Genomic DNA, 69,825 nt, shown 5'->3' with positions numbered 1-69,825 from the left:
CACCCTAAAATGGTGGACTGGCGGTCCCGGTTTGGTCTTGTCCGACCGGTCTCCGGTCCAAAATGTCAAAGCCTAAATACATCCAATGGCGTAGTGAAGTGAATTATTATGAGATCATAATATAACAATCACTAGTTTTTAAACATGCATTATAAACTTTCCTATTCAATGCATTATAAACTTTCCCTTATAATTATCCTGATAGAATAGCATATGTGATCCTATGAGCATTAGCGTGGAGACACTATGGACAAATGGTGGGTGCTCTTTGGAGAAAGAGTTTACTATATTGATCCATATGAATCCATGAATGATATTATACTTAAACATCAATCATATTGATTCATGTCATGTTGTATAAGGGATCCGTTGACCCGAGACACCAAGGACATCTTGTGAATGGACGACTATGTTTTGACAATGACTTATGAGTCTCTAATCATGGGATTCAAACATGTTTTAGCTCGGATATAGAAAGAAGTCTACGGAGATGATTGTGTGGTCAAGATGAGATCATTCACCCTCGGTATAAGAGGAGATTGATTCAAGGAAGACGGTAGAAGATGTTCTCCAATGATCCCCGGTATGCATCACTATTAACCAAATGACATATTAGCGTTTGAACCTCAGAAGATATTTAGTCTTTTAACTCTCTTATGGAACCGCACTGTCCAACGACTGCGCAACCACCCAACACCCCAGATCATTACCATCCTTAGAAGACCGAGACCGGGCTAGATAAGCCGAAGAAACTATAAGTTTCAAAAAAAGAACTTATAATTATTGAAACTTACCACTGAATTTCATGTTTGTATACTAATAATGAAGCCCCCAAGATTGAATTATTTGAAAGCTAGGGTTGATTTAGGGATTCATCCAGCCTGAAGAAACGTGGGAGAATCTGGTCCGTCTGTTCATATAAATTTTTAAATGTGACAAAAAAATACAAACTTGTATTGCTTTATATTGAATTTGAATGTTTGATAAATACTGTTCTTCGAAATAGAATTAGGGTTTTGAGCGAGCTCGGAGAAACTTGCAATTGCTGCGGCGAGAATGGCGAAATCGCTGAGATCGAAGATGCAGAGGAGATTACGGACTCTGCGTCGCGATCTCGCGCAGCCCTTCTACGACAAGAAAGATGCGGCGAAGATTGCCGCGCAGGAAGCTGCTCTGGAGGCTCCCAAGTTGCCCGTTCCCCAGTACAAGAAACCGGCCCAAGATGAAGGAGACGAGATTGGCTCAGAGATTACAACGACCCAAGTCTCTGGGAACGCGATGGGTATAAGTGATTTTGTTCTGTTTGCTTAATTCTTTGCTTGATTTCCATTTTTTGGTTTGTCCCAACGATGGGTATGAACGTTATTGATTTTTTGTGGATTAATCAGGCGTGTTACTCTATGTTGTGTTGTTTTCAGCAGTTTCTCTGGAATTTTGTGAATGTTGAAGCGTTCTTGAGTCTGGGTGATCTCAAGGCGGCGGACATTTTTTGCGTTTGATGCTCATCTTTGGAATTTTTCTCAATTTCTAGGACATTGCCCTTGGTTAAGAATTGAGAGAACTCACGTTCTTCGTCTTCTTTTTCTAATTTTCGTTTTATGTTTCTAATCACCCTGTCGAAGATTATGCGGTGCCTTCAACTTTTATTTTCTGTTTTTTCCCCCCAATTGTGCGCCAAAGAATACATTAGTTACTTTCATCTGTTGATTTCTTATTTTCTCTCTTCTTCTTAGAAAACTTGGGTTGATGTTCATCCGACTGAATAAAAATCATTTTATATGTATCTCAATGTGTGCAGTACAGTAAATATCAATTTTATCATTTTCGGTGCAACTTATGTTTATTATGGAAATAATTATGATTCTCCTTATTCTCTATACTTTGCCATATCTAGGGTTCTACATCAAAGATGACGATGACAAACGTTATCATCATCATAATCACCATTATCATCATCTGGTTTCCAGAGCCATCATCTTCATTCGTGGTTTCAAGCTGAGCAAGAGCATTTAATCATGCCATAATTATCATCATCATCCATCATGTTGTAGTTGCCATCATCATGGCTCCAAGCCACACGTAGATGACGAACTCATCATCAAAAAGAGTTAGCTTTCACTTTAACAGTTTTATCTTATTTTATTCTCTTTTTTTAAGCAGACGTTGAGATGACTGAAGGTGTTGTGCCCAAGAAATCATCATTCTTGAAGGCAAGAGGTGGTATTGGGAAGAACTCAAGAAAGAAGCAGAAGGGGAAGCGAGGGAAGGGCAAGTACAAGAAGAAGTATGATTTTTGAATAGCTCTATTTCCAATTGTAAGTTTTCCGTTCTTTTAATTGGTATATACAACTTGTTAACTTTGAGAGGCTAAGTTTTAAATCGGCTTTTTGTTACGCTCCAAAAAAGTCTTGATTTTCATTATGGTTTGGAGGTGATGATTTTCAATATTTGTTTGGAAAAACAAGGAGAGAGTGTTATTCATCTGATTTATTAGAATTTTCTCCAGGGTCAGCTTTTCTGTTTAAGTTGGACATCCCAAATAATTCTTATGATGATGAAGCATTGGAGTTCACTTAATTAAGTTGATTTCAATATTTTTGAATTTTTGCTGCAGTCACATTAATTAGCCATTCGAAGTAGCCAAATTCTGCAAAAGATATTCATTCATATTAATTGCTTTCAATAATTCATCTTTTCGATAGAAAAATGAAGAGTAGAGATCCTCGTCAGAATATATAATTCATACATCGTTATTTGAAAATTAGAAGAAAGTACTGAAATGTGAAGTGGTAATCTTGTTCTCTCCCATAAAGTGAGAATTTTCTGAACTCAAAATTTTATATTTTGGTGTAAAATATCTTTCAAAAAGAAATATAATTCTATGAAAACCATTGACAAGTGAATCTGTGAAAATTCATACAATTGAGATTATCTTCATAGGAATTAATACCAAGAAAGCCCTTATTCTGTTGGAAAATTTAACTCATGTAACATGAATTGATTGTCATTCATCATGGATACTTATCCATCATAAAGGAACTCACATTGATCAAAATCTGCAACTAAAACCCTAATCCGAATGAAGCCTCAAGTGTAAAAAACAACAAAAGCGCAGAAGACGGTACAAGTTGAACATCATTGGCCTACTTAGCTTGATCTTCAGGTCAAGGCAGCAACAGGTGTCTGAGAGTCCACAGACTTCAACACCTCCTCTCCCATCCTCTTACACCCAACCAAGGTCTGCAGAGAGAACTATAATTAGAAAGTTTTAATTCATATTTTTGCAATGACCCAATTTTGAAAGTAATTCCAAATAGAAAATTAGTTAAAGTTATCAAAATATACAGGACACAAACTCATAAAAAATTTATTGACATTTAGAGAAACGTTTATTGACATAAACAACAATTAAATCGTGGGTCAATATCACTGATTCTATTTCACCTAAGATAAAGATGCCCGTAGAACCGTCAATGCTGCTGTAATTTCCTTTTTTTAAATATAATCCTGTTGTAATTTCATTACGAAATTCATAAAAAACTTTCTGAATACGCCGGACACATGATCATAAAAGCCCCATTAGAATTTGGAATTAAATGAGATTATTGTGCAAGGCCAAAAAAACACATCAAGTTGATGTGAACCGCAAATAATAAAATTTGATTCAAAACTCTCTGAATTTCGTCAATGCTGCTGTAATTTCCTTTTTTTAAAATATAATCCTGTTGTAATTTCATTACGAAATTCATAAAAAACTTTCTGAATACGCCGGACACATGATCATAAAAGCCCCATTAGAATTTGGAATTAAATGAGATTATTGTGCAAGGCCAAAAAAACACATCAAGTTGATGTGAACCGCAAATAATTAAATTTGATTCAAAACTCTCTGAAATGATCACTCTATGAAATTTGCATAAAGAAGCACATAGCCCCACCAATGAAATTACTGGGCAAATTATCATTATACAATGACCGGGTCATGTTTAAGGTCCCAAACAGTTTCTACACCAAACCAAAGTTATGAAAATCTGCCAAAAAGATGTTCAATAAGTATGCCAATGAAAGGTCTATTTTTGAAGTATGAGGAAAACAATCACAAGAGACATTGAATCATGAGCATGTTTGAAATAATCTAGGAGACTAATTGCTGAAGGACAACATTAATAATAGAAAATAGAAACTAACCGTTGCAACGTTTTGGATGTAATAATTGCAATGAGATAAAAACAATTACAAAAGGCATTCAACATGTTTGAAACCAAAACTGCTTGATTGCATCTTGCAGAATAATTAAGGAAAACACTACTACCAGGAAACAGAAAGTAGCCATTACGAAGCTATGAATGTAATAATAACGTGCACGGTTTCATAAGAATAAATAAATCATGTGGCAAATCTGTAACTAGCTGCACAAAAAACCTGAAAATAACTAACTATTTCCCTTCATGCGCCCATAGAGAACTACTTTGGGCTTCCAGAATATAGGAAAAATAACTAAAGGTTAAAGATATAATTCTTAACTAAAATTAAAATAACATGAAACAAAGTTTATAAATTAAAATTTTAATTCAGGCTGATAACTTGACTTACCAATCCAGCAGCGAAAATGTCTCCAGTACGATACCCTCTTTCGAGAGTATCAAGCACGGCACTCTCAATCCTTTTTGCCGCGCTCTCCTCTCCTAGACCATACTTCAACAGCATTGCAGCACTAAGAACTGTGGCTAATGGATTTGCCTTATCCTGGAAAATAATAAAAAAAAACAAAACACTCAAAGATGAAAAATATGTAAAGAAATCCAAAAGCCTTTTTTTTTTGTGAACTATCCAAAAGCCTGTCTTTCATTTCCCTCTTCTGAATTTCAGGCAGTTACCTGTCCAGCAATGTCAGGAGCAGAGCCATGGATGGGTTCAAATAAACCAGGGCCCTGCATAAAAATTCATCTAAGATGTCATTTATCATTATCATCATCATCATCATTGCCATTAATAAATAACGAAGACTAAGATGCCTCGTCATCATTATCATCTTCATAATTCTGGGCGCCGCAAGATGAGTAGAGAGAGCAAGAGAGAAAATATATGAATAAAATTTCTTTTTTTTGAAGAAAATGAATAAATAATGTTTGCCATCATCATTGTCATCCATGAAGACAGGCGAGTGATGAAATGAAAGAGTTTTCACCGTCATCTTAACAACAATTTTTTTTTTTTTGAAACAAATGACAAAGAGGACTCATCAAATGACAAAGATGACAAGGACGAAGACAATTCGTCATTTACTCTTGTTGTCATCATCTTTAGCTGCGGACGAGTGACGATGACAATGAATTGCCATCACCACCATCAACATGATGTCAGACGAATGAGAAGACCGATGAGAACTTGTCATCTTTATCTAATCCTAGTCCTGAACTCCGAAAATAAGGGGCTCAAATAGGAAAATTTTCTTTTTTTTTCAAATGGGAGAGAAATTCTCTGCAATTACCGAATGTCCGAGGCTGGCAGAAGGCAGCATTCCAATACTTCCCGTGATCATGGAAGCCTCATCAGACAATATGTCGCCAAATATGTTGTTCGTCACAATAGTATCAAACTGCCATACAATATGCCTCTTTGATGTTAATTGGATTGCCAAATATATCAAATATAATTCAAAAACATGACTTCCAAGCTAAATCATGGCGCAGAAAAGGGGATCAGGTATGAGATAGAACCTGTTTAGGGTTCCGAATTAGTTGCATTGCCGCATTATCCACATACATATGTGAGAGCTCCACGTCAGGAAATTTGGATGCCATCAATGTTACCCTTCTTCGCCAAAGGATAGAAGCCTGAAAAAGGGAATGCAGGCATTCAGTTCTGAGAGAGCATTTTTTCAATGTTCTGAGAGGCATTCATTTTTTCAACAAGTCTAGGGTTTCCAGTCCCAACAAGGATTTTTACTGTCAGCATGTGCAGATTATTTGCCCTTAACCTTGTGTTTCGTTATTTCAAAAAATGGAAGTAAAGTACATAATTAAATTTATCGTCTTCTTATTAAGTATTACGATTTGATAAAATCCTCGGCGTTCCTATCGAGGAAAGGCTTTTTCTGAGGGGAAGAGAGAAACCTGTACTGCAATTACATCTTTTAATCGAATTTTGTTTACTTATCTCCATATGCCAAATTCCCAGGACACCGGCATTCCTGCCGCCCTGCTATTCTATTTTCTTCCTGATCTTCCTTCTCTAACTCACTTACACAAGAACCTGAGCAGATAGAGGGGCCAACATATCCAGGGTAGAGGGAGGGATCCATCCAGAAGAGAAGCCAGCTGAAGATCAGGGAAGGCGATTACAGGGAAACAAGGGATGGAGTTACGATTCTTATGTTGAACTATGAAATGTGTACTCTGATACGATCTTGTACCCCCAAGGGATCTTAGGCATTTTAGCCACTTGGGGCACTTTAGTCATCTCATGTTTCGGGTAGATTGTTTCATTTTCTTATAAATATGTGTAGCCCTCCCTTGAGGCGGCAGTCAAGATTTAAGGTATGATTGGCCTCTTGGCTCACTATCTCGATCCTCCATGTCTTGGTCCCGTCCCATTGACCGTCCAACGATCCCCGTCCCCCGTGATCGTCTCACCAGATCTTCAGCCGGCTCGTCCCTGGTCAATCCTGACCTCCTCTGTTTGACCCCTCCTATCATTCCCGTTTCGACCCTCCTACCCCGGGAACTTCTACCTTCCCTCGCCCTATATTCCCCTCCTGATTCGAGCCTTGATCAAGGTTCGTATCATACTCTTAATTCTTATTTTCTAAAGGCAGTGTGGCAGGAAGAATCCGCTGCCTAAGAAGCAAAGGACTGCTGAACTTTCAAGGTAAGAAGGAACCGAGACAAGGTAATGTTGTTAAGCTGGATGAATTCAAATTTTACTTTCTCAAATGTGGCAAAAATATGACATCTATTATATGTCTCACTCTTTCAAAAGAAAACTTCTCAGTCATCATCATCACCATCTTCCTGATCATTTGTCTGCTGCTTAAATGAACGGCGATGGTGATGATGAGTGAACATCACCATCATCATGGTGCAAACGAATGATTAGGGCTATTGATATTTAAAGGGTAAGCTACCCTAACAATAAAAGACCAAAATGCCCATATCCCGCTGAAGTTACAGAAATACTACAATCAGGGGCTGTGGATCGCAGCAGATCATTGATGACATTAATATCCATTGATTGGCTGCTATGAAGTTAACCGACACCAAAAAACATCATATCAAAACACAACCCTCCTAGCTTTATTTTATAAAAAAATGAGGATTGAATCGAAATAATAAGGTTTGTATAAAACTAGAATTCAGAAAACGACTGTCTGTTCTCTGGAGAAGTACCTCCAACACGTTAGCTTTGTCAACGGAACAAAGCTTACCGTTGCGCTTTCTTGCTGTTTCAAATGCAATTCGCGCGATTCGATCAACCTGATCAGCCATTGTAGTAGAAAACCACGCAAAATTACATCCATGATTGATCAGTCCGTCACCAAAAGAAGTCAGAAGGACAAATTACTACCTCAGATGCAGAGTACACTTCCGTGTTGAAGCCAGTCTCTTCGCCACTTTCATTGGTCCCAAAGCCCCTTGGCTGACCAAAGTAGATTCCTGTAGTAACCAGATGATAGAAAATATTTTTAAAGTAACATTAGAAATTAATGTTATGCTATTCAGAAGAAAATTAGCTGGGTGAGCACCTCCAGTTAATTCTCTCACAACCATAATATCAACTCCTTCGGCAATTTCCCTCTTCAGGGTCGAGGCATCAACTAGCTGCAGGAAAAGTTGATCCCTTCCTCAGAATTTGAAGGAAAAAAATATAAATTTGTGCTTATAATCAAGAAAAACGTTAGATTTCTGTTCGAAACAAATTGCATAGATTTTTCAAATAGATGAAAATAATGGATGTCAGCTCCAAAACTTAAAAAGAAAACATTCAAAGAGACACCTAAGCGCAGAGTGAGGGAATGAATGACAAAAAAACTTTGGGGGAAGATATATGATCACGTTGCCAAGGAAAAATCAATGAAATAAATAAAATGATAGTATAGTATCCAAACGAGTCAATGTTTTCATCGTACAGCACCAAAAAAGGGCCCAGAACTCCATTAAGGAATCAAATACCTTTTCCGGGTAGCCTTTTGAAGTGGATAAAACGCACGTAAGATGTTTACTATTTTAATTTGGATGTTGTAGAAGGATATCTCAGATCCATTTGCAGAAATTAAGACAATTTTAATTGATTAAGATCACAAAGGACCACTCCCTCCGTTTTTATTCAAAATAAAATTACTCGAAAGCCATTCAAAGAAAACTAATCCAATTTTCAACATAAAATCGACCGTGATAGTGAACTCATATTCAGTGGCCATCTAAGTCGATGAGATGTTGGCATTTTAATTTTTCAGACCTAATTCAGAGAATATTTAAGATTACTGATCGCGATAAAGACAAATAAGGGTCAACCCCATCGTTTCTTCATCGAAATAGAAGAATTAAAATTTATCCAATTTGCTTCGGACAATGGACAGTACGAGAGGAAAATAGCATGAATCCAAAACAAGAATCAAGAAGATAATGAGCTCATCTTTAGTGGTCATTTGCCGTGGCATTTCAATTTTGATGTCGCTGGGGAATATTTAAACCCATTTTGCAGAAATTGCAGAATCTACGAACAAACAATTGTAATTGAGCAAGAGAAAAACCTGGGGAAACACAGATGCTGGTCTCAAATTAGCAAACACTCCAAGTCCCGCCCGGAGCTGAAGCAAACCCGTCTCAGGCTTCAGATTCTTCTCATTCGAATCCCATTTATACCTAAAATTCTCAATAAATTAATCACGAAAAACAAAGATTTGAGAAAAAAAAAACGCTTACCCTCCAATTGCACCAAGAAGAACAGCGTCAGAATCCCTTGCCGCGGAAAGGGTTTCCTCCGGAAGCGGAACCCCAACAGCATCCAAAGCCGCGCCACCCATGGGCACCTCTCTGAACTTGAAATCAATCCCTTCAAACCGAAGAAAAAAAAACCCATCAAAAACAGCAAAATTTCGATGTCAGAAGACGGCAAACGACGGGGAATTTACCTTCGCGGGATCCGACGAGAGAAAGAACATCTCTTGCGACGGAGACGACTTCCGGGCCGATGCCGTCTCCAGGAATCAGCGTGATTTTGTAGCTGCGACGAGAAGGGGTTGATGAGCATCGGATTCGAAGCGGGAGGCGAGATTTGTGGGAGGATTGAGAGGATCGGAGGGTACAGAGGTTGGGCTTGAGCTGGAAGGAAGAGGCTGCCATTCTACCCAGTTGGGGAAGAGAGAGTGAGGAGAGGAAGAATGATGAGGTTCGCGGTAAGGGAGGGGAGAAGGGGTTTTGTTTGCACTGCAGCCCTGCTATAAGTTTGAGTAGATGGGAGCTGCAATTTTGGCCCATTTCCTATTTATCTTTCTCTCTATCAATCTCTCTCTCTATGTATCTATCTCTCTTTCCATACATATATATAAATATGTTAGTGAGAGACTAGCTACTATGGGCTAATGGGCCCTATTCTATAAGCTGGAAAGCGGCGATGGATGAGGAGATGCAGTCTCTCCTCAAGAACCACACGTGGGACGTCGTTCCACTTCCCCATGGCAAGAGGGCTGTGGACTGCAAGTGGATCCACGCCAAGAAGCATCATGCGGACGGGACTCTCGAACGCCTCAAGTCTCGGCTTGTGGCTCGGGGGTTCACTCAGTCCTATGGCGTAGACTACTTCGAGACGTTCTCACCAGTGGCGAAGATGGAGACTGTCCGTCTTCTTTTGGCTCTTGCGGCCCATTTCCACTGGACCATCCGCCAATTTGACGTCAAGAATGCCTTCTTGCATGGCGATCTGACGGAAGAGGTGTACATGCAGCAGCCGCCAAGCTATTCTCTCGGCCGCCCCGGTCACGTGTGCCGCCTGCGGAAGTCTCTCTATGGACTCAAGCAGTCTCCGCGCATGTGGTTTGGGCGGTTCTCCTCCGTTCTGAAGACCGAAGGGTACACTCAGAGTAATGGAGATGCCTCCCTCTTCTTCCGTCACAGCCCAACCGGGATCTCCATTCTTGCCGTGTACGTCGATGACATCCTCATCACGGGGTCTGACGCTGCTGAAGCTGTCCGCCTGAGCGCCGCCTTGGCTAAGGAGTTTGAGATCAAGGCCCTCGGCCTTCTTCGCTACTTCCTTGGTCTCGAGGTGGCCTACTCTCCTCGTGGGATCTTCGTCTCACAGCAGAAATACACCGTCGACTTACTAGCACTGACTGGGATGACCGATTGTGCACCGGTGAGCACTCCCATTGATCCCAACATCAAGTTGGGCAAAGGGGAGGATTCTGTGGCAATTCCCACCGGTATCAGCAACTAGTGGGGAAACTCCTCTACTTGACGCACACTCGGCCTGACATCGCCTTCGCCGTCAACTTGCTCAGTCAGTTTATGCATTCTCCCCAGGAGGTTCACCGTTAGGCCGCCCACCGGGTTCTTGCGTACCTGAAGGGCTGCCCCGGCAAGGGCCTGCTCTTCCTCGCCCGATCGACCGGACCGTCCAAAGTATACACTGATGCTGACTTCGCCGGTTCCGTTGTGGATCATCGATCTACCACGGGCTACTGCACGTTTGTTTTTGGCAGTCTTGTCAGCTGGAAAAGCAGCAAGCAGGACAAAGTGTCTCGTTCTAGTGCCGAAGCCAAGTACCGCGCACTCGCCGATGGGGCCTCCGAGGGCCAGTGGATCTATGGCATCCTTCACGATCTCCGCGTGGAGTACGCCGGCCCGATTCACTTCTACTGTGACAACAAGTCGACAATCGCGTTGGCCAAGAACCCTGGACAACAGGGACGTATCAAGCACATGGAGCGCAACTGCTACTTCTTCAAGGAGCGAGTCGACGAAGGGATCTTTGACCTTGATTTTGTTGCCTCCGCCTACCAGGCAACGTACGTCCTCACTAAGGGCCTCTCCCGCCCACTTCTTCAACGTGCCGTCTCCAAGCTCGGTATGGAAGATATCCATACTTCGCTTGCGGGGGGGTGTTAGTGAGAGACTAGCTACTATGGGCTAATGGGCCCTATTCTATAAGCCCATTAGCCCAACTATCATTCTCTCCCTCCTAGGGTATACATACCCTTCTATGTACTCTGTTTCAGGGTATGTCATTATCGTCCTCTTCTCTTCCACAACAAAATATATATATATATGTGTCAATCTATCTATCTATAAATGTATATATATATATATATATATATATATATATATATATATATATATGTCTGTCTGTCTATCTATCTATCTATCTATATATATATATATATATATATATATATATATGTATATGTATGTATGTATGTATGCATCTGTTTATCTATATATGTATCTATCTCTCTAGCTCTCTACCTATCTATCTATGTATCTATATATCTATTTATCTATTTATCTATGTATCTATGTATCTATCTATCTATCTATGTATCTATATATCTATTTATCTATCTATCTATCTATATATATATATATATATATCTATGTAGTATCTATCTATATATCTATCTATGCAGTGTTTATCTATCTATCAATCTATCTATATATGTATATATATATATCTATCTATGTATGTATATGTCTATCTATATATGTATCTATCTCTCTAGCTCTCTACCTATCAATATATGTATCTATATATCTATCCATCTATGTAGTATCTATCTACCTATATATGTATCTATCTCTCTAGCTCTCTACCTATCTATCTATGTATCTGTATATCTATATATTTATATATATATATATATGTATGTCTATATGTCGGTCAATCTATCTATCTATATCTATAATATCTATAACTATCTATGTATTTATCTATCTCCCTAGATCTCCATCTATCTATCTATCTATGCATCTATTTATCTATCTGTCTATATCTATTTATATCTATATATATATGTCGATCTATCTATCTACATCTACGTATCTGTCCATCTATCTATTTGTATGTATGGGTACCTATATGTCTTTCTATTTGTTTGTATGTATATTTATCTATCTATCTATCTATATGTTTTTCTATCTATGTATCATCCATATAACTAACAATGTATCTATCTATATATCTATCCATGTGTGTGTGTGAGTGTGTGTGTATATATATGTAGATATTTATATAATTGTGTATCTGTCTATCTACCAGTAAGACTATTGATAATCTCCAATTTAGGTTTTAAATTTGTCGTTGGTGTTTTTGAGATTATTCAATAAAAATATAAACATGTATTCACTTAGTAATCTTAGCTAGTGACGAGTATAAACCACCTCCTCAGGTTTTAGGATTTAATATTCTTAGTACAATGATTAGTGAGATGAGATTAGATATGCACAAAATGTGAAATCAAGTGATGAGAAAATGTAGGCGAGATAGAGATATTAGGTTTAGGGGAGCAGTTAGTAGATAGTGATAATTTGGATTTGATAAGGTCAAGTGAATGCGAGAATGAAATGATGAGGAAGCAATAAATGACAGAAATGAGGTAGAGAATGAGTCAAATACGGTAATTAACGAGTAAGTTAACGATGAGACCATGATATGAAGGTGGTAAGACATGCTTAAGAGAATGTATGTAGGTGATGTAATGGTGAGATATGTTAATGAAATTAATCTAAGCTAACAATGATGTTAAGAATGAACAACGTAAGGTGAGGATACTTACCGTAGATCCTTACACTCTGCCAAGATCACAGAAATTTGTGAGTGCATGTAAGCTCCCCCTCTTCTTTGTTGTTTTCTCCCACACACTTAGGACACCAAGAACAAACTTGATGGATCTCATAAACTCACTATCTTTCAATCAGCCCACAAGAGTAGGAAGCAAGTTTAAGGATGAATTTAGAGTGATTAAAGCTTCTCTTTATAGATAAGACGGGTATGGATTAAACATCCCTGAAAATTTCAGCTCGATCGAACATCTAGATAGTCAAATATCGAGCTTTGAAGTTGGAGAAATCCTAGCCATCCATTTTTCTCTCTCCTCGTCATCAGCACTAACACTTCCTCATTTTCCATTAGCAAATGAGATGTCCAATCATCAGATATTTAATGATTGTCACAATTGCCTCGTCTTCCACAGTCGCACGCTCTGAGAAAGCCATGCGTACGTGCAGAAGAAAAAGGAAAAAATTGGGTTTAAATATCATTATTGAATATTTGTGACGTGTTGGCGCGTCGCCGTGTGCCACGTCGCAATATTCCCTTTTTTGCTGACTTCTAGTGAATGACATACGTCAGTGTGTCATTCACGTCAGAAAAAGGGGAAAGCTTCCCCAAGCATTTCTTCACATGGCATGCATTTTCGCCTGCCACATCAGCATTTCTCTCTCTTTTTACTCAATTGCAGTGCTCCATGTGTCCCCGACATGCACAGCAAAGTTTGACTTTTCTCTTGTTTTTAAAATATGTTTTCTAGGTATACCCATCTCATTCACTGTGATTTAAGTCTCTCATTTCTTTGTATTGGTCCACGTTGCCTCCTACAAATTGAATTCATAAATGTCAGATGATGATTGGTGCATTACGGTGCGGGCGCCGAAGGGGAGGGCGGCGAGGGCGCGGGTGCGGGCGCAAAAGGGGGGGGGGGTGGCACCTTCAAAAAATTTGCACATCCGCACCGCACCGACCCTTGCGCGGTGTGCGGTGCGGTGTGCGGATTTTGCGTTGGGTTCATCGCACAACCGCACCGCACAACCGCACGAGCGCGAATCGCTCGCACGGTTTGGACCATCCCTACCATTATGTACTAAAATTAGAAGCTTTGAAACCTTTTTTCATCAATGAATGGGATACCAGGCCAAGAAACCCATGCATCATTCCTCTAAAGTGCCCATTACTGGCTCATATATGGCCCAAGTGCCCGCTCCACTAGAGTGGTCATCATTGGACTACATTTTTTTCTTTGGTTCAGATAAACATGGTTAGTATACATTGATGGGTTTTTCAGGCCTTGATCTGGATGAAGAACTCAAAATGATTCACAGTGGAAGACTTAGATGAAATCGTAATAACATCATTTAAACATGAAATGAATAACCTCTACATAGATCCAACACAGATCGGTTCCATGATTTCTTCAATCATGGAAAAGTCATGTGGAGCTGCTCATATATGTAGCCTCTAGAAGTATCCATGCGATCCTCAGCACGTCAAATCTCCTTCTTTGCCTTTGCGATTTTCGTTCACCCACCGTCGTTGTTGTTATGCCATCGTGATTGCATCGGGAATGGGTAGGAGCTATGGGGAGAAGATATAAGAAAGGGAAGGCCCCTGAACAATTCTGGCATAGATGAATTTCATTCAAGGCCTTTTCCTAAGAGGGTATTTTACATAAAACCCTCAAAATTTAAATATTTCTTCCAACATCCAAAATATCATTTGCATGTAACCCTTTAGACCCATGTAGAAATATAGTTCTACATTGTCATATGTCTATAACCTTTATTGGCCTTTGAAATTAATTAACTATATCGTCATATGGATTAATTAATGATATAACAACTTAACCCAATCAATAGGTTAAGTTTTAAACCCGTGTGGTGCCAAGCTATCACTTGTGCTCTAGAAGATACAAATAAATATGTATCAACTCACTCATGAAACATGTTTGTCATGTATAATAGTGTATGTATAATCCCTCATCTACTTGATGCTCCTAGGATGACTAAGGAAATGGTCAATTATAAAACCCTAATCGGTCATCCAAGTTAGCATTGATGTGTTCGAAAATCATAGGAGAACTCTTTGTAGATATTTCACTACCTTGGCTAATGACTTCATCACATCATCTTCCTTGAGTTTTCTCCTTTGAGGGTGGACGATCCCATCTTCACCACTCAATCGTCTTCATAAACTTCTTGATGCACCCGAAATAAGACTGTTTATAATCCCATTATTAGAGACTCATAGGTCTTTGTCAAAGTACACATGTCCGTCCATAAAACGTCTTTGGTGTCTTAGGTCTAAGGACCACTTTCACAACCATGAAATGAATCAACCTGATTGACATTTTGGTATAATATCATTATGATCAATTCACTGATCTATTTCCACTAAAGAATACTCATTATCTATCTTTAGTATCTCCACACTATTGGCTACGAGACCGACCATACTCATCATATAAGTGAGGCTAGATAGTGATATTGTGTATTGATACTTCAATGTCCTTATTGAGTATCCTTTAAATAGAATATTTAGAACACATGCTTAAATATTACTGGTCTATGTCTTAAAATATCATCATAATTTACCAAGTCTGATCATATATTCATGGACTTCATTATAAGCATCACACATGCACTATAATGAATGTATTATTTTGATGAACATGGAACAAGATATGGAATGTGTGATTGGCTTTCCGGCCATAGATATTTCCATAATGCATGACCCCAGCTTATATACTGACCCAACCCCTTACATTGTCAGGTACAGCCCAACCCCAAGAACTCCAAGGCTTCACAAAAAATCCTTCACAATAATTAAGGTTATTAAATTAGTATTTATTTATTTTATAAATGAATCTCGACTCATTGCTTATGTGAGGTGCTGCACAAAGGGAATTTTATGCTGAAATTTTAATTTGGTGGGTAGAAATATATTTGTACTAAATTCTAAACTATGCAGCTTCCAATATAAACCAAATGGGTTGGGTACAAAAAATGGAGCTTCAACCCAAAACTAACACCCAAGTAAGTTTTCAATAATTTTGCAACTTCATGTTACGAAGTCAATTCAGATTCAGCTATGACTTCAAGAACAAAAAGCAAGGTGTGAGTTAATGAGCAGAAGTGCTAGAGCAAAAAATGATGATGAACTTTCATGTAGTAAAGTCAACAAAGATTTAGACTCATGTTATGAATGGGTCAGGAGTTTTTGCTCAATTACAAAGTAAATAGAGGGATTTGGGTAAAGAAAGTAGGACCATTATTTAGGTTCTATATGATCTGTTCAAGAACATATATGTAGGGCCACTTTTGGGATTCTTAGCTCAATTCCATCAACCAAAAACCACTGTTTCAGCATAAAATTGAATAAAAAAATTATACTAATCTGAAACATAGATGATCGTATCACATTGTACCGAACAACTTGTGTAACTATTGGGTTCCCAAATGAGTCTATTCAGCCATTCAAATTACTGTTATATAGATGTATCAATGTTATTTTTAGAGCACTGGATCATCTCACAATTCTCTTGAACTATAGTACTAAAATCCAATTTGTTCCCATCTAGTCTCATCACAAACTGTAGTTAGGAAGAGCAAGAGAAGATAGGAGAGGCCACTCATAAATGACTAATACGGGTATAAAACTAGGGTTGCCACCCTTATTTACATTGTTAGAAAATTTTCATAAAATGTCTTGATATTTTTGTATAAAGTCCCCATCCTTAAAAAAAATTCATGTGTCCCCAAAACTTAGAGAATATCCAAGTGCATCTAAAAGTCTTATGTGTGAAACCCTCTAGGGTAATTAATGACTTTATTTACCAAATAAATTTTATTGCCCAACCTTATTCATAACTCCAATTTTAACGGTTAATGTTTATGTTTTAATTTAGACTTAAAAAAAATTCATATAAATTCCACTTAAATACTGTATAAAATATATAGGGAAAGCAAAGGGTCATCCACACGGATGCAACACTTCAATTCAAGATTTCTCTTGGCGTTGAAATAAATTAAATCATTTAAAAGGTAAAAATAACTTTTATTAATATTTATTTTGAATTTTGTGAAATTTTATATAATAGTTTTGGAAGGGGAAATGCAAAGAAAGTCATTGAAAAATATTATAGAATTTTTCCTGAATTTATTTGGAATTAAAGGGGGGGTGAATATCTTTTTTTTGGATGTTTATAGATTTTTTAGAATTAATTTCTCACCAAAAATAACAAATATGGCACTTAGTTAGTTTTATATAACTTAATTAAAGTTTATAATGGAAGTATTTGAATATTAATAGTTTTAGGGATTTTTTTTGGATTTTTTAATTTTTAAATAAATAAAACACTCTATTTTACCTTTTTCTATTGATGGCTAGTAGCTAGTGGCAGCTGGTGGCAAGAAGGTCGGAGATGGCCGCTTAGGTCATTTGGTACAGTCTAGGGGTGGTTCAAACTGGACAATACCAGTATAGAACTAGCACAGGGTGTGCCATTGATCCTCCCACAGATTGGTGGGTGGATAGCTGGCCCTCTCATGCCCAAGGAGGAGCTATGGGCAGAAAACCCTAGATCTGGATTACAAAACAATGGAATCTTTTGTAATTTTTTAGAGAGATTAAATAGAAATTTAATTGGGGGTCTATAAAGATAAAGTGATGATTCTAGAGATATGAGGTGTTCAAAATGAATATATAGAAAGAGAAAGTGAAGAAATGGTGTAGGAGGTGTTGCAAAACAGAATTTTAAGCTGAATACAGTTGATATTGTTTATGAAAATTTATGAAAAAAAAATAAAGACATGGATGAAGGTTTTAGTGAAAGAAGAGTATATTCCAGAGAAAGAAAGAAGGGAAAACAGGTGTTTAGAGTGAGAAAATGGAAGAATGATGGGGACATTGGATATGAAATGGTTTGAAAATAGAAATCTAAATTGTATCAACGCTAATGTATGTCTCCTGAGACCCAAATGCTTCCTCTCACATTTGAATCCTTATAGTTATCAGGATCAGGTGTTTTCTATTGCAAAGAAGAGAAGAAATTGAATGAAAACTTCAAAAAACTTACATTAAGCATGTTTAGCAACCTGGACCTTGGAGAATGCCTTGTCCTACTGGTTAGCCACTTTCTAGAGAACTTGAAAATGAGGTAAAATGAAAAAAAAGAGAGCATTTATACATCTGGTATTAATTTTAAAAATACCCTCCATTGTTTTATATTCTTTTTCCTTGCCATTTTGGGCTCCTTTTCCCCATTGGTTGAGGGCTTGTCCTAATTTTCTCTACCCTCTTTTAGTAAGTGAGTTCAGGTTAAATTTTTGTATCATAATATGGCCCAGACTCTTTTTATTTGCCTTTGAAAGCCCAAATGATGTTTGAACTCTTAGGCTTATTTGTTTAATAAATTAGCTCCAATAAGTGCTTTAGCCCAATGGTAATTATGTCATTTTGCTCCTGTAAATTTCTACACCCATAGAGCTAGAAATTATTCATTATTACAAAATTATTGACTTCAAAGATGTCAAGAAAAGTTAGCTAAACAATGAAAACCATAAGTGGTGTATGAATCATCTGTTAAATCGAGGAATAATATGACAAAGTCAAGATAAATGAGTATAAAGTGATAAAAAATATAATGTTAATAGATAATTTATAATTTTATCCCTTATGAATCTAGTGTTGGGTTTGGTGCCTTGGTTCTTCCATGGAAAAATACGTTCCACGGATGCGGAAGCGTGTCGATCGATTCACAATCGATCTTTAAAACAAAACATTGAAAGTACCTTTTGGGGAACTCGTTCCACCCTTGACTTTGTCGCTCCAAGATTGTTCTAAAGCCGTTCACGCATCCAGCCTCTAGACGTATCTACGCGATCACTGAGCGCTTGGATTTCCACATCTTCTTCTTCACTCTTCTTGAAAATCTTGAACATCTCCTCACCATGAAGACACTCTTCCTTGGATGAGTGGAGAAAGGGAGGGGCTCTCAAATCAGGCTTGCATGGGTGCTTAAAATGAGACCCCTTTCCCTCTTTATATTTCACTTAAGGTTTTTCTCAAAAACCCTACAAAGTAAAATATATCCACCAATGCCCTTATGACCTTGTGCATGTGACCCTCTAAGCCCATGTATCATTCTAGTTAATAACTTTAGTGGCCTAATAACATTTATTGTCCAAAATTATTAATTAACTATATCAACATATAAATTAATTAAATAAGGATCGATTTAACCCAATCGATAGGTTAAGTTTCTAGCCCGTGGGTTGCCAAGCTACACCTCATGCTCTAGAAGATACCGAGTAGTCTCGAACTCTCTCATAGAACCTTTATTGTCATCGTTTACCATATATGTATAATCCATCATCCGCGCGAGACTCTCGAACAACTTAGGGTATGGTTTATTGTCAAATCCTAATCCGTCATTCGATTAGTACTGATGCGTAACAGGGATCATTGGAGAACGCCTTCTCCAATATCCGCACTACCCTGGGCAAGGATTTTTCTGCATCATATTCCTTGAGTCAATCTCCTCTTATACCGAGGGCGGATAATCCCATCTTGACCACTCAATCATCTCTGTAAGCTTCTTACTACATCCAATCTATAAGTTATTTGAATCACATGATTAGAGGCTCGTAAGTCATAGTCAAAATGATGCGTCCACTCATGAGATGTCCATGGTGTCTCACGTCAATGGATCACTTATACGACCGTAACTTGAATCAACCTGATTGATGTTTAGGTATAATACCATTCAGGGATTTGTACTGATCGATTCAATGAACTCTTTTCCAAAGAGCACCCACTATCTGTCCTTAGTGTTGCCACACTAATAGCCACATGATCATCTATATTAATCGTATAAGTAGGATCAACTAGTGCTATTCTATCCGGATAATTTGATGTTTGTCTCGACTATCCATCGAATAGGAATATTTAGAATACATGTTTAAATTCCAGTGATCACCGTATTATGATCTTATCATAATTCACTATGTCATTGCACGTATTCGTGGACTTCATTATAAATATCACACATAATAATAAAGAACGCAGATATTTTATTCAATGAACTTAAATAAACATGGTAGTATGATTGGCTGATGGCCACATAATATCCATCATCTAGCACATCAACATGTTGATCAATTAATCAAGGATCAATTAAACACAATTAATTTGTTGTTGTCCACCCATGGGGTTCCAAGATAAACCTTGTGCCCTAGAATACAAAGGAGTATGATAACTCCATCATATAACTTCGACATCATCATTTATGAATAATGTATAATCATTCATCTGCTCGACACTCCTAGGATGAATAAGGGTGTGCTTCACCTTCATACCCTAATCATTTATTCCAGTTTGTACTTATGTGCTTGGAAAATCATTTAAGAGTAACTTCTTTGATTTTCCACTACCTTAGTCAAGGACTTCATCACATCATCTTAAGTTGTTTTCTTTCATATATAGGGTGGAGAATCCTATCATTATACATAATCACCTTTGTGGAATTATTGGTGGATATTATGTAACCGTCAATCCAATCACACTTCCATGATTTATGTAACATTGAAATGAATATTATTCATCATCACTAGTGTGATTTATATGATAAAGTCCCAAAATACGTGTTCTGACATATTGATATATGAAAAAATCATAATGTAATGATCACTATTCTTCAAGTGTGTAGTCTAAATATTCTTATTTTTTGAGTACTTGAAACGAAAATCAAGTTATCCACATATCATAACACTATCGTATCCTACTTATATGATAATTATGACTGATCTTAGGGTCATTCGTATAGAGACTAAGGACAAACAGTGGGTACTCTATAGAGAAAGAGTTCATTGATGGTATCCACATGAATTACGTAATGGTATTATACCTAAACATCAATGAGGTTGATTCATGTCGTGGTTGTATAAGTGGTCTATTGATCTGAGGCGCCAAGGACATCTTGTGTATCGATAACCAGGTTTTAACTAAGACACACGAGTCCCTAACCATGGGATTCAAACATGTCTCATGATCCCGTTCTTGGAAAAGGTGTTTCGCCAATGATCCCTATTACACATCCATACTAACTAAATGATGAATTTGGGTTTGACGACTGACCATTCTCCAAGTCATTCAAGAGTCTTGTGTGGATGAAAGAGTAGACATGTTCAGTAACTGACAAAGGTAAAGGTTTCGTGAGAGAGTTCAAACAGTATATTGAAATAGTTAGTAAATAAGGTTGGCTAAAAAATATTATTGGGCCTTTAATGTTATTAACTAGATTGATACATGGGCCTAGAACCCAAGAGTTGTTACATCCTAGCTAAGATGATCTGAAATCTCATGATTAAGAAGTTGTAGGTTATAGTCAAATATGACCACCAATCCACAAAGTTATTTGGTGTATTATGCTGAAGGACAACTTACATAATTGTTCTATGAATCAACTTGATTGAAAATTAGGTATAATACTGTGAATAGATTCATATAAGTCAATTTAGTGAGAACTTTCCCAAGATAACACATAGTATCTGTTCTTTATCATTTTATGTATTCATGTGTTTCATTCACAAGTATCTCACTTCAAATATATTGTATCTATATGTATCGAACGGGATATGGAATTTCTGATTGGCTGCAAGCCACATATATTTCTAACAACTATGGCATTTGATAAGATCAAAATGAGGTGTGTCAAATTATCTTTATTATTTGATTTTGACTTTAACCAATAAATTTATAAAAACTTGTAATCGTTGAAATAATTCTATCTAGTGATGAGTGCCAATCATCTCCATAGGGAATGGTGATTAGATATTTATTGCCCTTTAAAGGAAGTATGTATAGAATAATAGATAGGCGGAATAGTGACATTGAGAGACATGAAGATGATACATAATATTTTTAGATTTATATGAATGGTAAAAGATAGTAGACCATGACGTGTGAGAGATAATGGAAAAGAGAGATGTACGATGAAGTGAAGAGATGGAGAAAAAGTGATGTTAATAGAGAGATATGTGAAAGCGTAGGTATGTAAATGGAAGCAAATGTTTATGTGAATAAATGATGCCTAGGTGAAGTGATGATAAGGGGTTAACATGCGACAATTAAAGTGGAATGTTATTTGAAGATGGGAGCAGATAGATCCAACCTAACAACAATGTAGAAGATGAGACCATGTAAGAGGAGAAGAATCACCCAAGTTCATTAGATTCTAGTAGGATCATAGGGGTTTGTAGATGCATGCAAACTTCTAGATTTGGCTGTTGCATCTCCTCAATCACCAAAGATGTCAATAAAGAACTTGATTGACATCAAACCTCACTCTCTTGTGTGTGTACATGTATGCGCCATGAGAGGAGAAAGGGGTAAGTGTGTGAGTGATTTCAAAGGGTTTAGATGTTCCTAGTTTTTTTAGCTGAAATCATTCTAAAATTATCTCATATGGGACTAACCTCATTCGCAAGAGATGCGCGACATGGCCGTATCAGAGCCATCGCATCATGATCATTGGAGGTAAGTTTATCTCTTTTATTTTGTCTTTTTCTGCAGGTCGAGGGGAGCATCGATCGGACGTTCCATGATTGATCCGATTAAAAGGCAGTCAGATCCAACGGCCACCAAAGATCTCACGCTTGATGAAGGCGATCCAGCAGCTCAAGATGATCCGGTATTTGATTATCAGACGATTGGACGGCTGAGGATAGATCCAATCATCAATAATTAATAAAATGACCATAAAAACATAAGAAAATTGCGAAAATCCCTAAAAAATAGGAAATTGAGGCAATTTTTAAATGGTCATAACTCCTCATTCTGGAGGATTTTGTGGCTGAATTTTTTTCGAAAGTTTCCTCTCTTCCTACTCTTCCTATGGATCGGCGGCCCCTATAAATAGAGGTTCAGAGGTCCGGAAATTCTTTGTACTCTTTTTGTCTTTCTCCATTTAGGGGACCTTGTGAAACAAAGGCTTTGGAGTGCCAATTTAGGGTTTTTCTTCTTTCTAAAGTGAGTTTCTTCCCTCTGTTGATCTATCTTTGTGTCTATTGCAACACGCCAAGGCACCGGGCGCAATATATGGGCTCATGAAGGGAGTCTAATACTTGGGAGCATCACCAAAGGCAGAGGTAAGTCCTAAACACTTAATTAGGGTTTCTATTCAAATTATCCCCATCTTTCTATACATTCCAAATTCTCATATCACTTCACTCTCTGGTAAGCTATTACACCATATGAGTAGGGATTAAAAGCTTCTACTATCCATTCCTAATTAGGGTTTTCATAAGAAATCCCAAATTAGGGTTTCTCATTATAACCATTCAATTTCAGTCATCCTATCATCATTTAATTAGTTTAGTATCATCATAGCCTCTGTTATAAGCTCTTAATACCTATGAGTAGGAATTAAGAACATATAAATATGACTTATTTACTTTAAAACATTAATATACATTTAGCAATCTTTTCTTTCATACTCTCTCATCTTAACCACTTTCTTAATCATTGAATTGTTTTAAAAATCAATTAATCACTATCCTTATCTCTGGTGCCACCCCTTACTCACCAATTAATTAAGTAATAAGTGAATTAGGGATTATTATAAATTATTGCATAAGTCATGGAATTAAAACATCGACTAGGTTAAACACCTAAATTTTGACTTATCAACCACAAACCCTTAATTAATTTCAATAAATATTAGGAGAAAAATAAAAAATACATAATCCACCTTAGAAAATTAATATCATCATGATTTTTAATTTTAGAAAATGTTAACGAATAATCATGATAAATAACATTAATTTTTTAAGAATATGGTGTTAGAAATTCAAAATAATACCAAAACATAAACATAAATAAAAAAACAGTTTAAAAAATAATTAATAATTGATAACTTTTAATGTAAATAAACATGATAATTTAGTGATATCAATCTAATAATTAGTATGTTATCACCGGTATCACTGAATGATGCAATTATGGAAAAAACTTATTTTCTATAATATTGCTAGAAAAAATTCTCAATTATAATTCAAAGTAATAATCTGTGTTACTGGACATCAAAGTTATTCTAGAAAAATCAATCAAATCAAAGGTTCATTAGCAAGATCTTATTTATTTATGAAAAAATCAAGGATATTATAAATTAATATTTGAGACAGAGTTATTTTCATAGCATTTTTCATAACCTCACACTGAATTTCACAAATAATCTTATCAATTTATAAAAATACAACTCAGTATGTCACATCTTCAATTGCCTATTAGTTGGAATCATCCGAGAGAATCTGAATAATGTGAGGAAGAAAGGATACGAATTTTAAACCAATTAATAATTTAGCAGTTGTGTTTATTAAAAAATATATTAATTTTCTCCAGAGGGAAGAGCATCAACATATACTCAATATGTATAACTTATCTTCATTTCATTTGCATTTCAAGGTAAAACTTTATGGTCTACAAGGTCTCAAATGCATATTATATTGGCCAGTCATCTTCAGATACTCAAAAAAAATTCTGAACCAGTTTGAACCTCAACTATTCCACAATATGCATTTGAAAGATTAAAAATCTTTAAACCCTAGTCTAGAGGTTGATATCATTGGCCCATGGAAATATGCATTAAGGGTGGTGATTTATGCAAAATATATATCTAATATTGAAAATGGAAATATGTGTAAAATAATAACATGAGTTAAAATATATATTGATGTGAGATAAAGATGCTGTCAACATGCAAATGATACATATACAAGTGAGTTCATATATTACTCAGTTTTTAAAATAAAAATACACATATTTCTTACAATTATTCATATTATATATTTGGTTTCATAGAAATTTATTTTTAGGTATCCTGGAAATGATATTTTTATCTGATACTTTCTACATCGTAATTCCTATTAATTGGATCATTGAATGATGTTGTGAGATTTTTCAATTACTCAAATTATAAATCTGATAAATAAACAAATCCGGCATCATCTCAACATAAAAATAAGACAATAGTCTAACAGATAATTTAATTATACATATATATTAAAGAGCAAGGGGTGGCACAGCCACTATGCCACCCCCTTTCTCTCTCCTGGAAGTGTGAGAGGGGGTTCGAATCCTCTCTCCTGCAATTTCTAAAAAAAATTATCTTTTTGGCGGACCCAATCCGACCCGATCGGATCCGACGCGACCGACCCGGCAATCTGGGTCTGACCTTTCGACCTGGGTCCGAGTCGTCCGTTCGGGTCCGACCAGTCGACGCGATCTGGTTTTGATGACTGCCGAAACCTGATCAATTTCGACCCAGTCAGGGGCCAGGTGGCAGCCTGCCCGCGCGGGCGACTGCTGGGCGCCGTTGGCGGTTGCCAGCAGCTGCTGCCGGTCATGCGCGGCGGCTACGTGCGGTCGAGCGCACAGGCCCGGGGGTGGCCGCGGTGCTAGTTGGGCGGCCGCGGGGCTCCTTGGGCAGCCTTGGGCGCCGGTGGGCGGCCCTTGGGGGATGGCGCGGCCGCTCAAGGAGGCCAAAAATGTCCTTAGGGATGTCCAAAATCCAAATTCTGGACGTCCATTTGGACGTTTTTCCATTTTATTTTAACCAAGGCACTCAGAACCTGGCTCTGATACCACTGTTGGGCTCGGTGCCCTGGTTCGTCCATGGAAAACACATTTCCATGGATGTGTAAGCGTGTCGATCCATTTACAATCGATCATTAAAACGAAACATTGAATGTACCTTGAGGGGAACTCGTTCCACCCTTGAATTTGCTTCTCCGAGATTGTTCTGAAGCCGTTCATGCGTCCGACCTCTGGAAGTATCCATGCGATCACTCGGCGATTGGATCTCCACTTCTTCTTCAACTCTCCTTGGAGACTCTCTCCTTTGCATTTATGTAACACAACTTGAAGGATTTGATTCATTGTTGGTTTCCTAGGCATGAGTAACCTAACATATGGTGGGGGGGGGGGGGTAAATAAGATTTTAATATATATATATGATTATTTATTTCTTAAATAGATCTAATTTTGAATAAATTTATCCTCTGATTCATCTCTACCTTGATATCTAAACTCTATCCTGTAGATTATAGTTATATCTACCATGTAAGTAGTTGTATCTAAGTAGACAAGGGAGGTTGGAAAAGATATATAATATTGAATACCAATTTTATATAACCTTGAAAAAGAATCATTTCGTTAATATTCATTTTCCTATACCCTCATTTTTATCTCGCTATTAATTATTCAGGCCACAAAATATTTTCTTGACCAATAAGGATGACATAAGATAAGGGGTGAACTTCAAATTTCAATATTATAGTATTGATGTATCATACAAATAATGTTAAATATAAATAATATCATATGATAACAGTGCCGTACAATATTGAATCCTTATGCAGTTACTAGAGGCGCTGCCTCCTTAAGTTTAGCATTCTTAAATGTCTTTTTAGCTCACTTTGCTCTTTTAAATTTCAATCTTCTTTTCTGAATCAAAATAAAATAGGAAAATTGCAGAATACTTTTATAACGTTGAGAAATTTGTATATAGATACATATGGAGAGAGAGAGAGAGAGATAGAATAGAGATAGACATATGGAAAGTGATAGAGATAAATAGTAAGTTAGAGAAAGAAGCAAAATATAGAAAGTGATGGAGATAGATAGATAGAGATATATAGATAGATAGAGAGATAGAGGGAAGCAAAAGATGGATATATAGAGGAAAGATAAGTAGAGAAAGAAGCCAAAGAAATAAATATAAATAGATAGAGGGAAAGAAGCGAAAGAAAGAAAGACAAATAGAGAGAGAATCAAAAGATAGATGGATAGATAGAGAGATAGAGGGACAGAAGCGAAAGCAAAATGGATAGATAGATAGAGAGAAAAGCAAAGATAGAAAGATAGATGGATAGATAGAGATAGAAAAAATGAAAGATAGAGAGATAGAGAGATAAGCGAAAGATAAAAAGATAGATGGATAGATAGAGAGTTGGAGAGAGAGAAGCAAAAGTAAAATAGGTATATAGAGAGAGTGTTTGTTGGGCGCACACACTCGCGGAAGCGTACTTGGACGTGAACCAATGCAGAAGATGTCGAGGAAGATCCCAAGACGATACGAGGAGAAACACCAATGCGTAGTCGTTAGCCTCGTCACGTCCCCGCGTCATCACCGTCAAGAGAGCACCAACTCCAAGAGTGAGAGAGAGAGAGGAAGAGGAAGAGATTTCTGGTTCAAATGAACTCTCAAGAAACTCTACTCAACTCAAAGGGAGAAAAGAGGAATACATCAAGGGATGTTGGGATGAAGAAAACAAAGGAAATGGGGGCCTTTATAGGCGCAACCCAAGGCCTGAATGCCCCCTAAAAACTAGGCACGATCCTAGAAAGTAGGCACAGTCCTATTTTCAAGGATGTTCTAGGTCATCCTACTTTCAAGGATGTACCAAGTCATCCTACTTTCTAGGATGTACCAAGTCAACCCCCACAATCCTGAAACCTAGGCCTGGGGGGTTTGACATTTCCAACAGCATTAGGCAAAATATAGAAATATAGATGGATAGATAGAGAGATAGAGAGAGAGAGAAACTAAAGCAAAATGAATAGATAGATGGAGAGACAAGCTAAAGATACATAGATAGGGAGAGAGAGAGAGAGAGAAACCAAATATAAAGAGAGATAGAGATAAATCCAGATAGAGAGAGAAGCAAAAATAGAGAGGGACAGAGATAGATAGAGAGAGAGAGTAGAGAAAGATAGAGAGGCACTGAGATAGAAGATAGAGAAGAAAAACATAGAGAGGGATAGAGATTTATAGAGATTGAGAGAGAACGAGAGCAACATAAGAGAGATATAGAGATACAGATAATATACACATGAGATATATCCCTCTTTCTGATATCATATAAATACACCCATTGAGAAATACACTTATGTGTATATATATATGTAGAAGGATAGAGATACCTGTAAAAAAATAAAATTTTGATGTCCTTTCCTCCCCTGTGACGAGGACACTGTCTGGTATATATACACATATATACACATAGCAAGACATATATGTATATATATGTAGAGAGAGATACACATTATATATGCAAGTAGATATATCCCTGTTTCTGATATCATGTATATGCACACATAGAGAGATACCCATTTGTATATATGTGTAGAGAGAAAGATAGAGAGATACACAAGGTATATACATAGAGTTATATCCCTCTTTCGGCCATCATATATACACAAAGAGATACACTTATGTATATTAATGTAGAGAGCAAGAGATACAGAGATACACATAATATATACATAGATGTCTATCCCTTTTTCTAATATCATATATACACAAAGAGATAAACATATATATGTAGAGAGAGATAGATATACGTATATTATACATATAGATATATATCCTTCTTTCTGATATCATAAATATACATAGAGATACGCATATGTAAATATATCATGAGAGCGAGAGAGAGAGAGAGAGACATAGAGATTTATCCCTCTTTCTGATATCATATATGCACAGTGAGATATACATGTATATGTAGAGAGAGATACACATAGAGATATATCCCACTTCTGGTATCATATATACACATAGAGAGATACATGTATGTATATATATGTAGAGAGACATACAATCCATCTTTATGGTCTCATATATATATATAAATAGAGAGATACACATACATATATTTGATATATATATATATGTTGAGAGAGATACTTTCCATCTTTCTGCGATCATATATACACTCATTAGATAGATACACATATGTATATATGTAGAGAGAGACACTATCCATCTTTCTGATATCATATATATACACACATAGAGAGATACACATATGTAAAGAGAGATACTATCCATCCTTTTGCTACCATGTATACACACATGGAGATATACACATAAGTATATATATATATGTAGAGAGAGATACTATCCATCTTTCTGCCATCATATATACACACATGAGATAGATACACAAATGTATATATGTAGAGAGAGACACTATCCATCTTTCTGCTATCATATATACACACATAGAGAGATACACATATGTATATATATGTAGACAGAGACATACTATCCATCTTTCTGTGATCATATATATACACATATGCAAACAGAGATGCTATCCATCTTTCTGCTACCATGTAAAGAGAGAGAGAGAGAGAGAGAGAGAGAGAGAGAGAGAGAGATACTCAGATGTATATAAAACGAGAGAGAGAGATACTCAGATGTATATAAAACGAGAGAGAGAGAGATACCCAGATGTATATAAAGAGAGAGAGAGATACCCAGATGTATATAAAGAGAGAGAGAGAGAGATACTCAGATGTATATAAAGAGAGAGAGAGAGATACCCAGATGTATATAAAGAGAGAGAGAGAGATACTCAGATGTATATAAAGAGAGAGAGAGATATACTGAGAAGTATATATATATATATATAGAGAGAGAGAGAGATACCCAGATGTACATAAAGAGAGAGAGAGAGACAGATGTGTGTGTATATATATATATATATATATATATATATATATAGAGAGAGAGAGAGAGAGAGAGAGAGAGAGAGAGAGAGAGAGAGAGAGAGAGAGAGAGAGAGAGAGAGAGAGAGAGAGAATGGGGCCGAGAAGCGTTCCGCCGCAGCTGCGGACCTCCATCCTCCGGGCTATGGCGCAGCGCCGCCAGAACGGCGGCCATTGGACGTCTTTCAACCTCGCATCCCCTTCAAACCCCTCCTCTGAAGCTACACAATCTCTGCCCACCTTTGCCTCGTCCCCGTCGACGGGTTCTTCACTGCCATCCCCTTTTCACTTCTTCCGCCGAAGCTTCTCTTCCGGAAGTGACGGTAATTTCGTCCAAAATCTCGCTCTTGATCGACCCATTTGCCTAAAATTTGCCCTTTTGATGTGTTGTTTTGCCCTTCTGAAGCTTCCCAAGATGCCATCATCATCGGTTCGGAAGAAGATTTTGACAAATCATTGAAGAGGGTCCAAGGTAAATGATGATTATTGAAGAGGGTCACTTTCTTGTGGCTTCTTTCTTTTATTTTTTTTCGAGATTGTCTGTTTAGCTTTCTTGGGATTTGGTTTTGAATTCCTTATTGGGATTTCAGAGGGTGCTCTGCCTGCGATTTTCTACTTCTCTGCGGCATGGTGTGGTCCCTGTAAGTTTCAGTTCCATTGCACAATTATGTCATCATTGTCTTTTTATATAGTCCAATGGATGAATTTTTTTCTTTTTCGGTCCTTAAATGACAACGAATCAACGTGAAACTTGAAAGTGTTATTCATGTTATCTTTTTCTTGCATTTTGTGTGAATGCCTCTGTGCTCACATCATAAGTCATTCTGATACACTTCAAAGATTTTTTCACTGCAGTCTCCTCTGTATAGACACCTGCACCTGTGCCAGTTGTTTAATGTACACGTTTCTCCAATGGATCCATTGCATACTGAATACTAAACTACGCATAACAATCAATTTTATCCTTTTTTTTGTTCTTCAGTGTCTTGTTCTGAGGAAATGTCTCTACGTCGAGGCGACATCATTTTGATGACAAATATTCTTTCTTTGCAAATGAATGACATAATTGAGCATGTTTTTTGAACAATTGAGCATCGAAGTTTATGCTAACGTCTTTGGTATTGCTTATTCAACATTTTTAGTTTCCGGTCGGAGACCTAGTAATTAAATTTCAGTGTTGAGTTGAATCCAACCAAGAATAAGATGATCTGGGTTGAATTTTTTATTCTGGTAAGTTGGCATCGCTTTTTTCATGTGTAGAATAACAAGATGAAGGAGAAATAGTTAAAAAAAAAAGATAAAGGAGAATAGAGAGAAGAAAAATTATGAGGATATGATATGAAAAATATGGAAAACTGAGAAAGTAAACATTTTTTATACTGCTCCAGGGCATTATTTGTTCATTGGTACCTTTTTATCTTCTTGATATTGACATTTATGAATGTGGGCATTCATAAAATCTTGATCAGCTTTAACTGTGTTTTCCTTTCATGCAGGTAAATTTTTATCTCCCGTTGTAAATCAACTGAGTAAGATGTATCCACCTTGTGTCACCTATAAGATCGACATTGATATGGTACTTACCCTTTATTTTTCAATTAATTATTTTTTCATAATACTTTCTGTTGAACGTAGTTTACCCCTTTTTTGTCAACTTCCCTTTTATTTAGCGATTAACTCCTGTATTAATACTGAGGGCTTTGCAGCCCAGCATTAGACTTTCATTTCCTCATTTTCTCTTCTCCCTTCTCCCCTATCTTGGCGGTGTCCCTCCTGGTGTTGATCTTCCATCCTCAATGCACGCTTCTACATGGTATCAGAGTTATTCTGAACTGTTGTCCTCCTCTTCCCTCACCATTTATAAAAACCATAGGAGTCATGTTACCTCAGTGCGCTGCAGTCTGCTGCTGCAGCTGTTTCCGTTCTCATGAAAGCATGCCTCAACTTGTACCCGACACCAGTCTCCCACGCTTCCAGCCACATATGTCAACAGTGTGCACATTGACCGGTGCACATGACCATGCCAGCTGACCCATAAATGCCTTCAATTGCACGCACAGACCCGCATGCAAGCCATACACACCACCTTTTGTGTATGCCGACCCAAACACACTGTTTGGTGCATGCACTAGCCCACACTAGGGCTCGTCAAGCATCATCCGTCATGTCACACGTCACCGTCACGGAAACGTGACGGATGACGTGACGGTGACGTGTTTAGGGGTATGTGACGGTTCGAAGCATATCCAATGGTCATTGGTTCTGCAAGAACTTATGTCTTTACTTCTGGAAGAACGTTTATTCGCTTCGCCCCTTCGCTCCCGCTCCTAAAGTCGCGCCACTTGACGGATGACGAAGAGGGCGTGACAGGGACGTGACGTTGACGGGATGCCCTGGACGCGTGACGTGACGGAACGGCCGTCATGGATGACGGCGTGACGTTATTTCTTAAACGGAATCCTCGTTTCAGTCCTCGCTCTCTTCCTCTTCGTCAGCTACGGAAGCTACACGATCTTCATCTTCGTTCAGGCCTCTTCATCTTCGTTCCGGCCAAGGCACTGCCGATTGCCACGGAAGACCACCCGCCACTGCTCCTCCGCCAAACGATTTCACCTCCACCTCCGTTTCAGAGGCCTCGACGTCCTCTTCCCTTTTTCCGCCGGCGATAATTCAGAAGGGTCTCTGGGAATTGGAGAGATTTCAACTGGGTCGCCTGAAAATGGAGAGATTTCAAAGGGGTCGCTGGGAACCGGAGATTTCAAAGGGGTCGCTGGAAACGGAGAGATTTCTAATGGTTTGCACCAAGATATAGAGAGTAGGGTTTTTTTTACGTCACCAGTGACGGGGACGTGACGGGACGCCCGCTGGAGGGACACGTGACGGCAACGTGACGGGACGCCCGCTGGAGGGACGCGTGTCGGCAACGTGACGGTTTTTTTTTAGAAATGCAGGGACGCATGATGTGACGGTGACGTGATGAAATTTTCGTCAAGTCACCGTCCGTCATGTAACGTCATCCGTTCCGTCACGTCCAGGGTGTCATGTCCCAGACGTGCCGTTCCGTAGCCCACACTCATCGAACTTTGGCTGATTGACCATCTTGCTGATGTGCTTCCATCCAGGCTCCTGCCAGATGCTTGCCACATTGTCCCAGCCATCATTTTGCGTTCCAATTGTCAATTGGTGCGACCTCTATACTAATCTTATGCTCAGGCACCTACCAGGCACTTGAAATTTTTTCTTCAGGTATTGCACCATGCAATCACTCTTATTCTTGACTCAGGACTCCTCTGGTGTGTCTCCTAATCATAATCTTCTTCCAGCTGGGGGTTTAGCCTCCACGGATGATCGAGGGTACCACTATTCGCCATAGATCCCGACCCATCACCTGTTTAGGGGATGAAACCTTGTCCAATGGAAGAAGAATGCCCAAGTTATGCTGAGAAGGTTGTAAAGCACCTGCCTAAAACTGCTCCACCGGAGGATAACCCTGAGTACTAATGGTGGCCTTAAGGAAGAGAGTATCATTCTCTGGTGGCTTCTGTACTGGATACGTCCCAACACAAACAGGGAGTTCCTTCACATTGACTCTGCCCCTGAAGTTGGGGAGGTTGTTCTCAAGGCCAAGTTCAAGAAGTGTGATACCACCCTTCTCTATGGGCTGATTAACTCTTACTCACCTCAACTTAAAGGAACTATTCCGCCTCGGAGTTTGCTAATGAACTGTGTGAACATGACATCAGATTGGTTTACGGGTTCATTGAGTCTCAGGTACATGTTGAAGCTGCGGCTCTTCACCTTCATTAATCCTGAGTATGATCCCCTCTGCAGGCAACTCACAGGTAGGGAAAAGCCCTTGCCTTCACTGAGGTGTTCTCCAATGTCCATTCCAAGAAGAATAGTCTCAAGTTCCTGGTGAGGGGCAGCGACAATACCCTGGATATGAAGCACAAGGGCTACCCCTTTCCCTGGCACTCCGAAGTCTGGGACCTTGTCTTCTCGTGGATTCCACCCATCGTCCAAGGCTCCCATATCGAATCTGTTTGCTGGCACTGCAAGAAGTCATGTCAGACAAAGGATGCAAACCCAAAATTCTTTAGTCAAATCACTCAATACCATGGTCATATTGCTATCGACTCATCCTCTCTGGTCATAGACCCCCGGTACCCTGACACCACTTCATCCCACGCCGTCATTATCTCATCCTGCCGAAGTTGGAAAGCTCTGAGAGGAGCTTGCCAGTCTGAAGAAAATCCTTCTGTCCTTCCATTTGGGATCTTCTTTTTACCCAATCTTGTAAGACTTATCTTTCCCTGGATTATGATTCCGGTGTCACCTCTCATATCACACCCAACTCTAATCTTTTTATGACCCGCAGCCCATCCCAACTCTAATCTTTGCCAGTCTGAAGAAAATCCTTCTGTCCTTCCATTTGGGATCTTCTTTTTACCCAATCTTGTAAGACTTATCTTTCCCTGGATTATGATTCCGGTGTCACCTCTCATATCACACCCAACTCTAATCTTTTTATGACCCGCAGCCCATCCCAGTATCGATAAAGTTGCTATAGTTTTCAGTGCTTCTCTTATGGTTGCCAGTATCAGTAGTGTTCAGCTACGATCGTTACCTCTCCCGTCACCAACTTCTTAAGGACTTGGATCAGAATATGGTTTTTGCTTAGACCGCCAGTTTTTATTGCTGCAAGGTCTCTCTGGCATTTGACTCTCTTTGCCTTCATATTGTTTGCTGATCTCCCTCGTTACATTCTTGCGGCGAGTCAAGCTGAGATTCAAAGAAACAGAAAAGAGACTAAGTTCATTCTTAGGTCTTCCCATACTTATGGGATTACAAGTGGGCCCGCATGTTATTGGGCCTATGGGATTGCGACTAATTAGCAGGGCAAATAAGGATAAAGAAATAAAAAAGGTATAAAAGCACTTCCGACTAAAACTTCATGCTGTAGATGTCTCATTCATGCCCTCCTTATCTTCCTTCTCTAGTTCAACGATCTGGCTCCATCATCATCCCTTCTTTTCCTCTTCGAAATCTTTGTTCCCCCATTATTTCACGGTGTTTACCCATGTCGTATAGATTAACATCATCAGAGTTCCTATCCTCATGATTCTACTTTAAAACCTTTTGACGATTACACTCCACAGGAAAATGGACCTACTCTCTCCTTCACCATTGCTGCTGCCCCTTCTCAACTTCCTCTCCTGTTTCCACACCAACCTGTCATATGCTAAATCCCCCCACACCAAGCAGTGGTGCCTCCATCGGACCGTCGCATTTGTGACACGGGGTTCAGTCCCGGCCTTGGCATGTGGCAGTTATTGGTTGGACGCTGTTACGGATCTTCCACATTTCTACAAGAAACGCCCAAGAAAGGTATAACAAACAGCTGAACTTTGGGCGGAAAAAGCGCCTATATAAATAAATGTCTTCAAGCAGAAGAGGCAAGTATCTTTTGAGAGAGTGACTGCCGGGAGATCCTCCACCAGAAGCGGGATGGGAGCCGACGCGGCCAAAGACCCTTCCATCTATTCTTTCCTTTTTCTGATCTTCTTGATCATCTCTTGAATCTCTAAGATCTTGTATTCCTATTGGAGACGTTGGGAACTGTTCTTGATACAAATTCTTCTGGGTTTTCTTGACGAATTATCTGAGATCTATATCAGATGATCAGCGTATTTTCTCTTAATGGGACACTGGTAATCAGATCTTATAATTTAAGCACTATGACAATCCAGCAGCAAACAGGTTGAGGGTTTGGATTGGATCACCATAGGCAATCATGGTCCGACCCTCCAGATCGATTGAATCATTTGATCAAATCACTTTCTGACTGTTGGGTCATTCACAATGCCCTTTCAAAATTTGTTCCCTTTAAACTGGCGATTCAATTTTGGATCAGCCCATGATTTAGATGGCTTGAACTTTAATTTCCAAAAGTAGTATACTAGGATTTATTTTAAAGGGTAGAATACTAGGATTTGTGTTTAATTATCTTTTAATTTTCTGTTATATTGATTTCTTTGCAGGAGGGTATGCAGAACAGATTGAGTGAGCTTGGGATCTCGGCCGTGGTACGTAAAAAAGCATAACCTGTCGGCTTTAATATGGATTTAAGGGTCTTCCTGGGAGAATCTCAACGATTCTTTCACATTAATAAGCTGTATCACCTATTTCTCTCGTTGCACCCCCTTGCTATTTTTTTTAAAAATTAACTCCTTTTCTCTAACTTGATGATTTTAAGAGCTTTTCCAAATCTTCAACTGTTAGTATCTGTTTTTTCTATTTTTTGTTCAAGAGATCCTGTCCCTCTCTCTCTCTTATTCTCTTCATTGAGCGCAGCTGATTATTTATTTATTAATTTTTGGCTGCAGCCAACGCTTAACTTTTTCAACGGAGGGAAGCAAGTTGGCACAGTGGTCGGGGCAGATGTTCAGAAAATCAAAGAAATCATGGACAGGTCTTTCAAGTAGTTCATCGGGTACGGTAGATGGCAACGGATATTTTACTTATTTAATATCCGATCAATGTTCTCACCATCATTATCATGACCATCGTTTTCTTATTTATGTAATAGAATCAAAGAAAATGAGCAATGGAGCTAGCTTTTTTGGTTAAAGACAATCCCTTTTAGTGTTTAACTTAAACATAGAACTTGCTTAAAATAGAAGTCAGAATCAAGACTGGGAAACTAGTAGATCTACTAGTATGTCTCCCTAGATTAGATTGATCCCCTTCCTGCCAGTCCATAATGATGTCTGCTGCGTTGGAGCCTGCTAGGGCAGCTTGTATAGGGATAGCTGTTGGGTAAAAAAATACAGGATCATAGAGTTAAATGTGTTCGTGGAGTATCAGTATAGCTAATCTGTACTATATGAGATATTTTTCTTGATAGTTTGTTCTTATGACTTTTTAATTAAACTTTAAATTGTCTGATTTTAAGTTGTGTTGATTCTCTTCTTTTGTCTCCTTAAGAAGGATTTAACCTAATTTTCTGGCGATTTAAATTGTCTGATTAAACTTTAAATTGTCTGATTAAACAAGCCACGTAAGCAACCGTTAACAAACAAATGGATATGTTTAGGGAAGGACTCGGTCTGACCAAAGTTAGGTCAGCCTTTTTGGGGCTGACCGAAAGTTTCGATCCAGGTCTGGACTGAAGACCGACCGTATTGCTATATCATACAATATTATATTATCATTCTGTCTTCCTCTCGCTCTCGCCCTCTCGCCCTCTCACCCTCTATCCCGGATCTCCGGTTTAGTGGCTCTATACGAATTACCGGTTTTTGATCCCTCTGACTCGGTTCTCAATGCGATGACATATGTCTCCAAGGCTTTCATTTTCCTCTAGCCCTTAAAAAACTCCAAGTTAGCTAATTTAATCTATGACTATGACATAACTTTCTAAGATAAACTGTTTCTCAAGGAACTATCATGTCTGAGAAACTCACTACTACAGACCTTCAAGCTTTATTTCTATTTGAAATTGTGAAAAGAATTTCACAATTTATACCAACTTTCGTCTTCTCCCTTCCGGACTTGTGTTTTGAAAGTCCACCTCATCCATTTAAGACTAAATTGAAGATTATTCAATGTTTCATGATATAGAAAAGAAGAGACAATTCATGAAATCTAAGTTTCTTCCACCATGAGCAAGCAATCAAAACGTAGATTTATAGTTCAACAAACAGGTAAGACTTCAGATTGTAAACTCACCTGAAAGAAAGAATATCGAAAATTTTCCTGCAAATATCTTCATTACTCTTTTCATGGACCACTGATAATACGACATGACAAGGAAAGTGCAACAAACTGAAACTATTAATTTATTAAAAGCGTGAAACGTCTCTACACACTAGATGGCAAACAATGAAGAATTGTTTGTCTTAAAAACCCAGAAGAAATAACCATATATTATTTCCCTCTAGATATTAATGCAAAGTTTTTAAAAAAATCTTAAATGAAAGTCAACCATAAATAGGCGCACCTAGGAGCTGCTCCATGCCGGCGAGGTGTAATCTGAGGAACTCATAGACTAACTCAGTAGTCAACGCCGCTATCCTCACCACCATGCCGACACCCTACCCCAATAGTAAAATATATTTTAAAATATGGAATTTTCTTAGTTAATTGGAGGAGCAGTGAATTTTATTTTCCAAAATTATTTTCTCAACTGAATTGAAAAGAATGTAACTAACTTGGGTTTAAAATAAATTTTAATTTATCTGACCTTGTGACCAAAAGAACTGCAAGATGCAACCAAGGGAGGTTTTTCTGGAACATTCTTTGACCGTCCAATTCGATTCGGATATCGAAAGTACTCAGACATGTAATTCTTCACTTCCTCTTGGAGTTGGCCTTGTATGTCCGTTAGCTTGGGCCTGAGAAAAAACATGTTTTACCCTAAAATCAAAGAAAAATGATATTTTATCCAGATAATGAAATACTTTGGTTGATGAGCCCAATACCCTATAAGTACGACCATAGCGATGACCTGGTAGTCTTGCATCCTCTCCGCGATACCCAACTTTCCTCCTTCCTGCTGAAGGAGCACCTGCGTCAAGAACACCTGTCACGTACGCATTGGTGGGCATCTGTTGAGTTCCCTTTTGAATTGGAATTCAATAGTTTACTAAAAAAATTGAGGTAGGGTAAATAAAAATTACACGTGAATTATGAACAAGAAATTAAACTTGTTTTAGTATCTTATCAAGATGGAATTTTCACTTTCATTTTAATTTTAAAATAAAAATGTTCGATTAATTGTTTGAATTATCGTTCACAAAATTTAAAACATTAAGTTGGGGAAAACAAAAAATTACATGATCGAAATTACGTCAAAGAAACTAAATTTGTTTTGGTATCTTAAAATTTTCAGAATCTGGTCCAATTTAAAATGTAATTTTTATATTTATTAATTTATCCTGAGTTTATTTACTGCGCAAAGATAAACAAAAGATGGTACGGACAACGGGGAGTTTACCGAATCTAGAAAAAGGGGTTGACCGTCTTGGAGGAAGACATTGTTTGTGCTCTTGTAGAAGTCAAAGTCCCACTTCTCCCCGCTCTCGCGTCGCCCACTGGTCAACCAGTCAACGAGGAGGAGATTTGAGTCAACGTCGATGTTGAACAACTGGGTCTGGCAGTATCTTGCGGTGGAGAAGCAGGTCACAGGATGAGGAACAAGGGCCAACAGAGATCCTCTCCCGATCCTGGCCTACTGATCATAATATCTGAGCTTGAATCAGAGAAAAGTTTTCAAAGAGGGGGAAGAATTTCATTTCAAATGTATAGGGTTGACCGGCGATGACGAATTAGCAGCCATCATCATCATCATCATCATCATCATTGCTATCATCCAAGGATGATAGCATTTTAATTATGGAACTAATGAGGAGATAATGATGAGACGACAACGAGACGATGATGAATTCTTTGTCAGATGATTCTGACATGTGGGGATGACGATTCCTCATCGTCATCGTCATTGCCCATTTGTAAAGCCAAATCCTAGAAGGGAGAGTACCTCCAGTACTTGCACCGAACACTCCAATCTTTTGGATTTGTAGACCTGAAGAGAGACAAAGAATAATGTTTTTAAGATGAAAATTTTAAATATAAAGGATGAAGGCAACGATTGCAGAAAAATGATTACAGCCGAGTATGAAAACTGCGGAATCTGAAGAAATTGGGATGAACAATCGACGAGAGAGGGATATTCGACACGATTATCTGATTAGTTCTTGAAGTATAATCGCTCTGTTTTATCTTATGATTGCTACGTATTCTGGCATGTTTAAATTGGAGAAGAAGACTTCGTTCTTGCTTTGATCCTGCTTAATTTGAAACCCCAATTGTAGGACGAGATCATCCAAAAGATGTCAGCGAACAAGTGTTGCAATTGGATGAAAAAAGACTGAGATTCCGAAATCTGAAGATGAGAGAAAGATGCAAGGAGATATAGCAAATGAAACCTTGGTTGAAGCCTGGGTGGTGAAGACGGCTGTGCATCCGTCGGCGACGTTAATTTCGCATTTGATGCAGTCTCCCTATACGAGGGGTTTAAAAAATCCATCAGCATTTTCTTCAGTTTAATTGCGTTCATCACTTTTATGAGAGATATCGATCAGAAGCAAAGGAGATCGAAAATTTCTCTAAAGTCCAGTTTACAGGCTAAAAGGCTGATCACGATCATCATTTTTCAAATCAGATCGAAAATATCCCCCCTAATTTCCGGTTTCTCGGCTAGATTACTCACCTCGATCATCACACCTATGACAGATCTCGATCATCACACCCATCAGGATAGATTTCTTCTATGAGAGATCTCGATCAGAAGCAAAGCAGGTAAAAAAAATTCCCGCTAGTCTCAAGTTTTCGGCCAGATTAGTCACCGCTGTCATCACTTGCTAGAATATTCATCGCGATCATCACTTACATAAGAGATTTCGATCGGAAGCAAATCAAATTGAAACTTTCACTCTGATATCCGATTTCCAGACGGGAGGACTCACCAAGACCATCAAATCTAAGAGAAATCTCGATCGAAATGCAAAGCAGAGAAAAGATTTCCAAAAAATCTCTCATTTCCAGGCCAGAGGACTTACCTTGATCATCAATTCTGAGAGAAATCTCGATCGAAATGAAAGGAAGATAAAAATTCCCCTAAATTTCCGGTTTCCACGCCAGAGGACTTACCTTGATCATCAATTCTAATAAAAATCTCGATCGAAATTCAAAGCACATAAAAAATCACCTAAAATCTCCGGTTTCCAGGATAGAACACTCACCGAGACAATTCCGCCGCCGTACGAAATCGCGTAGATCCAGACAGCGTCGACTTTGGAGCAGGCGGCCTGCGAATTCCCCCGATCAAAGAAAGTTTTCACAAATTTCCGATCGACGACCGATCAATCACGTCAGATCGCGCAGAAAACGAAGAAAAGAGTACCTTCCGAGGGACAAGAAACTTGAGAGGATACTTGGCGAAGCAGCGAGCGACCGTCGATCTTCCCCCGACGGCCTTCACCTCCAACAACCCCGTCGTCTCCATCTTCCAGCCGAGGAGATCTACCGCGGAGTAGCTGAAGGTCGTTGGAAGGTTTTATAGGTCCGCTCGGGGTTTGACCGTAACCGTTTTCGTTGACGGATGACGAGTCCCCAAGCGTCATCCAGACAACTCACTGTCACTAATTATGGTTCCGGATCGTCCCGGACGTGGACGAAGGACGAGACGGGACGAATCTCGTCCCGCCCTACGTCCGATGTTAGCTCAGAGACAAAGGACGGGACGGTTTTTCGTCCACCGACAAAAAGACCATCCCGTCCAATAATCTCCGGACGGTTTTTCGTCCCGTCCAGTCCTCCCGAGACAAATTTTCGTCCCAAAATTCATCCCGGACGAAAAAATACATTTAAAATTTTTAATATACTAATATAGCTTAAAATACAGGGACTTTTGATGCAAATTGTCAACATCCGACGTGGCAACATCTCAACCGTCGGATGTGAATCCAGCAGTTTCCATCCAGATTCGTCCGTCCATTTTCCTCCGCAAGGACAATTTTTTCGTCCCACGGGACAAAAACTGTCCCATCCAATGGTCCCAAGGACGAATTTTGTCGCGAAATTAGTCCGGTATCCTCGGATGGATGGGACGATTTTTTCGTCCGAGGACGAAAAAATTGTCTCATCCGTGTCCCTGCACTATACTACTTATAAGGTGCAGGGATGCGGACGGGACAGTTTTTTCATCCCAGGACGAAAAATTGTTCCGTTCGCGAGATTGGATGAAGTCTGGGATGGAAATTCGTCCTGGGACGAACAGACAGGACGGTTTTCCTATCGTTGGACAAAAAAACCGTCCCGTTCGAAGGTCTCGGACGATGGACGGTAAAGGATGCAAGAAAATCTGTCTGATTTGCTTCCGATGGTTGAGATCTTACAGGTGGCATCGCTTAATCAATTCCTTGACATTTTGCATCAAAGTCCCCATTTTTTTTCGCGCGCTGAAACTGATCCCACCCAAAAGTAATTGTACATGTCCCACTGTTTTCTCTCTCCTCCATATTGCCCTAAAAACTTACAATAGTATATTAAAATTTTAAAACCTGATTTTGTCGTCTGGGACGAGGGACTGGACGGTTTTTCTCCTGACGGGACCAAACTGGCAAAGTCGGGACGCGGATGATTTTTTCTTGAATGGACGAATCCCTGGATGGGACAGTTTGGCCGAAGTCGAAATATCCGGACGTCCGACGGGACGATCTTCATTCCATCCTGTCCATCATCCACGTCCCGGACGATCCAGAATTGTAACTGTCACAGAGACAGAGAGAGAGAGAGAGAGAGAGAGAGAGAGAGAGAGAGAGAGAGAGAGAGAGAGAGAGAGAGAGAGAGAGAGAGATCTGTAAGAAAATAAAACTTTCATGTGTTCTTTCGTCCCCTATGACAGGGATGATGTCCGGTGATGGGATGAGGACGGGACGAGCGAGCCCATGACATGTGACAGGACAAAAAAGTGGCGGGTTTTGTAAAAAAACCTGGGACGCGTGAGGGGAGGGGAGATGTTATGAACTCGATGTCACGCTCTCATCTGTCACCAACTCTCACCTGTCACATCACGTCCGAGCCGTTCTTTTCAACTAGCCGTACTATAGACACTGTAATACTCAACTCGGTCTATTTCTCCCTAAAACAGACAATGTTCAGCTGGGGAGATCAACAGAAGATGAGTGGATGATTGTTGGAAGCTTATATAGATGTCTAAGTAGAGGTTAGGGTTTGTCCGTCCCGATGCTGAGATTGGATGCCGATCACAGATATCAGTACTAGGTGTTCGTGAAGGCTACTTGAATTGTGCATTGTAACAACCAGCACACTGCTAAATTACAATCCCAACCCTCAGGAATTTAGCTGCATGACACCCAAGGTCCATCACAAAAAATAATCATTATGTAGGTCAAGAAAATCCCCTGTGCAGATCATATTGGACCATGGCTGCTGACGTGGCTCAAGCCACAAGGCGAAGCCAAGTGGTGTCCAATGGGCAATCCCAAGTGTCCCCTCGCAATCAACGCCTAATGACTCACTAAGAGTATATCTAAATTTGAATTTTCAGATTTTAATGTCACTAATGTCGACTTTATATAGTGTTGTTTTTGTATGAGCTTGTCATGATGTTATTACTTAATGTTCCTGATAATCAAAATGTTCGGGTGAGTGCGATTGGATTAGCAGATCTTGACACAAGATCCGATAATGGATAGATCACATCACCGTCTCCCTGGCAAGTTCCAACTCTCGTGAAAGGCGTAACGATCTGAGCACTATCTACGCTGGTTGAAATATACCTGTCTGTAAAGATTAGGACTACCAGTACCTATAGCGCACGATTGTCCAGGATAGGGATAGGATCGTCCTGCCCGACGTCCCAATTTTCAAAAGTTTGTCCGAATCGTCCCGTCCAGAGTTTGTCCCATCCCTAATATTTTCGACCACGTCTTGTCCCATCCAAAAACGTCCCGTCCATGACATTTTCGTCCCGTCCCACGTCCGGGACAGAGCAGTGCATTAGACCACTTGGAATTTGACACGTGGCACAGAATGTGTCGAATTTCAGCTGGAGCTCTCTGCCGGATACATGACTCTCGTAGGATGAAAAAACCGTCCTGTCCACCGTCCAAGGCCCCAGACTTGACGTTTGTTTCATCCATGGAAGAAAAAATCATCCCGTCTGGCGACAGGCAGACAATTCTTCGTCCCGTCCGGGACGTGACGCCTGTGACGTGACGGGATAGAAGACGACCCTTGACGAACGGTGACGTGACGAAATGTTCGTCATGTCACCCTTACGTCACGCGTTCGAGTATTTTCAAAAAAATCCATCACGTACCCTGTCACGCGTCCATGTATCCTTGTTCCGTCACGTCACCGTCACGGTGACGGCGTCACCGTCACCGGTGATGAAAATAATAATATTTATTTTTATTATGTTAATAAACATAGTCGAAGCATAATATTATTTATTTTACTATGTTATTAGTTATAATATTTATTTTTTTATGTTAATCCATCACGGCCGTCATCCGTGACGAACCAGTCGTCACGTCACCTGTCCGGGGTATCCCGTCACCGTCACGTCACCGTCACGCACAGCCCGTCACGCGTCACCGTCACTATCACGCCCCATGCATTCCGTCACCATCACCGTCACGTGTCCGTCACGGTGACGTGTGACGAGACGGATGACGTTTGCCGATCCCTAGACTCTCGTCAATCGTCCGAACCCTGGGATGGGACGATTTGCTTGGGACGAAATTCCCGTCCTGTCCGCGTCCCTGCACTATATGTCAATACCGGCACTTGGATAGGAACTAGGAAGTGAACGACATGGATGACGTTCAGCACCAAACGTCATCCGTCCAAATGACGTCTAAAGCCGGACAGTATAAATAGTCGGCTCTTCTTCTTCCCTGTTTACCTCCCTTCTTCTTCTTCTCTAGAACAGAAGAAATGTTCGTAGCAGCGCAAGCGATCGTCTCGACGAGTTCGTCTTCATCGGCGTTCGCCTCTCAGACTGTGGCGAGTGCGAGATTTACCAAAGCCTTCGGCGCGAAGGAATTTCCTCCGGCGAGCAGGATCTTCATCAGAAGTAAGCGTCGAAAGAACTATCGAGAAAACTGTGGATTAGGCGAGATTTTTGGTTTTCGGTTGTTTATTCTCTCGCGGAGTTTTGTATTTGATCGGATGCGGAATTTATGAAGCTAGAGTATGTGAATTTTAGCTTCATTTGTCAGTGAAGCTTTTTTATGGTCGTGGAACTATCTCTGCTGCGCAAATCTTGTAGTTTGGGGAATTACAGACTACCTTTGGAGTTCAATCACGATGAGAAACTGGTTTTTCTTCGAGTTCCATCCGGCATGTGGGATCTTTTTGAGTAATTTTCGTATGAGCTATTGAGAAAACTGCGCATAAGACGAGAAGTTCGATTTTCAGAGATGCCATCTTCCCGAATTCATGAGTTCTAGGGTTAGGAGGATGGGAAATTCTCTAAGGAGAGTTTGTAAATCTTAGCTTCATTTGTCTGTGACGCTGTTTATGTTGACGGAAACATATTAGTTGAACAAACTATAAGGAATGATCTGCCGCTTTGAAATTCCATCAGGAAGAACATCATGCATATTCCTTGAGTGAGCCTTATCAGGAATGTTACGAAACTTTCAAATTCCATTAACATCATGCATATTCCTTGAGTGAGCCTTATCAGGAATGATACGAAACTTTCAAATTCCATTAACATCATGCGTATTCCTTGTGAGCGTTATCAGGAATGAACCGTCACTTTGGAATTCCATCAGGAAGAACATCATGTTAATAGAAAATGCGGATCATCACCACAATTTTCCATCGTATTCATTCGTTCAAAATCTTTACTAGTTCTGCTTATTCGATTTAGTCCTCAGAATCATCTTTTTTTCTTGGTGAAATCCTCGATGAAATTCTCCAAAGCATAGTCATTATTCTCGGTGATCAAAGCTCTCTATAGTGATTGTGAAGAAATTTTCTCTTGAAATGTGATACATACCCAATATTGATCTAAACGTTTCTTGATGTAATTAGGGTATACATTACTCTAGACTGATCATTTCGCTCTTAAAAAGAGGGCGATCAAACATTCAGAACTCTTAAAGGACACCTTCAATAATTATTTTTAATAGCTCATTGTCTCTTAACTTCATGGGCTATGAGAGAAAAAGCTCAACATTTGAGCCATGAACATTGATTTTGAAGAAAATAGTGTAATCTGCATCTTAATCGCGCCTTTCTTGCAGATCTTTCATACGCTACAAATGAAGCCCGGCTGAAAAACTCATTCTCAGATTTCGGAAAGATAGCAGAAGGTCAGATTTATCTTCCACTAAACATGATTCGAACACAAACAGCAATAATCATAAATAATAATGATGTTTCTGCTTTCACTTTTCTTTAAAATATTTTCTGGCAGTCCAAATCCCCATCGACGAGGCGACAAAGAAGCCCAAGGGCTTTGCCTTCGTGCAATATTATTCTCAAGAGGAGGCAGTGGTTGCGCTTGAGCAAATGGATGGCAAGGTCATTTAAAAATTCTTAAATCTTTTTTTATCATCAAAATCTGCTTTAATATATTGAACTTGTTCATCAGATTCAATGGGATCTAGATTTTGTGAATTAAAACTTATTTCCTGAATGTAGATAATGGATGGAAGGATCCTGATGGTTGAATTAGCCAAGCCTTCCCGTAAGAAGTCCTCCTTCTACCCTATCACATCAGGGCCTCCTTTTCAGAAATCCTCCTCGGATACCAAGAAAAACAAGTAACTTGATAAAGCTATTAATTTTAATTAATTATTTCTCTTTCTAGCAAACTTGAGAAGGTTTATTCATTTTATCCGCTCAATTTTTTCCTTTATTTGGCTTCGGAGAAGTAAAATTCTTGTGCTTGTTTCCTGGAGGCCTATAAAAGGCTGCGATCAAGAACTCCGTGATTATATTTATTTCTAAAAATTCAGAAAATATAGTAAAAAACTGGCCATTCCTGGACTTGAGTTTATATTTTTTGGAAGAAAGAGATGAACTTGAGGTTATTTGTGGAAGTTCTACAAAACTCGAGGTTCTGGTCGAGTTTTGTGGAAAAACCCATCTGTTGTTGTAGATTTTTGGCGACACCCGTTTATTCGCACTCACAGGAGAGACCACGTGCTCATGGGTATTATGCACGAACGTGGACAGGATGGTTTCTTTTGTCCAGGTTATGAAAAAGGGTTTCTCCTGGGCCTCAGATGTCGGATGCGATATTCCCGCTGGAAGAAGGATAGGATGATTTTTTCATCTCGGGACCAGAAAACCATCCCATCCGCAGGTATTGGACGGGATATATGACGAATGCATTAAAATTTTGTTTTTATGATTTTTTTCTTAAACATTGAAACTTGTATGAATCAGAACATCAATCGGTTTCCATTCTCGATGCCATGCTGAATAAGGATGCCAGGGGTCCATCCGTTCCCGACGGGGTGGTTAACAGACGGGAAGGTTTTGGACGGGACAGTTTTAGACGAACCAGAAAAGGAACGTGGGACGGGACGAAAAGTATCCCAAAACATCCAGCATCCCCGTCCTGGAGGATTATACAATCCTCTACCCGTCCTGGAGGATTAGGCATTTTAGCCCACTAGGGGCACTTTAGCCATCTCATGTTTAGGGTAGATTGCTTCATTTTCTTATAAATATGTGTAGCCCTCCCTTGAGGAGGGCAGTCAAGACTTAAGGTAAGATTTGCCTCTTGGCTCACTTTCTCAATCCTCCCTGTCTCGGTTTCCCCCCTTTGACCGTCCAACAATCCCCTATCCCTGTGATCGTCCCACCGGATCTTCAGCCGGCTCTCCTCCGATCCGATCCCTACCCTTGTCGTTCGGTTCTCTTCTAGTCTACGACGATCCTCGTCCCCGTGATCATCAAATCTTCACTGATTCCTACCTACTATGTTCGACCCCTCTTGTCATTCCCGTTCCTACTCTCCGACCTCGAGAACTTCTACGTTGCCTCGCCCAATATTCCCCTCCCGGTACAAATCTAGATCAAGGTTCTTATCAGAAGGTTCCGGTCCGATACCGGTTTTTTGCAAAGACCTAAACCTTATCTGAATAGCAGACTAGTTCTGTGATGGGGGACCATCTCTGCGTCAGCACGGGTCGACGTCAGTGATGGAGGCAAATTGCGGTGTTAATTTTAATTTGTCGTTGTAATTAATTTGCCTACAATCAAATAAATTTAATAAAGTATAGAAACTTACTCAGGTGTATAGAATGAGTAAGGTCGTCTCGACAGGGACTGGCCTTTAGGTTTATATCCAATAAATGAGTTGTTATTTATAAAGATATAGAAATAGTATTTAAAGATAAGCCGGAGGAGAAGAGATAAGTAATAAGAGAGTAGAGAGGAAATAGTTTAATAAGATAATTATAGAGGAGAAAATATCTAAGATTCTATATGTGTATTAGAGATACTAAGAATACTAAAGAATTACGGAGGTTACATATTATATTTAAGAAGGATAATAATATATGTAGCAAAAAGATAGATACGAATTCAATAGTAATAAGTAGTTTAATAAGAGTAAGAAGAAGTATAATTAGAAAAGATATTATTTTCATAAGATAGGTATAGAAGGGAAAATATTAGATATATGGATATATACTTTATAGCTACTAAGAAGAAGAAAGAATTAAGGTATTCAGTATTATATTCAAGAATAGGGGTAACGTAGTTAGTGAAGAAATATAGAGTACTTAATAAGAGTAATTAGTAATAAGAGGATAGAAGAACGGAGAGGAGTTGTATAGATGAGTGTGTATGTTAAGAGAGACAGAGAAGATAGGGAAGTATTTATGCATTAATAAGATAGATAGGAAGAGAATAAATAAGTATCCAACTATAATATGATAAGTAAGAATTTAAGTATAGATAAATATTAGGAAGGGGTAAAGAGGTAGTAATGGAACTTAGTAAGTATTTATTCTGATATAAAGAGGTAGAATACTATTTAAAATTAGTTTTAAGTATTTATATATTCAGTTGAAAGAATTTTTATATAGATTTCATAAGGGGAAATCGAATATGAGAGGGTGTTGCTGTCGAACGCCCGTGAAGTGTTCGACAAAATACCCGAAAGAAAGACGGAAGAGAGGAGACTATATATATATATTATGTTTTCATAAATTTCAGCGGCTTAGAACGTAGGTAAATAAAGAAACATTTATCGAACACACTAGGTGTTCGATGAAATGCTCACGAGAAATATCAGTAACAATTTTCAGATCCAAGTGGATCAGATCAAGGATAAAACAAACTTGAGGCCAATTTTAACTATAAAACTGATAAAATTCAACAAAGTCGAGCTCAGATTACCTGATTCCGTCCTGAATCGAAGTTAAGGGGGTGGCGGCGCCGATCGCCGCCGCCTAGCGTCGGTGTGCAGTCTTCCCCTTCCTTCTCTCCCTTGCTGGCCCAGACTCGAGCTCTCCTAGCTCTTCCTTGAAGCCTCCCGGAGCTTCTCGAACGGTTAGGAGGTTGTCACGACCCTCCTGACGTTCTCGCCGCTGCCAAACGGATCCTCCGCTGTCTCTCAATCTCGGGGAAGATTGGTCAGAAGATGTGAAATCAGAAGATTTTAACGGTCTAGGAAGGATCCCAGAGGCCGTTTGATGGAGGAGGACGGCCCTGGTGGCGCTCCCCGGCCGTTGGATGTGGCTGTTCCCCTCCTTCGCCGGCCGAGAACGGCCTCTGGCCAGCGGAGTTGACGGCCAGGGGCGGAAAAGGACGTAAATGCCCCTGGCCGTCCGATGAGGCTTATCTTGGTCCAACGACAACTGCGATTAAGTCACAGCTGTGGACCCGGATTAATAGGTGTACCCATGAGCAGCCTCGTCATTGCTTCGTCAGCAGCCTCGTCAGCTTCATTTTCTTCTGATTCGTCCACGGATGGGCCCGCGATCTGCGTCAGTGTCCAACAGCTAATCGACAATGCCTGAAGTAGAAATAAAAGATATTAAATGGGATGGCAAGATCTCACCGTCCGATCTTCTTTAATAAGATCGGACGGACGAGATCATGTCCCTCATTTTAAATAAGCCCGAAAAAAGACATGGGCTTCGGGCCAGATTGGCTTGAAGCCCGGTTTGATTTTCTTCTTATTTTTTTAAGATCGTGGCCCGTTGGGTCGCGATCAAAGGACTCCACGATGGCTCGGCCCGATGCGATTCCGATTGAAAGTGGGATTTCGCAATCCCATATTGAAAACTTTTAGAAAACGATACAGTATTTAAATTATCGCGAATAATGGTGATAGAACTTCTAATGAAGTACTACCTCTCCTATGCGATCGCTGGGCACCTATGCTCGTATTAATTTGGGTCTGGACTGACTCCTTGAGTGCGGGCCTCGCCGGCGGCCGGGGCTGGCTCGACTGCTATGCGCTCGCTGGTCTAGCTGCTGGCTTGATTTACGGCGCCTTGGTCTGCTTCTAGCTGACCCATTAAGGCCTCATTTTTCTATTAATATTTCTTTTTTCTTTCTTTCTTTTTCATTAACTCCTTTTACTTCGACTTCTTCTCTGCTAAAAAAAAATTTACTGAAATACTAGATAGAGCATTAGAAATTATAATGTCCTAAACATATTTTTGCTGAAAATTATCTAAATTGTAAAACATGCATAAAATGGCATTAAAATGCCTCATTTTTATCATTTGCTCTATTTAGTGCATGAAATGTAATATTTCATAAAATTGGGTAAAATACATGTGAACTGATCCCAAAATGCTCTTAAAAATGTATAATTTCATGACATATTTTGAGTCTATCAGTCAGCAGCCTCACCGAGTCGCTCGAGCCGACGCCCGCGACGCGTTGTTCAAGTACTCCGCTTGAAGATGCAGCCGCACATGTTATGTTTTATCATTATTTTTTCTGTTGTAATTTCCTCTCAGAATTGTGGACAAGGCCTATCATGTTTTGGGCCTCGTCCTTTTCGAACGGTTTATTTTTGTTGTTTTGAGAGAACCGCTCGTCACGAGACGGTTCCCTCCAGTTATGGCCAATTGGGCATGCCTTCGACCCTATATAAAGGCCAACATGCCCAAGAGGACAGGATGGATTTGAATCTGAATCAAGTGAATTTTCTGAGTTTATTTTCGTTGTTCCTCTAGTCTTTTCCTAGCCGTAGATAGTCATAGACAGCCTCAGAGAGATGTCGTGGGAAGACGTGATCCTGTTGAATCGAGGCTCTCTCTCTCTCTCTCTCTCTCTCTCTCTTTCTCTCTCTCTCTCTCTTTCTCTTTTTTCACTTTATTTCTTTCTCCATTGTGAGTGGGCCACGTTCTATAAGTGGCCCACGTGGGAGTTCTTCTTTTTTATTTGAATTTCACTTAAGTAAAATCCCACGTGTGAGCCTTTAAGTGACTCACACGTGGGACCTTGTAATGGGGCCTCTTAAAAGGCCCCAAGCCCTAGCCGTCAAGAGAACACTTCTTTGTTTTTTGTTCTTTTTGTCTACAAGACTTTGTCTCAGGCGCCGCCCTTGGCTGGAGCTTCTCCTCTCCTCAACATCTCTCTATTTCTCCCAAACTAACATGGTATCAGAGCATCTCTGATCCTCGAAGGGCTCATCAACTGGAGAAGATCAGGTCATTGTTGGAGGTGTTCCCTGTTGCTGTTAGCTCGTCTCAGATTCCCTCAAGCTCTTTCTGCAATGGCAAACAATGGCGATGAAAGTTTGGCTACTGTTGATGAAGGACTGAGTGGAGTTAGACAAGGAGAGTCTGACTCGCCTCAAGTTCAAGATGCTGGTCGTCCTAACTTTATTTTTCCCCCACCAGAAGTCAAGTTTGATGGGGGAAATATGTTTGAGTGGTCCAAGATGGTCACTCTCACTCTGTATGGATGCAAGCTGGGAGACCACTTGACAAATGATCCAAGAGCTGCATCGGATCCAGAGTACAAAAAATGGAGGGCTGAGGAATCTCTGATCCTCAGCTGGATGCTCAGATCGATGACACCAGAGATGCGGCGAGATTTCCTCTATTGTGATATAGTAAAAGAAACGTGGGATGATATTCAGAAATACAGTGAAGAACAGAGTCATGACTGTAGGATTTACGAGTTAAATGTCCAGGCGACTCAAGCACGTCAAGGGACGGACAATGTACTTCAGATTCTCAAAACTGAAAGCAGTCCGAGAGAAATTGACTACTTGTGGCCCACTCACAACCCACAGTTAGTGGAGCGGCAGTATATTCTGAAGCATAGATTATTTACTTTTCTGATGGGTCTCAATCCCACGTATGAATCTGTGAGGAGCCAGCTCCTGCACAGAGAAAAATTGCCTAGTCTGGAAGAAGCTATTGGAGCGATCAGACAGGCAGAGAGTCGACTACGTGTTGCCTTTGATCCTCAGACTCAAAATTCCGCTGCATTTTTATCAAGGAAGCCAGAGGCTAAAGCGGCTCCAAATACGAGCTGGCCCACTCGTCCACCGCCACCTAACTTGGCTGCTTCACCAGAAGGGGAAGACAGTCGTGATGCACTGTTCTACGCCTACTGCAAAAGGCGTCGACATACTAAAGAGAATTGTTGGAAGCTAGCATGGAAGAATCAGAACGCAGGGAAGAAGGCTTATGTATCTACTTCCCAACCACAAAACTCTGGAGCAGCCGGGACGAGTCAAGCAGTTGAAGAAGTGCAAGAAAAACTCAGCTCTACCTCATTGGTAAAGTCAGGTAATTCCTCTCCCCATGATTGGATTGCCGATACTGGGGCAACAGATCATATGTCCCCAGATGCGTCGCAATTCAGCGAGTATAGCCCTGCTGAAGTGACACATAGAGTCCAAACAGCTGGAGATGGTTATCTGTCAGTAAAGGGAGTTGGAAAGATTCGGGTTCCCCCCCTTGGGCTCCTCAAAGAAGTCTTACATGTAGAGGGCCTAAGGACAAACTTGATATCTATACAAAAAGTAGTTGATGATTTGGGTTGTCAATTTATTCTGGACAGTGATGACTGTTTTTTGTATGACAAGGTCTCCGGGAGGAAGATTTCGTCCTTTAGGAGGGAAGGTGGCTTACTCATCCTTGACGGCTTGCCTCGACAGTGCATGGTGTCACAACATACGATCACCAAGGAGGAAAGGGTGATCCGTCTACATCAACGGATGGGACACCCTCCTTTTGACTTACTTAAGACTTGTTATCCCTCTATGTTTAATGGGATTTTAGCTGAAAAATTGTTTTGTGAGGCCTGTTGTATGGCCAAACTTTGAAGAACTACTTTTAAATTTATGGATGATCGCTGCTCTTCCCCGTTTGATTGTATACACAATGATGTTTGGGGGCCCTGCCCAGTGGAAAGTTTAACGGGCAGCCATTATTTCATTGTGTTTGTTGACGACTGCAGTCGGGCGATGTGGCTATACTTGCTGAAATCTAAAGCAGAAGTGCCAACAGTAATTATCGAATTCTGCAGTTTAATTCAAAATCAGTTTGGGAAGAAGATCAAACGTTTTCGATCTGATAATGGAACTGAGTTCCTCAATGCCGAAGTTAAGTCGTACTTTATGAGCCAGGGGATTATACACGAGACGTCATGTGTCAACACTCCTCAGTAAAATGGGCTAGCTGAGAGGCGTTTGGGTTACACATTGGCCACTGCCAGGTCACTATTATTTCAAGCAAAGTTGTCCAAGAAATACTAGGGAGAGGCGGTACAGAAAGCAGCCTATCTGATAAACAAAATTCCTATGAAAGTCATTGATCTTAACAGTCCCCTGGATTGACTACGAGAATTTTTTCCGAAAGTTCGTCTGTTCTCTGGACTTCCTGCTCGAGTATTCGGATGTGTGGTGTATGTGCATCATAATTTAGGCAAACTTGACCCACGAGCAATCCGTTGCATATTTGTTGGATACTCTGGGACTCAAAAGGGATATAGGTGCTTTCACCCTCCTTCAAGAAGATTCTTTGTGTCGGCAGATGTGGTGTTTAACGAGACAGAACTGTACTCCACTGCTGAAAATGTGTCTGCGACAACCCAGACTGAACAAGGCTCACACGTATTTGAATTTCTACGTCATTTGACTCCTGATCAAACCTATTGTTCTACTGCCACTCCAGCTGGGGAGATCGAGGTCAACACAAGCGGGCAGATAGTTGATGATGCCGAAGATGAATTGATTCAGCCTTCGGATGAGCAGGGTGAACCAGCGGGAGCTATGGACAATCAAATTAATCCTGAGGAAGAATTGACCCAAGAAGTTCCGGAACACTCACTAGAAGATGCAGTTGCAGATACAAATGTAGAAGCACCGGATGATGACTCAGGTTGGCCTATAGCATTGAGGAAGGGAGTAAGGTCGTGCCGAGCTAAGGCAAAGTACCCGATCAGCCATTACGTGAAACATGAAAGACTGAGTAGTCAGTATCGGAGTTTTCTCACTCTGCTGGGTGAAATTGTTGTTCCAGACAGAGTCGAGGATGCCCTCCGAGATTCGGGTTGGAAAGCAGCTATGGATGATGAAATGTATGCTCTCATGAAGAATGACACTTGGGAGATTACTTCCCTGCCCAAGGGAAAGAAGGCAGTGGGATGTCGATGGGTGTTCACACCCAAATTTCTGGCAGATACAACGTTGGAAAGGCTCAAGGCCAGACTAGTGGCAAAGGGTTACACACAAACAGAGGGAATTGATTATGGTGAGACATTCGCGCCAGTAGCAAAGTTTAACACCGTCCGAGTCTTGATTGCACTTGCAGCTAAGTGTGATTGGGAAATTTTTCAGTTTGATGTGAAGAACGCATTTCTCCATGGAGAGTTGGAAGAAGAAGTCTATATGCAACTTCCCCCGGGATATCGATTGACAGAAAAACCAAATCAAGTATGTCGACTGAAGAAGGCTCTGAATGGGTTGAAACAATCACCGAGGGCATGGTTTGGACGCTTCACCAAGGCCATGGTAGAATTGAATTACTATCAAGCTAGAGGAGATCATGCTCTCTTTATCAAGAAGGGAGCAGGTGGAGCAGTTACTGTTCTACTAGTCTATGTGGACGATATACTTGTTACTGGTGGAGATATAAAAGAAATTGATCGGTTGACCAAGGCACTGTCGAAACAATTTGATATGAAGGAACTTGGACCATTGAAGTATTTTTTGGGTATTGAGGTCGCATACTCCAACGAAGGTATTTCTCTCAGCCAACATAAGTATACGTTGGATCTACTGCAGGAAACTGGGCACTTGGGGTGTAAGCCAGCGACAACCCCCCTTGATATTAATGTAAAGATTGGAAAAGGAGATGATGGAGCGGCGGTAGACAAACATCTTTATCAAAGGTTGATTGGGAAACTGACTTACCTCAACCATACAAGACCAGATATCTCTTATGCTGTCAGCCTTTTGAGTCAGCTCATGAGTGAGCCATATGAAATTCATTTGCGAGCAGCTTACAGGATTCTGGCATATTTGAAATTCACTGTTGGACAAGGACTTCTATTCACTCGTGAAGGAGGTCTGACGTTAGAAGCCTACACTGACTCTGATTGGGCCGGGTCGGTGATTGATCGTCGCTCTACATCCGGTTACTGTACACTCTTGGGTGGTAGTTTGGTCACTTGGAGGAGTAAGAAGCAGAAGGAAGTCTCTCTGTCTAGTGCGGAAGCTGAACTTCGAGCACTTAAGCGGGGTGTCTTAGAATGTCGCTGGTTGAAGCATTTGTTGGAGGATATTGGATTATATGATGGTGAAGGAATCAAACTCTACTGTGACAATCAGTCTGCCCTTGCAATTGCCAGAAATCCTGTTCAACATGACAGGACCAAGCATATGGCCATTAATCGGCATTATCTTTCGGAGAACATTGATCGGGGAATCATTCGACCAGAGTACATTCCATCCGTCGACCAAAAAGCCGACATCTTCACCAAGCCTTTGCCTGATCCGAGATTTCAACAGTTGGTGTCCAAGCTAGGCATGGTCAACATCCACACCTAGCTTGCGGGGGGGTGTTGAACCAAGGCTCTCTCTCTCTCTCTCTCTTTCTCTTTTTTCACTTTATTTCTTTCTCCATTGTGAGTGGGCCACGTTCTATAAGTGGCCCACGTGGGAGTTCTTCTTTTTTATTTGAATTTCACTTAAGTAAAATCCCACGTGTGAGCCTTTAAGTGACTCACACGTGGGACCTTGTAATGGGGCCTCTTAAAAGGCCCCAAGCCCTAGCCGTCAAGAGAACACTTCTTTGTTTTTTGTTCTTTTTGTCTACAAGACTTTGTCTCAGGCGCCGCCCTTGGCTGGAGCTTCTCCTCTCCTCAACATCTCTCTATTTCTCCCAAACTAACAAATCCCATCCACGACGCTGATAACATGCATTTTTAGTGCCTTATATTATTATATTTATGCGTCTTTATGCATTAAATTACTCATATTTGCATGTTATCAAGCTTAAAATGATTAAATCTATTTTTAGAACAAATTTCTGAATTTTGTATATTTTTACGATTATTCTAATAGTATATTCTAAAAGAATATAATTTTTTGAGAAATAATATGATTTTTATGGAATTTTTGGATATTAAATTTGGAAAGATATGATTTTTCTGATTCAAAAAATATATTTATACGTATTTTTTGGGCTTTTATTTGATTTAATATGAAATTTTAAGTATTTTGGTTTTTTCTATGGCATAGTGTGGCGTGGCGTGCGGATGCGCCGCCACGTCAGCATTGAGAAAGAGATTTTTTCTTTGTTTTTTGTCCTTTTGACATGTACATGTGGCACAAAATATGAAAAGTTGTGGAATACGAAAAGCCATGGAATATGAAAAGCCACGAAATACAAAAAGGCATGGAATATGAAAAGCCACGGAATACAAAAAGCCACAGAATACCAAGTGCTTTGGCTTCTTAACAGGCACAAACTGATGACATTGATGAGGAGAGAGAAGAAATTAAAGGCTAGGATTGCTTCAACTTCCAACGGCCATAACTTTTCATCTTCCCCTCCTCTTTCTACCCATACCCTCTAATCTATAAATAGAGGCCTGGATCATTGTAAAAACCATCTTGAACTTGCTTCCCACTTTTGTGGGCTGATTGAAAGAGAGTGAGTTTTGAGATCCATCAAGAGTGTTCTTGGTGTCTTGGGTGTGTGGAAAGAGACAAAAGAGAAGAGGGGGAGCTTACCGGCACTCGCAAATCACCGTGATCCTGGCGGAACGTAAGGATCTAAGGTAAGTGTCTTTGCCTTATGTTGTTTCTCTCCCAACATCATCGTTATCATAGTTATAGTTTTTTTTTTTCAACGTTTCATTTATCACTTCACTTACTTACGTCCCCACTCTCTCATCTCTCCATCCTTGCCATCATATCACTCCATATCCCACCACTATCCTTGTCTATTCCATCGTTCATCCTCATATCCATCACAATCACTTACTCTTTACTTTAAGTTAAATTAGCTTATAATTACGTTTCTTTTATCTATATCACTAGCTCACGTCCTCAAATCTTGCTTTCGTCAATCCTCTCGTCCATCATCACTAGTATAACAAAGTAAATCCTTAATCATCGTTCCATGTGGAGACGATCCGTACTCATCACTAACTAAGTATTTTTAAGTATGGTTAAATATATTTTTATTGAATAATCTCAATCACGAATGAAAAATTTTAACCCTAAAATTGAGATTATCAGACGCATTTCCGTGGATCGTCGCCAGCACCCCCCTCTTTATGATGTAGTTTGTCCACAACATCAAGAACTCCGTTCTTGATCGACCACGCTCAAGAATCGACCAAGAAGGTCGTTCTGGGAGCATCTTGAAGTTTCGATCGCCCGTTGCTTCGTCAGTTCGGCATCAACGAAGAATTGCACAGCTGCTAACACTGATCTCTATCGCCACCTTGATGGGTTACCGTTGACTCTGGGCAAATTCATCCTCGCCAGAACAATCAAGAAACTCTGCTTCTATGTTTGTTGGTTCTGGCCCGCCATCATAAATCGCTGCACTGCCGACCTCTATACGTTGAGACCAAGTCACGTGTTTGAAGCGGCGGCCATCGGCATTTGGCTCTGATCTTGCCTTCCCGCGCGGCCAACCCTCATCCGCATGCTCGCCGCCACCGCACGCGGAGGATCCTACCGCACATGGGTGACAAACGCCCTCCACCATTCATTTGTCTGCCGAGCCCACACTCGATCTAGCTTCGTACAGTTACCCCCGGTCCTCTGCCGTGCACACACGTGTATGATAAGCCTAAAAATGTGTGTAAATTTGTCATTGATTTGACGTTTAGACTTATACAATAAAATTAATCAATACCCTTAATCACTAAATATAGAGTATAGAGCAAGCAAGGGGTCGAACCACAGGGAGGCAGCAAGCAAGAATTTTTATCTAATTTTTAATGAATTAATTCAAGGATGAATTAATTTTGTAATTAATAAACCTTAATTATACTTAATAATGTTTTTAATTAATCAAAATCAAGTAAAAACTTAATTTTGATTTTAAATATTTCGGTCAAAAAGCTCAAGATAGAATGATTTCAATTATAAGATCAGATTAATTTGGATTATTAATTTCCTTATTATTATAAAATTCGAAGATAATTTTTATGAATTAAAATTGGGAATTTAATAATCAAGAAAGGGATTTTGAAATTGGAGTTCAAGATGGATGAATTTACGGATGAAATTTTTTATTTAGGGTTTTTATATATTGATTTAAATTTATAAATAATAAATTTTGAAATATAGAGAGAGAAACTAGATGAATTAATCTAGAGAGAGAAAGTGAAGAATTTGGGGAAAATGTGAAATCCGACCCTAAATTAAAAATCTAAAAATGCAGAATTGTTCCAAATCTATTTAACACTAAAGATTAACAATCAGATCTTGAATCATACTCAAAATGCAATTCTAATTTCATTCAAAACAACTTCTAGGGCATGTACATTTCGCCCATGCCTTGGTGTTTTAGAATCGTTCAAGAAGAAGTTCAAAATACAAATCAGAAGCTTACAACTTTGAATGCAGGATCAAGATCTGTCAACTTCCAAAGCAAATCCTGTGTCCTTCTTGGCCAAATCCTTGGGGAGAGCTTCAAAAGTGAATTTTGCACTTTTCCAGACCTCTATTTAAAGATTCAACCCTCTGGATTGTAGAGGGAGAAAAGACAAATATGCCCTCAAAATTTCAGCCCAATCGGATGTCTAAATCTCAAGATATCAAGGTTTTACTTAGTATTAATTATGGCTGTTGGATTGTTTATCTTTCTTTAAAAAAATGGGAATTTTCTATTGGCTGGCATTTTTTTTCTTGTTTTCCCCATCCTTTGATCGTGCACTGCCATGTTTTTTCACGCTTGAACGAGTCGCAATCATCGTGAAATGATTGTCTCGTTTGAATGGTCAAGAGAGCGCCACGTCATCCAACCTTTAGCCAAGTATTTAAGGCCATGTAAAAAAATATTTCTTCAATGAAATGAGGTTAAATACCATGTAAAAAATGATAAAATTTTGAAATAATAATAAAATCAAAGTGTAAGTCATTTATCTTCATTTTTATATGATGACATGCAAATATGGTCATTAAAACACATAAATATAGTGTAAAATTTATCAATTAATCATGTTAATTTGCAAGTTTTCAGCGTACAAGCCCCGACCGCGCCCACGTACTACTGCACGCGCGCCGCCCAATCGTGCTCACGTCTTGCCGCACACGCACACATGCGCCTACCACCCACTGGTGTCCTGTCCTGTTCTGCTCACTGTCCGAGCTCGCGCCTTACACATGCACCACGCCTGTTATCGAGTCTCCTCTTGTCTGGATTGGGGCTGTTCGATTCTGATGGGGGACCATCCAGATGATGCCGAGATGGGAGGAGTCCAACCACACTAGGCTGCTCGCGCCGACGCTCGCCAACCAGGGTTCAAGTACCCCGCGTAAGTATCATTTTATTTCACGCTTTATTTGTTTTGTTATATTTCCATTCATGGACCTTACGGATTGGGCTGGTGTTTGGGCCTTGTCCATGTTATCTTTCATTTTCTTGTGTAACCGTTGAATAGAGGACGAACCACGTCTCGTGATGGTTCATCCTCTAATGACGTCACTTGGCACCTATCCTCCCTATATAAGGGGATAGCATGCCCAAGTGAAGGAGAGGCTTTTGTTGAAATTGAAATCGTGTTTTCTTTCTACCTTAGTGTCTAGAGAGATAGAGATAGATAGAAGCTAGAGTTAGTGGGAACATGGTCGGTCCCATCTTCACGTCGAGATCACTCCGTGAACCTCCGCCACACGTCTTCACGTTGAGATCACTCCGTGAGCCGTCATCATTCGCCCCGTCGAGCTTACTCCGTGACGATTCCAGAAGAATCAAGATTTGCAATTCTTGGAGGTTGCTGTCGCCATAGTTTCCTCGTCGAGACCACTCCGAGGACTTGTTGACGACCGCCGCCGTCATCAGCTATACCATCGCTAGAAGCCAGCCGTTTGTACCAACAAGATCTCCCAAGAATCAAGAAGCAGTCATCCTTCTTGGATTCTTGAGCAGTTACATTTCAAGAAACCCAGAAATTCTAGCTCTGCCACCGCCGCCGACCACGCCGATTCCAGCACTCCATCGCCGCTGCACCGCCCCTCCGTGCGCCCCACGCCTGTGCCAGTGCGCCTTGCTTCTCGCGTGATCTGCACACCGGCGCCCCGCGTCCCGCACGCTCTCGAACTGCGCGCGCACCCGCGAGCTCCCGCACTATGTGCCCCGCGCGCCCCACACCGCGCGCGCACCCGCGCGCCCCGCGTTCCAGTGCCTCCGCGCGCCCGCACTTCTGCGCAACCGCGCCTCTGCGCGCCCACGCGCCCCGGCCGCCGCCGCATGTGTGCTGAGTCTCCACGCTCGCACCCCGCCCTCCGCCACTCTCGCGCCGTGTCCTCTGTCCGCACTCTGGCTCCTCTCCATCGTTGTCTCGCCAACAACGGTGCCTCACCAACGTCCTTGATTCCATTGTACCGGTTTATCCTGCCTCGGACTCCGTCAACCAGGTATCTTCTCGTCTCCCCCCCATGCCGCGCGCACACCTGTGCGCCCCGCGTTCCAGCGCCTCCGCGTGCCCACACTTCCGCGCAACCGCGCCTCCGCGCGCCCACGCGCCCCAGCCGCCGCCGCATGTGTGCTGAGTCTCCACGCTCGCACCCCGCCCTCCGCCACTCTCGCGCCGTGTCCTCTGTCCGCACTCTGGCTCCTCTCCATCGTTGTCTCGCCAACAACGGTGCCTCGCCAACGTCCTTGATTCCACTGTACCGGTTTATCCTGCCTCGGACTCCGTCAACCAGGTATCTTCTCGTCCAGCCCCCCCCGGTCTTATTTCAGTATTATTACTTAGTGCAGTGCAGTCTTCCCCTATCGATTCCACTGCCGTAGACGATGACGCCAAATGATATAGGATAGCCACTTTGTCGAGAGTTAGGATTTCATTGCAGTATAATGACTAATTGTTGATCCTTAGGCTTGGAAAAACTCAGGGCCATCAAACGCCCCTTACCCCGTAGTCATCTTAGTTGGTCTTAAGGGTCATTGGGAGTCTAATTTGATCAATATCTCTCTTAATGGAAGCCATCGATCGTTCACCCTAATTGTAGAAGTCTCTTATTGCTCATTGGGGTCTTTCGTACTGCATTCACTACATCTAAAGATAAATTCTCGAAATCAATTCATTGCGATTATGTGTTGTAATACGAACCGTCGATCCCGGTGGAATCGTATTACATCAGATTCTGCTACGAACAACGAGTATCACACCCTCCAGGTTCTACCGTCTTTTCCCTTTGACACAGATCTTTTATTTTCTTTACAGTATTTGTCGAGTTATTTTCCGTGCCTTGAGAGTTAGGAGTCCCCCTTGTTGTCTTGGACTTAACACAATTTAGTGAGAGATAGGTTTATTTCTTGCGGTAAAACGCTAGTAGCTTATCGAGGGAGATTGGACGCCGACGAGTAATTGAATTACCCCTCATCTCACGCGTCTGATTGTTCCAACGGGATATTGGGAAGTCGATTTTGACTTAATCGAATTTCACCAATTTAACCGGTCGTTAGACTTTGTTAGTTTGTTCTTCTTACTTGTCGTTCGACTTCTTAAGAAAACTGCATCATCACATCCTAAGCATCATCGCAATTGTCGTTCCCCTGTGGTGTAATACGTGTCGTTCGATCCCGGTCGACAACATATTACATCATTCCGGTTTGGTCTTGTTTGTCCCCAGTTTGGTCATATTGACTAGTCGATTTCAAAGTTAAAGAAAAAACTAAATAATGGAGTGGAAGAAGAATAAAATATAAGAATAAAAGAAGAGTGAGAAAAAATAATACGACAGAAAGAAGAAAAAATGGTGGAAATAAGAAGAAAGGAAGAATAAAAGAAGAAGAAGAGAAGAGAAACAAGGATTAAAATAAAAAAACAAATAAGAGGAAGATGAAAAGAAGAAGAAGAGGAGGAGAGTTTAGACGTGGCCATTCTGTTCTTTCTGTGTGAATTTGTACGAATTGTTCGTTCTGTTCAGTTTTCCGAACCAAACAAAAATGAATTCGAGCAGAACATAGCACAGACCCGTATGCGGTTCTTTTGTTCGCTTTGTGCGAATTTTGTTCTAGTTTTGTGCGAATGTGCGAATTTGTGCGAATGTGCAAGTATTGTTCGTTTTTTTTATAAAAAAAAACAGAACAAAGAACAAGGTCCTGTGCGGTTCTTTTGTGCCAATTTTTTGTTTGTTTCAAAAGAACAGAACAGAACTACTATTTCAAAGAGAGATGAATAAGAAAGGAGGATGAAAAGAAGAAGGAAAGAAAGAGAGATGAATAAGAAAGGAAGGTGAAAGGAAGAAGAATAGATTAACAAAAGAAGAATACAAAAAATGAAGAAGATGGGAAGAAAAAGAGAGATAAGAAGATAAGAGAAGGGGAAAGGGGGGTGAACACGAATAAGGTTGGGGGGGCCAAAAATCAGATAGACCCTCCAAAGGGCAGAAATCCAAATACCATGTCTCTTCAGGTAATTTCAGATAGACCCTCCAAATCACCAGGACACTTGTGAAATTAAGAGGACAGTCCTTGTTTCTATTTTGCCTGGAACCCGTGATGAGGTCAACGGTCAAAGATCGCCTAGCGGCCGTCCGATCGGTGGGCCCGAATCTCAGAGTTGCCACGTGGCCTTCAAATACAAATTTGCATGGACGTAGTTGAAGGCGGCTTCCCAATCTTTCCACTCTTGTGCGGAAGAAGATCGTCGTGTTCTTCAGTTTCTCTGCTCGGAATCTGTTCTTTTTGGAGGAAAATGGCGATTTTCTCGATTCTACTGCTTCTCTGCTGCGGTTTGTGCGTTGCCTCTGCGGGGATTCCTCTCCCAGGTTCGTCGTTCTCGGTGTTCTTCGTCTCGGTGATTGTTTTTTTGAAGTTTTTTTTTTGTTTAGGTTTGGGGGACGGTGCGGCGGACGAGCTCTTTCCGGAGATTTTGAGGGATGAAGCGGTTGCTCGGCTGTACGAGCTCGGGAGAGTATGTGTTCTCCGGTTACAATTGAATCTCTGTGGTTTTCGTTTTTTCTTTTTTTTTGTGGACGAGATTTTCTTGGATTTTGAGTTCTGCGAGATTTTGTTAGGATGACGCTCGCGGCTGGAAGCTATTATCGGTTCTGCTATCCATTTTTTTCCTCTCTCCGGCTTTGTGCTTGCGACAATTCTGTTTTTTTGCTGCCGGATCTAATCGAATGAATCTCGTTCATATTTTGAATCTTAGCAAATGGAAGTTTAATCTTCGGAAGGCTTACGGTAATCCTTTTAATCTGATTTCATCGAGAGATCTGATCTCAATGGAGAAGAGGTAATCTTTTCTTCATGCGGAAAACGACAGTTAATTTAATTCTTAATTTTCACATAGAACCGTTTTTAACATAATTATGGATTTACTAAAAAATTAAAGATCGGAAGGAATGTTTGTCCCATTTTCTTGGAATTTCCCTCGTCATTTGTTTTGTCTCATAGTTCACTGATATGGTGTCTACGTCAGCTTCTCCAATTGCAATGAATATTTTTTAATTCATATGGTTTTCATTAATGATGTCCAACGATATGTTTTTCTGATTAAAGTAGAATTTCTTATTAATCGATGTCCTTATTTCTTACTTGGTTAAATATTCATGCGACTTTGGAGCCTCCTAGGTTGTTCTATCATTCTTCTAAACGGAATCTCCCTTGTCTTTTTCCTTCTGCTCCTGTTTCTCTCTTATGTCACTTTTAACTCGTCTCTTTCATCATCTCATTATTTTTGCCCTCTTTTCTTAAATATAAATATTTTTGCCTTCAGCTTATACGGCTAGACGCAATGCAAAAATGTACAACTTGAAAACTATAACGTTGCATTCTTTCAGCCTTTTCTTACTTTTCCCGTTTCTTTTTCATACTCCTCTTATTTCTCTCTTTCATCTGCAGTAACTGATTTCCCGTATGTTTGAGACATGCTGGTTTATTAAGTGGAAACTTCATTCCAGATTTCAGATGCTGATAGTTATCTCGAGAGGACCTTCTTAAGTCCGGCCTTTAATCGTGCTAGCACACAAGTTAGGGAATGGATGGAGGACGCCGGTCTTAGAACGTTAGTCAGAAATCTACCTCAACTCTATTTACTCATAGAAAATCAGCAGCGTTCATATTTTATGGGTTTGTGCTGTCTGTAGGTGGATGGATCAGATGGGTAATGTGCACGGGCGAGTTGATGGTGCAAATACCAGTGAAGCAGCTCTGCTTATTGGTTCTCACATAGTAATATTCACATTTATCTCTCAATCTCTCGCTATCTCTTTTTCTCTCTCTAGTTTGCCTTTTTGTCTTTCAGTCTCACTCTCTCTGTCTCTTCATTGATTTTTCTACATCTGTCTGTCTTTATCTCGGTTTCTCTCCCTCTATCTCTGTCTCTTTCCCTGTTATTTATCGTTTTTCATGAAATGTTTGTGAGAAATGTTGCTTTTTTTGTTATCTTTTGGTTAATACAGGATACAGTAATCGATGCCGGGTTTTATGACGGATCATTAGGTGTGATCTCTGCAATAGCTGCTGTAAAAGCAATGAAAAACAGTGTGAGCTTGGATGACGTTAGACGCCCAGTTGAGGTACCTTTATTATTCTTCATAAACTTTCAAACATGGAGTTGAGAAACTCATGCATTTATCTCAATAGTTAATGTCAATGATCACGGTTCTTTGCTGATTAAATTTAGTTATTATATTTTGTGCCAGATCATTGCTTTCAGTGACGAGGAAGGTGTCAGGTTCCAGTCAACATTTCTTGGTAGCTCAGCTATTGCTGGTACTCTTCCAGTCTCGGCACTTCAAGTATCCGATAAAAGGTTAGCTTCTCGTTCCATGTCAAAGAAAAATCAGAAAATTTTATAAAAATCAGAAATTTCATAAAAAGATCTTGGTTCTTCCAGTGGCACAACTCTACATGATGTTTTAAAGGCCAACTCTATGGAAGCCACCGAGGAGAGTCTCATGCAGGTCAAGTATGATCCAAGTTCAGTCTGGGGCTATGTTGAGGTAAACTCTCCACAAAGAATTGCCGAGTACAAATCATATTCATTCTCCATATTATTTTTGCTAATCCATATATTCATTACTCGTTTATGAGATGGCCAGGTGCACATTGAGCAGGGGCCAGTGCTCGAGGCTCTGGGTTATCCTCTTGGAGTTGTGAAAGGCATTGCTGGGCAGACACGATTAAAGGTTCGAGATTATGATCCTTGTCATGATGATGGTTGATGTTATGATGCCGATGACGATGACAATGATGATGATGATGTCAGGTGACAGTGAGTGGATCACAGGGTCATGCAGGGACGGTCCCAATGTCGATGAGACAAGACCCGATGACGGCATCCGCTGAGCTCATCCTGGCACTGGAAACACTCTGCAAGGAGCCTGCAAAGTTCCTCACCCGCACAAGCCAGTGTGATGCACCGGTCGGTGACTCCCTCGACGGGCTTGTTTGCACTGTCGGTGAGCTCTCCCCCTGGCCGGGTGCCAGCAACGTCATCCCTGGCAAGGTATATTCTCATCTCACTAAATCAATAAACACACATATCTATCTTTCTCTCTTTACCTATCATGATGAATGATAGATGTGGGGCTGTGATTCAAGCAGGTTGTCTTTACGGTGGATGTGCGAGCCATGGACGATGGGGATCGAGAGGCCGTGATCTTTGAGTTCTCCAATCAGATGCGTAGAATCTGTGACCTACGCTCAGTTCTCTGCACTGTTGAACCCAAGGTTTGTTGTCATTCTCCTTGCACGTTACTGTTAGAATCCTCTTATTTCAATCGCTCGGAGGTTGATGCGATTCATTGTAAAAAATGATATGTTCATGGTTTTGTTTTTTAATATATATTTTTTTTACCTCGGCATGTCGGGGTATGAGGATTTTTCCCCTAAAGAGAGCCAAGAGTTATAGGTGTATTTATAACCGATTCTTGAAATTGTACGGTAATAAATACCCCTTGTAAGGTCATTAGAGGGACTTTGATGGATGATTACCCTGTGGCTTTCGTGAGGGCAAGAACTCCCGATTTGGAGGTTCTTGAGAGTTTGTTCTCCTATCGCTCTCTCTTCTTCTCTCTTACCTATTCCATCTCTCCTATTCTCCTCTCTATCCCTCGTCCCGTGTCTTGATTTTGTTAGATCTCCATGGGGATCGTAACAGTTACATAATAAGGTCATAGTGTAACTGTAAGGTTCTTTTTCATTGGATTTTACAGCACAGTGCTGGTGTGGTGCGATGCGACCCGGATCTTTCGTCGGAGCTTGATTGGGCTGCTCGCACCGCTGCACGTAAGATTGCTGGAAGCACAGCCCAGCTGCGGCTGCCTGTCCTCATGAGTGGCGCTGGTCATGATGCTATGGCCATATCCCATCTCACCAAGGTTCTTCACCACTACCATCATGTTTAAAATTGTTCTCATTGTTATCCTTGCCGCCCTTCTCGTTGTGATTTTCATCGTTGTTATGATCTTTGTCATCATCCAAATCCTCATCATTCACATCATCCTCATTACAACATTTAATCTCATCGAAGTTGTCATTCTTGTCATCTTCATTATCGTTCGTATCCTTGTCATTCTCATCAACATCCATGCCGTAACTTGCATCTTCATTATCATCATCATGACCAACTACGCGATTGCGAATATCATAAAATCCTCATCATTATCGTTGTTCGCATTTGCATCATCAACTTCGCTGTCGTTGTTGTTGTCATCATAATCTTTTTTAGACTCCTGGGTTAACATGTCACTTCCTGCATTATTAAGGGGGTTTTATGTAAATGTGTACGCGTCTATCTGTCTACTTGAGGCAGATAGAGTGAAGTGGAATATCGCGGCGGGCTTCTCCCGTCACGCTGCTTCCTTTCTCTCTCCTCCCGCACACCGTAAAGTCGACAATCCTCATCCTCATCGTTGTCATGACAAGCATCATTACTATCATTGCTGTCGTCTTTATCACTGTCAGCATTGCCATTTTCATCCTTACTAGTATCGCTGTCATCTTTATCAGTGTCACTGTCACAATCATCTCAATCAATACTGTCATTCTCATTCAAATCTTCATCAGCATCATTGTCAAATATCATCACTGTTGTTGCAGTGATCATTATCTGCATAATTGTCATCAATAGTTGTCCTTATTAGCATCCTCATCACTATCATCTCTACTGTTGCTGCCATCATCCTAATCCTCATCACCATCATCATCATTCTCATTCCCTTCATTCTCAACGTTCATCGTCATTAGCATCATCATCATCAGGATTATTATCATCCCTAACCTCATCATCCTCATGATCATCGTCATCATCATCATCATCATTATCATCATCCTCATCATCATCATCATCATCATTATCATGATCATCATCGTCATCATCATCATCATCCTCACCATCCTCATCATCCTCATCATCCTCATCATCCTCATCATCATCATCATCATTATCATGATCTGCTTCATCATCCTCATCATTATCGTCATCGTCATTGTCATCCTCATCCTCATCTTCATCATCATTATCATCATCATCATCATTATCATGATCCTCATCATCATCATCATCATCATTATCATGATCATCATCATCATCATCATCGTTATCATCATCATCATCATCATCATCATCATCATCATCATTATCATGATCTGCATCATCATCCTCATCATCCTTATCATCATCATCATCATGTCGAATAATTATCTAATGTGTGTTGCAGGTGGGGATGCTGTTTGTGCGGTGTAGGGGGGGCGTTAGCCACTCACCAGAAGAGTTCGTGCACGAGGACGACGTCTGGGCTGCTGGCTTGTCCATCATGAACCTTCTCCAATCTCTGTAAGTGAAATCGGTAAGAAATCCCCTGCCCATCTTCTCTTTGCTCTCTCTAATCTTGCATATCATTCAATGATGTAAAGTCATGTGACATTCAATAACATTTCCGCAATCGGGGAATGTATTTATTGATTCTTTGTTCTTAGTGTGTACAAATTCTATGTATATGTTTGGAATTACAAGGCTTTATTTATTCTGAATTCCAACTATCTGCATCTAAATTTCTGCCAGAAATCCCTCAGTTTCCACTTTTTCCATATCTTCATATTCACTTTCCTGAAGGGAATGATATATTCACCTCGAACTGCTAACACAAAAAATATAACGCAATATGTTTTATATTTTTGTCAAAACATGAACAAAAACTCATTTTAGGATTGTAATTTCACCAACAGTCGTCACGAGTAAATTTGAAAACCTTATATATGATCCTTTGGCATTAAAAAAGTTGCAATGCGTGGGGTGGAAACCGATGGGATGATGTATGTTGTTGTTATGACTACATAATATAAATGAACAACTCGTAGAACATGATACTTTAGCTCATTGAATTAATGTTTAATGAATAATTCATAACATGATACTTTCATTGCTAGTAGGTTTGAAAGCATCCAAAACATGTCTTATCATTACATTTATACTGCTGGCATATGACAACTGGTGACAGAAGCTATCGAGAATTTCTATTTCATATTCATTAAAGTTTTCTACAATGATTAGTCATCAAAATTCATATCTGTAATACAATAATTTAACAAATTAGGAAAAAAAAATTCTTCTACTCACTGACTTTAACAGTGTCAACCCTTTTGGCACAAGTTTTTTTCAAACATTTTCCAACATATGAATGAAGTCAGAGTTTTATCTTTTTCATTATTGATGCACTAATGCAACATTTTTTTCACCAGTTAATATTTTTTCATTTCTGAAAAAAATCAAGTAGTTATTTTTCACTTAATACTTTTCTTTATGAATTTAGAAAAAAGGAAAATCAGGGAGAGAGAGTAATTAGCTTTATAATGTTCTGTCAGGTCTTTCTATGGTTAATGATATTATAGTAACCCAAAAATAAACTTATGTATGTTTAATGGATTTGGAAGAGGAAATTCCAAAATGCCACTAAATACAGGAAAGATTCTTTTATCACATAAGCCATATGTTGATTTATTTGAGACTCTAGCATGTATTAGCGATGGTGAATGTAAAATGAAAGATCTTCATACATGATTGAGGAAGTTAAATATAATTGTCTCCAGTATCAGCCACGTAGATGGTTCCAATAAAGCTTTGTTCTTCCCTTTCCCCCTCTAATTTGATGGATGCCATACCATCATTTTCGTAGAAGCTAGAAAGTTTAAATATATACAAATTGTAAAAAAATATTTAACATTTAAAATTACTTGAAAAATATTTTTAAAATTCAAAGTTATTATAAAAGCAATACAATTCTATGCCAAATTTTAAGGGTCTATGCTATTTCTGGAAGAATATATTTTTTCTTGCCTGGATTGTGTTTCTATGATGATTATCAAATATGATGAAACTTCGTGAAACTGAATGTAAACAGAAAACACATCTTGTTTATATTTTTTCTAAAAATAATAAAAAACCAATGTATATTTATCAAGAAAATTAAAATGTTATGTTGGTCTGTGACATGGGAAAATGGGAAACTTAATTAGAACTTGCAAAAGGAAGACCACCATCTCGTGATATGTCCTATGAAGAAGCAGATGTATCATTCATAAAATACCTAGATTGGAAGGGAAATGTTCTTCATATATCTCAGAGTACCCTAATGATTGGAAGTTTGATAGGTAGAGTACAATATATAATCTTAAACTAAAGACAATCTATTTTTCAGTTTTCCGGGTTTCGTGTGGGTGGATCATGCTCCACAATCTCTCCAAGACTTGTTCCAGTGTGATTGATCAATGGACGATGGAAATTCCATATTTAATAATAGAAATTACTTTTTGATAACTTTATACAACCGTTATTGTGTCATTTAGATGTAATTACAGACCATTTTGATCCTTATCTTTTCATAAGAAAAGATAAAATCAATTAGCATTATAAAATGAGTGTCTATTAGTTTCAATTGATTTATATTCTTGAGTTTATATTCATATTTATATTGATGAATTTATGACACTGATTAAAATTGATTTCATTTTTGTGTTGTTCAAAAAAATTCTCCACAATTCACTATGTCCTGAAGACAAAGAGATGTTTGAATGAAGGCATCCCACTCCAACAAAAAATCTTTTTATTGACACATGCATCCCGCAACACAGTAAAAAATAAAATAACAGGGATTTATGCAACATAATATTATTTTAATGATTAAATAATGGAAAGGAAAGCCTGAAAGACGGAAGATCTAGAGTGTATATTTTTATATAGTTTTCATATAGAAATAATATATGTAATATCTAGTCTGCCAAAAAAATATGACTTTATTTGAAAAGTGTCAAT

The 69,825-nt window shown here is 39.8% G+C and overlaps 7 protein-coding genes across 13 annotated transcripts; 5 read left to right on the top strand and 2 right to left on the bottom strand.

Moving 5' to 3' along the window:
• Nucleotides 1–991: 991 nt before the first annotated feature.
• On the top strand, nt 992–2,511 carry LOC144708400 (uncharacterized). Its single transcript, XM_078581700.1, has 2 exons — nt 992–1,282; nt 2,161–2,511. Exons 1-2 carry the CDS (start codon nt 1,057–1,059, stop codon nt 2,295–2,297), a joined length of 363 nt encoding a protein of 120 aa, XP_078437826.1. The 5' UTR covers nt 992–1,056; the 3' UTR covers nt 2,298–2,511.
• A 472-nt stretch (nt 2,512–2,983) lies between these two features.
• Nucleotides 2,984–9,435, bottom strand: LOC144708399 (3-isopropylmalate dehydrogenase 2, chloroplastic-like). The gene is made up of 11 exons (XM_078581699.1): nt 9,134–9,435; nt 8,925–9,054; nt 8,753–8,864; nt 7,745–7,820; nt 7,567–7,655; nt 7,389–7,475; nt 5,721–5,837; nt 5,492–5,599; nt 4,878–4,931; nt 4,594–4,746; nt 2,984–3,240 (listed from the first exon to the last, which is right to left on the bottom strand). Exons 1-11 carry the CDS (start codon nt 9,342–9,344, stop codon nt 3,160–3,162), a joined length of 1,218 nt encoding a protein of 405 aa, XP_078437825.1. The 5' UTR covers nt 9,345–9,435; the 3' UTR covers nt 2,984–3,159.
• Nucleotides 9,436–29,355: 19,920 nt separating this feature from the next.
• On the top strand, nt 29,356–35,958 carry LOC144708453 (thioredoxin O2, mitochondrial-like). Of its 2 annotated transcripts, XM_078581782.1 has the most exons (6): nt 29,360–29,645; nt 29,729–29,794; nt 29,913–29,963; nt 30,819–30,898; nt 35,364–35,408; nt 35,709–35,958. In XM_078581782.1, exons 1-6 carry the CDS (start codon nt 29,417–29,419, stop codon nt 35,805–35,807), a joined length of 570 nt encoding a protein of 189 aa, XP_078437908.1. In that variant the 5' UTR covers nt 29,360–29,416; the 3' UTR covers nt 35,808–35,958. The 2 variants fall into 2 exon arrangements, with proteins under 2 accessions (XP_078437909.1, XP_078437908.1); XM_078581783.1 differs by lacking the exons at nt 35,364–35,408; nt 35,709–35,958 and adding an exon at nt 34,482–34,976 and having other exon boundaries at nt 29,356–29,645.
• URED (urease accessory protein D) lies at nt 35,952–40,436 on the bottom strand. 4 transcript variants are annotated; one of them, XM_078581778.1, is made up of 9 exons: nt 40,289–40,436; nt 40,128–40,193; nt 39,312–39,386; nt 38,864–38,908; nt 38,321–38,554; nt 37,806–37,906; nt 37,568–37,718; nt 37,325–37,418; nt 35,952–36,134 (listed from the first exon to the last, which is right to left on the bottom strand). In XM_078581778.1, the coding sequence occupies exons 1-9, from the start codon at nt 40,388–40,390 to the stop codon at nt 35,977–35,979; spliced, it is 1,026 nt and encodes a 341-aa protein (XP_078437904.1). In that variant the 5' UTR covers nt 40,391–40,436; the 3' UTR covers nt 35,952–35,976. The 4 variants fall into 4 exon arrangements, with proteins under 4 accessions (XP_078437904.1, XP_078437905.1, XP_078437906.1 ...); XM_078581779.1 differs by having other exon boundaries at nt 37,806–37,891; XM_078581780.1 differs by lacking the exon at nt 35,952–36,134 and adding an exon at nt 36,188–36,684.
• Nucleotides 40,437–43,819: 3,383 nt separating this feature from the next.
• Nucleotides 43,820–46,677, top strand: LOC144708892 (RNA-binding (RRM/RBD/RNP motifs) family protein). Of its 3 annotated transcripts, XM_078582348.1 has the most exons (6): nt 43,820–43,990; nt 45,171–45,239; nt 45,344–45,450; nt 45,571–45,692; nt 46,108–46,237; nt 46,321–46,459. In XM_078582348.1, exons 1-5 carry the CDS (start codon nt 43,852–43,854, stop codon nt 46,196–46,198), a joined length of 528 nt encoding a protein of 175 aa, XP_078438474.1. In that variant the 5' UTR covers nt 43,820–43,851; the 3' UTR covers nt 46,199–46,237; nt 46,321–46,459. The 3 variants fall into 3 exon arrangements, with proteins under 3 accessions (XP_078438474.1, XP_078438473.1, XP_078438475.1); XM_078582347.1 differs by lacking the exon at nt 45,571–45,692 and having other exon boundaries at nt 46,321–46,677; XM_078582349.1 differs by lacking the exons at nt 46,108–46,237; nt 46,321–46,459 and having other exon boundaries at nt 45,571–45,785.
• A 3,946-nt stretch (nt 46,678–50,623) lies between these two features.
• LOC144708275 (uncharacterized) lies at nt 50,624–54,916 on the top strand. The gene is made up of 3 exons (XM_078581526.1): nt 50,624–51,986; nt 52,690–52,770; nt 52,899–54,916. Exons 1-3 carry the CDS (start codon nt 50,624–50,626, stop codon nt 54,914–54,916), a joined length of 3,462 nt encoding a protein of 1,153 aa, XP_078437652.1.
• A 7,254-nt stretch (nt 54,917–62,170) lies between these two features.
• AAH (allantoate amidohydrolase) lies at nt 62,171–67,547 on the top strand. The gene is made up of 12 exons (XM_078582275.1): nt 62,171–62,332; nt 62,396–62,478; nt 63,470–63,573; nt 63,656–63,740; nt 63,971–64,087; nt 64,214–64,323; nt 64,408–64,513; nt 64,613–64,699; nt 64,780–65,019; nt 65,118–65,243; nt 65,729–65,893; nt 67,235–67,547. The coding sequence occupies exons 1-12, from the start codon at nt 62,260–62,262 to the stop codon at nt 67,352–67,354; spliced, it is 1,416 nt and encodes a 471-aa protein (XP_078438401.1). The 5' UTR covers nt 62,171–62,259; the 3' UTR covers nt 67,355–67,547.
• Nucleotides 67,548–69,825: the final 2,278 nt, after the last annotated feature.

This window comes from Wolffia australiana, chromosome 10, assembly GCF_029677425.1.
Source record: "Wolffia australiana isolate 7733 chromosome 10, ASM2967742v1".
NCBI lineage: Eukaryota > Viridiplantae > Streptophyta > Magnoliopsida > Alismatales > Araceae > Wolffia > Wolffia australiana.
This window is presented reverse-complemented; position numbering and strand designations above follow the sequence as displayed.

What these genes read in the sequence shown, in the direction of transcription:
- LOC144708400 (XM_078581700.1), top strand. Translation starts at nt 1,057, where the DNA reads ATGGCGAAATCGCTGAGATCGAAGATGCAGAGGAGATTACGGACTCTG. An exon ending in AGTCTCTGGGAACGCGATGG is followed by an intron (nt 1,283 to 2,160) that starts GTATAAGTGATT and finishes TTTTTTAAGCAG; the next exon opens with ACGTTGAGATGACTGAAGGT.
- LOC144708399 (XM_078581699.1), bottom strand. Translation starts at nt 9,344, where the DNA reads ATGGCAGCCTCTTCCTTCCAGCTCAAGCCCAACCTCTGTACCCTCCGA. An exon ending in TCTCGTCGGATCCCGCGAAG is followed by an intron (nt 9,055 to 9,133) that starts GTAAATTCCCCG and finishes TTCGGTTTGAAG; the next exon opens with GGATTGATTTCAAGTTCAGA. An exon ending in ACATTTTCGCTGCTGGATTG is followed by an intron (nt 3,241 to 4,593) that starts GTAAGTCAAGTT and finishes TTCTCTCTGCAG; the next exon opens with ACCTTGGTTGGGTGTAAGAG.
- LOC144708453 (XM_078581782.1), top strand. Translation starts at nt 29,417, where the DNA reads ATGGGGCCGAGAAGCGTTCCGCCGCAGCTGCGGACCTCCATCCTCCGG. An exon ending in ATCATTGAAGAGGGTCCAAG is followed by an intron (nt 29,795 to 29,912) that starts GTAAATGATGAT and finishes TTGGGATTTCAG; the next exon opens with AGGGTGCTCTGCCTGCGATT. An exon ending in AGCTTGGGATCTCGGCCGTG is followed by an intron (nt 35,409 to 35,708) that starts GTACGTAAAAAA and finishes TTTTGGCTGCAG; the next exon opens with CCAACGCTTAACTTTTTCAA.
- URED (XM_078581778.1), bottom strand. Translation starts at nt 40,390, where the DNA reads ATGGAGACGACGGGGTTGTTGGAGGTGAAGGCCGTCGGGGGAAGATCG. An exon ending in AACCCCTTTTTCTAGATTCG is followed by an intron (nt 37,907 to 38,320) that starts GTAAACTCCCCG and finishes CGTACGTGACAG; the next exon opens with GTGTTCTTGACGCAGGTGCT. An exon ending in CGGCATGGAGCAGCTCCTAG is followed by an intron (nt 36,135 to 37,324) that starts GTGCGCCTATTT and finishes TTTACCCAACAG; the next exon opens with CTATCCCTATACAAGCTGCC.
- LOC144708892 (XM_078582347.1), top strand. Translation starts at nt 43,852, where the DNA reads ATGTTCGTAGCAGCGCAAGCGATCGTCTCGACGAGTTCGTCTTCATCG. An exon ending in GAGCAGGATCTTCATCAGAA is followed by an intron (nt 43,991 to 45,170) that starts GTAAGCGTCGAA and finishes CCTTTCTTGCAG; the next exon opens with ATCTTTCATACGCTACAAAT. An exon ending in TTGAGCAAATGGATGGCAAG is followed by an intron (nt 45,451 to 46,107) that starts GTCATTTAAAAA and finishes GAACGTGGACAG; the next exon opens with GATGGTTTCTTTTGTCCAGG.
- LOC144708275 (XM_078581526.1), top strand. Translation starts at nt 50,624, where the DNA reads ATGGCAAACAATGGCGATGAAAGTTTGGCTACTGTTGATGAAGGACTG. An exon ending in TTCGTCCTTTAGGAGGGAAG is followed by an intron (nt 51,987 to 52,689) that starts GTGGCTTACTCA and finishes TGATCTTAACAG; the next exon opens with TCCCCTGGATTGACTACGAG. An exon ending in CGAGTATTCGGATGTGTGGT is followed by an intron (nt 52,771 to 52,898) that starts GTATGTGCATCA and finishes TTGTGTCGGCAG; the next exon opens with ATGTGGTGTTTAACGAGACA.
- AAH (XM_078582275.1), top strand. Translation starts at nt 62,260, where the DNA reads ATGGCGATTTTCTCGATTCTACTGCTTCTCTGCTGCGGTTTGTGCGTT. An exon ending in GGCTGTACGAGCTCGGGAGA is followed by an intron (nt 62,479 to 63,469) that starts GTATGTGTTCTC and finishes ACTTCATTCCAG; the next exon opens with ATTTCAGATGCTGATAGTTA. An exon ending in TGCTTATTGGTTCTCACATA is followed by an intron (nt 63,741 to 63,970) that starts GTAATATTCACA and finishes TGGTTAATACAG; the next exon opens with GATACAGTAATCGATGCCGG.